The sequence below is a fragment of the Trematomus bernacchii genome, unplaced genomic scaffold (genome assembly GCF_902827165.1).
Source record: "Trematomus bernacchii unplaced genomic scaffold, fTreBer1.1, whole genome shotgun sequence".
NCBI lineage: Eukaryota > Metazoa > Chordata > Actinopteri > Perciformes > Nototheniidae > Trematomus > Trematomus bernacchii.
Window position 1 is genome coordinate 919574 of NW_022987942.1, and position 71801 is coordinate 991374.

A 71801-nucleotide genomic window follows, 5' to 3' on the forward strand; every position below is an offset into this window, starting at 1 on the left:
TATTAAATTAAGAAAGGAATTGAAAACACCGGAATCAAAGTTATAACAAATTATCTGAGTTTACTTCTAGTAGGAAACCAAACACATATACAAGTTATACAGAGTACTCGAGTACCCCGGGCTTTTAGATTTGTGATGCGATGCGGATAAATGCATCGGGACCAGACAAACTCATCAAACGAGAAGAAATTGGACTTCAAGTTTGTGATTCGATGCGGACACAGATATCGGAACCAACAAACTCACCAAACCCAAAAGCAATTTTACACACACAAACGTCAGTATTTCTATCTGTCTTTGGGGCGGAGATTTGTCGATTCTTCCTTCCCACTTTTCTCCCAAGCGAATCAGAGAAGCCCTGGGGAGGAGCTGTTTAAACTGACCACCTCCTCCAAGTGTCCTGATTGGCTGGATTCGCTTCTGGCCGAGGTCAATCAGAGTTTCGAACAGAGTGAGACCCCAAACCACACTAGGTCAAAAGTCAATTCTTATCTCCGTCCCGATCTCCCCTCCCTACCTTTTCCAGGGGATCTTTTCCTATTTTACGATTGTCTTTAACGACTTAGAAACAGCATCTGGCTCTTAGTGGTGATAAGGATCAATGTTGGTGTGTGAAACACAGAATCTCTAAGTCAGTGAGTTTGAAAGTGAGAATAACATTCCTATTCTATATATAATTACCCAAACCGTTGTGATTACATAAAACAGTTCAAACAATACATGTTTACTTCAATACAGTGTAGAATCATATCTTCTTTCTTCAGCTGCTGAAGAGAAAAGGAAGGATGATGGGCAGGAGGCGAGGCCTCCTTATATACGGTGTGATGCGCGCGCATTCAGGTAGGCCCGCCCTAGGCCGGCTACGTCTATCGAAGTCTCAGTGGGGGAATGCACGCAGGATAAGGTAGTACCCATAGAGTCCAGTAGAGGGCGGAGCCTGTGAGTGATATAACCTGGCCCCATCCTACCTAATTGACCTCCTCCACAGACACACTCCCACTCGCTCCCTCCGCTCTGCTACTGCCAACCTCCTGTCCCTCCCCACCCGGAACAACCTCAAGTCCTGGGGCGGCAGAGCCTTCTCCGTTGCTGCACCCACCCTCTGGAACTCATTACCCCAATCCATCAGAGATTCTTCCTCCCTCACCGCATTCAAAACATCACTCAAAACCAGGGACGTGCACAGACATTTGGAGGGGCTATTGCTCTAAACTGGAAAAAGGGCCTCCCCCCGATAAAAAACACAAGACCTTTTGAAAATCGTAACTTGTTTTTAATGTAAAAGAAACCAAACGATTATTACATCAACTAAATTGAACAGTAATTCACATCTCATAACAAAGTAAGCTAAGGCGACTACTTGCATTCGGTAACTTGATTTTAAAAATGAAAACCAGGGAAATATTTTGTTTTGCGGTCCATATCTCATCAAAAATATCTAATGTTAGTAACTATTAAAGACAAAATGGGGACAATTCTGTTCTAATGTAGTTTGACCATTGTAACTGCTGTGCAGACATACATACTGATAAAATAGGGCCTCTAACTAATTACCTTAAATAAACTCACTAATTAATGAAACCAGTTCAATACTCATTATTCTTATTCTTATCATTCTTTATGAGCGCAGTAACGGTAAGGTATCTAATTACTTATTTATTTAGTATTCCATAACTTAATAACAGAGATGGTCAAACTAAAGTGGTAGAGATGGCAGAAATCCTACAATGAAGCGGGACAGTGAACTGTTCACCCGTGAAAGGGCGATCAAGAAAAGAGAGCGAGCGGCCCCGTTGAGTAGTGATGGGAATTCCGGCTCTTCTTGGTGAGCCGGATCATTTGGCTCGGCTCACCAAGAAGAGCCGGCTCTTTCGGCTCCCAAACGGCTCTTCAGTTTACCACATATTATACCTTTTATAATTCAATCAAATGTAGCCCTGTTTTGACTAATGATTTATATGTGTACACATATCACTTAAATTATTCCATACATCCTTTGTACTTTGTGTATTCAAAAGTAAAAATTACATGTTTAATATCAATTATTTGCTGTGGCCAGTTTTCATTGCATTTACAGACCCTTGTATCTCTCTGATACCACCCAATGAATGCACAGACTTGCTTGTAGAACCACGCTACACAAAGCAGATAGCAACACCTATAAAAACTTAAGCATAGACATTTAAAAAAAGGGGCTACTGTATCGACATTTTAAAATTATATTTAAAGAAAAGGCCCTGACGAAACAACAGGGCTCTATTTCAGTATTAACTATAGAAAAAAAGACAGCAACAGCTGACATCAAATCTTTGCTGAGCCCAAAGATAATCATAAATAAATAACATAATAAAAATAAATATATTGCAATGCTCAAAACAGCAGCATCCAACAGTCTCTAATCCTTGGATATTACATGTCACTGCATGCATGCACGGAGCAGCTGTAGCGCGGAGATCATCATATCATTCTGTCTTGTATTACTTAACAAAAAATAACAAAAACAAAAAAACGGGCGCGATCCGGCTCCCGTCGTTCACTTAAAAGAGCCGGCTCTTTGAGCTGGCTCGTTCGCCCACTCCAAACCCACCTGTTCAACACTGCATTCAACCACTGACCACCCCCCCCCCCCCCCCCCCCCCCCCCCCCCCCCCCCCCCCCCCCCCCCCCCCCTATTTTCTGTTTTGTTTATCTCTTTTTGTATTTTTCTTTGTTTGTTTTTTTTTAATTCTCTGTCAAAGCATCTTTGAGTTTCCTGAAAAGCGCTATACCAGTCTCATGTATTATTTATTATTAGATATACACAGTAGCCTATGAGCAGTATGAACAGTATTAACAGTGTGTATGAATATGCTAAGATATATAAAGTATGAAAATGGTAAGCAGTGCAAGTATAGTATAAAATATATAGATATTAATTTCATGATGATAAACATTGTGGAACAATGCTGAAAAATGTGAATGGAAGTGGCGACGTAAAACTGACACAAAACAACTTTTTGGCGAGGTAAAACTGACACAAAACAAACTTTTGCGGAGCCAATTGGAGAGTTTCATCACCAGCACGGGGTAAAAACCACCAATGAGCACTCAGCTCGATATACCAGCGAGTCGTTTCCTATCAAGCATTTCGCTTCTGCAGCTCGTGGAGAGAAACTGCTCCGCCTCGCTCTCAAGCCTGCCGGCGTCTTTGTCCCGCGAGATTTCAACGTCTCATGTAGTCGAGCCTCCAGAGCAAGACGGACAAAATGACTAACCATCATGCAACGCACTAGCAAGACTGCAATCGCAATTGCGCAGGTCTGCGTCGGTCTCGCTCATCTCAAACAAGCCTAGTGACCCCTTGATTCCACCGGGTCCGTCTGCGTCGCGTCACGGCTGCGCAGCGGTTTTGGTCCGGCCTCCTCCGGCGTCATACCCTACCGGGCACATTTCTGAAGCATTTCAGAAGCATTTCAGAAGCGGAGCGTCTTGCCTGCCGGCTCGCAGTTTTTGTTGATTTGGACATATTTCCTGGACAGGCTACTTTGTACAGACAAAGTTAATAATAATTGTAATATTCCAGTTATAAATGACATGAATCAAAGATGTGTTGCTGTATTTTAGTGATAAAAAAATGCATTCATCATCATAATTATTCTATATATTGTAGTGACCACTAATTAACTGGGTTACATAATTCACTCATGGAACTACAGGTTGGGGGTATTGTTTCCGCACGTACATATGTGTTGCTCACTGTATATATTGTGTGCCCTCCTTGCTTCTTCCTCTTCTCTTCCCGGGCTGCAAGCCAGCAACATGTGCTTTTCTCTTGCTTAATAAAGCCAACTTTGCACCTTCGATGCACCGCCTCTGACTCCCTTCTCTCTGCACTACAATATATCATTTACACAGTGCCTGTAAACCGGAGGAGAACGCTGGCATTTCTCCTCCTACTTGAAAGACTACGGAGGGATAGGGTCTGCAAAATTAGTTTATTTTGGGGAAGGGCCGGATGCTCTAACAGGTCCACTTCCTGCCCGGCGCCTCTGCACGGCGCAGCCGTAAAGCCCCGGACACACCAAGCCGATTTTGGCCGTCGATGGATGTCAGGCTGACGATGAGCGTCCTGTCGCCCTACTCAGATTGGTGTGTCCCGCACCGTCGTGTCTTTTCGGCCGTGCCGACACCTTTTTGGGCCGAAAACCTACCGATTCGACATGTCGGCCAAAGGCTGTCGGTCAAATAAATCACTCTGATTGGCTGTTCAGCTAGCGAATCAGTGCATGAAAAGGCCCAGAGTTTGCCGCTTGGTGTGAACGCAAACCGAACCTTCTGAAAAATGAAACAATGTAACAAACTGTCGTCTGGTGCGCACCAGAGAAGCGGACTATTACGTTTGAATGAGACCTTAAATAAATAAAATAAATAATTAAAATGAACCTTGTTTTGACTTTGCCTCTTCTGTTGATATTTGTGGTTTATGCTACAATGTGCACCAATATGTGTAAAAAAGGTTTGCAGACATCAAGTATGATATATGAATGCACATGTTATTATTGATTGGTGATGGTGATTTTATGATTTTCTTATGGCTGCTTATCCTCCAGGACTTTTTCAAGGCTGCAAACAGAAGGAGAAAGTGTTATGTTAGTTTAGTGGTGCTGTCCTGGAGAGATGATAATTTTACAAAATACAGTTACTCAAGTACATCTTCGATCTTCACAAATCAGTTATGAGTCTTCAAACAAATCGCGCTCAATTTAAGTGGGGCCTTGCGACACACACCTGCACACTTGCTAGCCTGTTCCATTCTTCGTTCTCCGAATGCTAGGAAGGATTCTTGCCTAGCCTCTGAAGGACCTGACTCAGAAGGACATGTCCTACCAAGGAAGCGTCCTCGACTTTGAGAAACGACTCAGGTCTGTCTTTTTTTGCTGTTCCCTTTGAGTGTTTACTTCCTGCTGATTCATCCAGCCCTCTGTCTTTTAATCTTTTTCCTTCTTGCACTGTTTTTATTTTCTTTACTGGGGACAGTTTAGCCATTATGAATCCAAAGTTTTGTGTTCTCCACAAATCTAACAATGAATATTAAAAAGGTATTCCACAGGTTTTCTGATGGATGAAAACAAATGTTTGTTGTCCACAGCTGATGTTAAATTGACCAGACTACTTTCTATGGAATGATATGACTGCACATACTGTAGTCCCTTGATCAGAGCGTCCTCCTTAGCAACGGTCTGCTATCCTTAGCAACGGGCTGCTAGCAAAAAATAGCAGACCTATTGAATGTCCCGATTGACAAATCAGAATTGGGTATTCAACTAACTGTAATAAGAAACGGTGTGAGCTGTTTTACATAAATGCTTTTGCAAATAAATTATATTAACAAACATATACAAATTATTATATTATATAAAGTATTTAAATATGTAAACTTTATGATACAACTTGTAAATAATACAATTCAATTAAACTATTTCTGAAAACCCATTAGGACAGTTTATATGCTGTTGCTCCTTTCGCGGCAGTGTCGTGTGATTGACCCTCTGTGCAGACTTGGGCAAGTAACCCCTTCTCTGCAGTTTGTCACCACAGACACAGAGACAACATCTGTGGTTTTATTGGAGTACTCATATAGTTTCTTCCTAAAAGCAGTATTCGTGTTCTGTTCCTTCTTAAAAATAATTATGTAGCACTTTGGGAAGAAATGACAGCAGAGGATGCCATAGTTGGAGATGAGGATGACCACCATCTCCACAGCCGGCAGGTAGACTCCTGAAGTGGTGATGTAGACGGGGACGAAGAGCAGCCAGGAGATGAGGTAGAGCAGCATGCTGAAGGTGATGAACTTGGCCTCGTTGTACAGGTGTGGCAGTTTGCGACCTTTGAAGGCGCAGATGAAACACACAAACGCCAGGACAGCTATGTAGCCCAACATCACCCCGAAGGCCAAATACGAGCCCTCGTGACAGTCCTCCAGCAGAGTGGTTGGATTATTGACGATGTGGTTATATGGGCTTTTGAGGACCAGCCAGCAGATGCAGGTAGCTGCTTGTAAGCTCACACAGATGGCGACGATGATGTACGGCTTGTACAGCCCCCGCAGAACCTCGTGCAGCTCGGGGTTGAACTGGAAGGCGAGCAGGATGTGCAGCGTCTTCACCAGGATGCAGGACACACATAGAGTGAAGCTGACGCCAAACAGCACCTGTCGAGCCTTACACTGGAGACTGTTGGGCCGGCCGACAAACAGCATGGCACTGATGTCACTGATGACGAGAGAGAACAGGATGACCTGGCTCAGTGGCCCTCCGGCAGCCTTCACTACAGGAGTGTCCCGCTGATGTAGAAACAGAGCGGACACCAGCAGATTCAGGACGACGCCCAGGGCAGAGAAGGTCAGGAGAACCATGGCGAAGGGGTCCTGCCAGGAGAAAAAGAGCCGGTCCTTAGGGAGGCAGCTGGAGCTGCCCTCAGGAGACCATTCTGTGTCTGGGTCACAGCTCAGACACTGGGCCATGTCTGCAGGAACACACAGGAAGAGCAAGGGAGCTGAATGCAACTATTGTTTTAGTCTTTAAGATCTTATCTAAATACTTCATCTGTTTCTGTCTTTTAAATGTTGATGTCTAAAAGGGTTGTAAGGACTTCTAAAGACTCATGGGTAAATATGCATCATGGGATGTTATTTGTGCGACAGTCAGAGAGTGGATTAATGTTTTTATAGCGGCAACATGAGCACAGCTCCAACGCAGTCCGCCATTGTTGCTGATGTAATAGCACTTACAGGAATGCACTAAGCTCCTGAGTTTAGTTCCTGCTCCTGAGTTTCGTGGTTGATGTGGGATTATACCTGAATACCTGTGCATGTACAGTGAGCTCATTATATGTTTGCCAAAACACGTTTATTCCAGGTGAAATAGGGGCTATTACTCTTTGTGCATGTAAATAAATGTGTGAGTGTGAAGGGGAATGTCTTGCCTGTGTCATTAGAGTAGTAGTTTGCAGAACAGATGGCACACTCGTAACAGCAGGTGTGTGGACCCTTGGTGGTTTTCTTTGACTTCCCAGGGACGCAGCTTTTGGAGCATTTGGAGATGATGTGCTGAGGAAAGCAGGGAGAGACAATTATCCTAACATTGTTTTTGACTTTACATATCATGTCTTTAAATTAGTTCTATTGTATTGTTTTACTGAAGGTTGCATTACCATATGGTTATACTAAAAACCAGTTTTCTGTATCGCTTGAATCAGCATAGATGGTCTGACTGTGTGTAGTAAACACACACTGCAGCATGTGGGGGTCATGCGCAAGATAACTGCCATATGAAGGGCCTACCTTCAGAGCATTGAGCTGTTGGGTGGTGCTGTGGTTGCTGTGGGTGAAGCTGTTGTTGTGCGGGTGATACTCAGCCACGATATCCTGGATGTGGATGTTCTCTCCGTCTGACCTCCACATGGTCACGTCGTAGCCCAGGTTGATGTCTCCGCTGCTGTCAAACTTAAACCGCTTGTCTCTCAGTTTAAACTCCTCCATCCACATAGCTTTCAGCAACTACAGGATAAGAGACATTTCATTATCCAATAGTATCTTTGATTACTCGATTAAACCACACAATTTGAAGAAACATGTTGTCTTGTATTAACTTTTAATACAAGTTACTATTCCTTAGTCATTTTGTATCAAGTTGCGCGTACACACCGGAGTACTTTTCCCACAATAGTTAATCAGAACTACGATATATTTGCGTTCACACCAAAAAGCCCCCTGAACTAAATGAGTTCATCAGAACCATTTTTACCCCGTTTTCAGTCCCTGCTCTCTAAGGTTCATATGCAGGGGTGCACACAACTTTATCAGTCAGGTACTCAGATGAGTACCTGGAGTCAGTGTTTGGTAATCCAACTTCTGGCTCCCCTCAAAGTTCCCATGAAGCCCTCTGTATCGCGAATGTCAACGGGGGGGGGGGGGAGGACGCGATCCAGAAGCTTCTACTGAAGGCAGTTTCCAACTGCAAAATGTAGGAGCGTTGTTCAGCAAAGTTAGCCGACCTGGGAACCGTCCACAGCGCAAAGTCATGCCGGGACGACGACGAAGGTAAAATAAACTACATGCACTGCACTGTTTTAATCTGCACAATACTGGTCTCAGATGTACTTTTATTTGCTCAGTAGATCGAGCTAGCCATGCTAGCTGAACTGGCTATCATAGCTCCAAGCTGGCTAACAACATCTAGCTAGCTAGCTATTCTCAGCCGCGCCCGCTATGAAAACTTTTTGACTTGTGAATAAGTGTGCAATGTTCTGTAATTTGCTTCACTAACTCATGGCGCTAATCGTGTGTTTCAGGCGAGGTGTTTCTCTCTGGATTGGAAACTAGTGAGCTTTCCCCTCCGGGATAAAACGATAATATAACGTTAGCAATTAGCATGCTAGCTGGACATAATGCTACCTCTGTGGCTACACTGAATGAATAGAGAGGTAAAAAATAACTTACATGGTAGTTGCTATAATTTCATGTGTCATTTGCAACATTCATTCTACATGTTAATGGTAAAAGCTTAAACAGTTGATTACCTGCATGCCACAAAGACTGATGTTCTAATATTTTGCACATTTAAGTAAAAATATAATTGAAATTCAATTTATTTTTCCTTTTTTTTATTGATTGTTATAATTTTCTCAGCCATGTTATGTTAGATGTCAATCCACTTACACTGTAACTACTATGGCCTTGAAAGAAGGTTACGCATCGAACTCATGTCCACTAATCCCTATAAAACAAAGTTCAAGCATACATTAAGCACAAAACAATAAATAAGGCACTTTGATATTTATTTTTTATTTGATCCTATCTTATCTTCTACTTTACACCTGCATTTTGTACACTGTCCCTGCCTGCACCATGTCCAATGTTGTCTCTGTTGACAACCTACTAGGCGATTAAACGGATCTTGTATCTTGCTTATTTCTCCTCTTAGGAAAGCGGGCACAGGATGACAGCTTCCTTGACACCATCATGGCGATGGAGGACCGCCGTGCCATGGTCAGCAAGGAGAATGAGGACCTGCGTGCCAAGGAGATGCACGACGAACGGCTGCTGCATTCACACAAGGCCCAGGAATCGGACGACCAGCTGCTCATGGTGATGCCGCGCCATGCTGACTCGGCGGCGCGCCAGGTGAAGCAACAAAATACCTTTCAGGCTGGGCTTCTGGCAGTGCTAAGCGAGCTGATTAAATCCAACAGGCCTTCAATAAAAAAATAAAGAAAAACTTGTCATCGTTGATAAACTGTACAATGACTTGTTGGGAGGCGTGTGGTGCAGTGGACTGGTGCGTTGGTGTTCGGATCAGGGGAGCACAGGTTCAAACCCCACTGCAGTCAGCATGTCGTTGTGTCCCTGGGCAAGACACTTCACCCCAAATTGCCTACACCTGGGACAGTTAATTTTGTATTATTGTGATTATATATATGCCACTGTTATTAATACTGACACTTCACTTTGCACTAAGGTGTGTCTGCTGCTGAGCCTACCTATTATCGTTATTATATATATATTGTTTTGATACTACTGACACTTTCTTTTATATTGAAAATGTTAACTTCTATTTACATTAAAACTTTTAACTTGTATTTACATGCATACGACACACAGGGGACAGCGTGATGCCGTTATTGATATTGTCTTGAGTGTGCAATAAAAGAGAACCTACATGGCGATTAAACAGATCCTGTATCTTGCTTATTTCTCCTCTGACACTTTATCTTTACAGTGACCTGTGTAGCATCCTATACATCACATGAAAGTGATTATTCTGATACCATCATGTTTCATCGGTTATAAACTGGCGAAGCTTTATTGTGTCCCACCCCAAATATGTGGCTTTGAAAAAGATAATTTCATTGTATTTCAAAATGGCGTCCAACAACACAAGCACTATTTATTTATAGAAAGAGAAATGGTTAAGTTTGTAATTACCAGTGTTGTCAGTTCAATATTTTAATTAATTATAGTAAGGGAACATCTTAGGAGTTAGTGTAGTGAGTTTCAGAGCAGTGTAATAATTATTTGACCTAAAACTAAATATTTTTATGAATGTCCTCTGAGGAGGACATGGGGATTTGCTAACTTTTGATTTCCCCCATTTTACACGACACAAATGGAGGCCACTATGGGCCAAAACTAACTCGTAGGTTTCTGTAGGGTTCATGGCAGACGGATGCAGTTGCTCTCAGGAGGATATATAATAAAGGTGTGTTAACTGCTGAGCCTATTTACTGTGCATACGACACACCTGGCACAGTTTATTAATTTCACACAGGTTACGCAATCCATACGCATGTCGTCGTCCAATCCCTTTGTCAATCCTTCTTAACCGCCTTCGCTTCCGAATCAGCATTGCTATTGCATTTGACTGGTCGACGATCTGTATTTGTGTTTGCTTAAATAACTCAGACGAAGCTCATGTCTGAGGTCGGTAGGTAAACAGACGCCTCATATACAGCAGGTGGGCGTGGCAGTATACGCGGGAGGTTTTTCTTCTTCTTCTCTCGTTTTTTTGGCGGATTGCAACTTTAAGGTGCATACCGCCACCTACTGTACTCGCCGTGAAGTTGTTTGCGGTCTGCCAGTAAACCCAAAGCAGAAGAAGAAGAAGTGACGTCAGCGGCTTCATTTGCCTAATCCACCCCCAGGAACTCATTTCGGTGTGAACGCGATCTGCTTTAGTTCATCAGAACTAAAAGAGTTCTCATGAACTGAGTTCTCATGAACTATTGTGGGAAAAGTACTTGGTGTGAACGCGCCTAAGGCCACATTCCAAGTTCATAACCTTAAATGCTGCATAGTGTTCTATCGCAAATAAATGATTTTTCCACAGCACACAGCTGGGATCGGAACCTTTGTTGATGGCTGGGGAGGACTAATAAGATGGCCAATTCTCAATGTCACTGGAAATATACCTAATACGTTGATTTAGCGGCTTATTTTAACAATGTGATCTCATGATTCCTTCTGATATTATTGCAGAACTGCTGTTAGCTAGCTAGCTAATGTAGCTAAGCTAGTCATTTCAAATCTACTGACAAACACTCTTTGCTGCAGTGACAGATGGCCCACTTTATATAAGTTTTTTTATTCGCAGCGTTTCGTTTATGCAGCGCTATTAGTAATCGCACTACATTTTTCATCAAATTGGTTAAGATGTTTCTTCACCTGCATGTGTTTTGGCAGATTTGAGTATTTGCATAAGTAAAAGTAAAAGAGTATTAGCATTAAAAAAAAAAACTTAAAAGTATAGAAAAGAAAAGTACATTTATTGTTGCATTTATGTGTTCATCACTTCAGTGTTGCAGCTGGTAAATGTAGGTTATTACCTGATACACTACTGGGTAGCTTAATTTATAATATTATAATGTAATGAAGTGTGTATTAATAACCTACAAACCTTAAATCTGCAAAGTAACTAGCAACTATATATTTTAAAGAAAATGTACATTTGCCAACAAAAAGTTATGAAGTAAAAGTATAAGTTATCACAATGTACTTTAATTGTTTACTAAAGTACAATATTTGAGTAAATGTACTAAGTTACTTTACACCACTGAGCCTGTTTGCACCTGTCGGCCACCGTACTTCTTCCCTCTCTGGAACGGCCTCATGTGGACCTTACAGATTGTATGATTACCTCCCAGGGCTGCACTGTGCCGGGGGTTCTGCAGTCTCTGTTCCTGCAGACTGAGGCCAGGGCTTGAGCGATGGCGCTCACAGCCATCTCCACACTGAAGGTAGTGCTGGCATGAGTGTGTTCTCTGAGGGTTTCCACAGCCTTAGACACCAGCTCAGTGTCTCCATAACCTTCACTAGCATTCAGCTGTGTGTAGAATTCCTGCAGGAAGACGTTATCCCCTGTATCGTCATGTCCAGCTGCCTCCAGTCTGCTCAGGTACTCATTGAACGACGACAGGTCTCCACTTTTGAAGGTGAAGCCCAGAACATGTCCCATGTCCTCCAGATGTATGTTTTCCTTCACGGAGCTGGAGGAGGACCAGCTGTCACTGGCCACCCAGACTCTTCTCATGGACTTCCTGTCCCGTCCTCCTCTCAGCATCTGGTTCTTAAGCTCCTGGTAGAGGTACACCATGAGAGTGGGCTTGGCAAATGACACGATCACCTGAGCCTCAGGATTCTCAAAGATGGTCCTGGCAGTCTGAGTGATAGCAGACCGGACGTCCTGACTGCCCACTGCCTGAGGTATGATGGATTTGAAGGCCACACAGATCCCATTTTTGGAAGCCTGGGACACAAAGTTCTCAAGAGCTGATTGGCCGTAATTCCCATCAGTGATTACTACCCCTACCCAGGTCCAGCCGTAGGTGCTGAGCAGACTGACCATGGCAGCGGTCTGGTGCCTGTCATTAGGAATGGTCCTCATGAAGGCAGGGAATCGCCTCTTATCACTCAGAGTGACAGCAGTGGATGAATAACTGATCTGGAGAAGAGAAATACAGTAATGTTCATTTCAAAGATGTGTCATTTAATTTGAAAGGCCACTTCAAAATGTATGTGGATGCCTACAATGCAGGCTTGAAGGAGTAATTCATTACATGTAACTGGATTACGTAATCAGGATACAAAAAAAGCTAAATGTATTCCCTTACAGTTACATAAAAAAAGACGTAATCAGATTAGTGTTATAATTTTCCAAAAACAAGGGATAACTAGCAGGATAACAATGTGAGTAAAAACCTAAAATGATCATATAGAGTTTGTTGTAAAAGGATCAGATGTTATCTCTTCTCTGTAAGCTGTACTGTAGGCTAATACTAATACTAATTATATGTTCATATAATAGTGTGTGTGAGCTTAACTGTGGTCAGCTCAGATTTTATTTCTGCTTTTTCTTTGCTACCTTTGTTACTACATATCTTGGTTTCTTCCTTTCTAAGAACACATTGTTGTTGTTGCACGATAAACTTAACCTGTTAAACCCTGAGCCTGTTTTTCAGGTCTCAGGTTCGAAAATGACATTCCCAGAACAAATTATTATATCTTCCCTTTTAAAAGGGGTAAATGCATAATCTTTTTTTCTCAAAGCAATGATGAACCTGTGAGTTGGATGTAAAAAAGTCAGAATCAATATAGATTTTTTTTATTTTAATGTAAATTCAGATTGAACATAGTAAAAAAATGTAAATGATTGTGTCCGTCCAAAGATCTTGGACCAATATAGAATCGAGGGGAAGTTCCTAAAATCCATCTAAACATTACCCATTGGTGAATGAGTGCTGCGCAGCCAGAATGCCCCGGAACCGGAAGCTGCAAGACACTCTGGTGGCTACCATTAGCAGCTAATATTAATTCTCCAATTTTTACATAAAAATGGAATTAAGGATTATCAATAATTTTTTCAAAGTGATGGATTAACCTTCAGTCGCGTTTTTATCGTTTTAATGCCATTGAACACGACTTTTGATCAGAAACCAACAGCTAAGGCAGTGGTTCTCAAACTTTTTCTGTCAGGCCCCCCCTTTAAAGAAAAAAAAAAGTCGGGCCCCCCCAACACAAATAGTCAGGCTCAGTGGTGGCGCCAGAGATTTATTTTGGGGATGCTGTGGGTAGGCCTGTCACGATAATTAATTTTGTTGGACGATAAATGTTCCTGGAAATTATTGCGATAAACGATAATATTGTCGGCACTGTTGTAAGACAATTCAAACATAACTTTTTATTGAACATTCAACATTGCAAATGAAATGTGAAATAATATTAAAAATATATAAATGATATATAATGAATAAAACAAATTAATTAAATTATAATAAATTAATTAAATCACACACAACCAAAACAATAAATTAAATAAACTCAGCTGGAAAACAGAGCTCTCTCTCTCTCTCTCTCTCTAGCTCTCTCTCTCCTCTCTCTCGTCTCCGCTCTCTCTGCTCTCTCTCTCTCTCTCCTCTCGCGCCTCCGAGCTTGTTCTCTCTCTGTATTCTCTCTCTCTCTCGTCTCCTCCTTCTCGCTCTCTCTCTCTCTCTCTATCTTATAATATAAATAAATAAATAAATATGAGCACACATTGTCTCACAAGCAAAAAAAAACCTCCTTAAAACAACAGTCAAGTGTACAGTCCACTGTCCCAGACAAAGACCCATGCATTGCCTCAACAGGCCCAGCTCCAAATCTGTTTTTCAAAGTTTTCGAGCAAGGAACACCAACATGTTTGCATTGTCGGGCAAATGCATCTTTGATTGTAAACTGTCGGGAAGGTGGGGGCTCTCCATCTCCAGCTGCCGTGTTTGCTCCCAGCTGGGAAAACGGAATGGGGTGGTTGTGTTTTAGGTGTAGTTTAAAATGCGTGGTATTGCCTGCTTTTGTCGCTACCTTTTTTAAACAAATGCGACACACCACCCGGCTCATTTGACTTTAAATTCCCCGCGAGTAAGTCACACGTTGTCTCCCGCTTGTCGCTGTATTATTAATTTGGCTGCTACGCTGCTGCACATGCATGCGGAGTGTCCTGACCTGGCTGTGTGTCAGCCCCGCCCCTCACAGCGCGCGTGAAGGGGGAGTCCCCCACACACACTCATTGTGAAAGAAAAAGGTTGGGGCTTTGCGCATGTAATTTTGCATTAGAGTGAAGCTACATTCTAGCTCTGACATCTAGAAACGGAATAGCATGGATTATCCGTTTTATTGATCATGGATTATCAGAAATCATTTCAAAGGGACACAGACACATTGGATTAACCTATGGATTAACTTCAGCAGCGTTTTTATCGTTTTAATGCCATTGAAGACCACTTTGGAGAGACTACAGAGCCAAGGTAAGCATGTTAGCATTTTTAGCTACCTAGCGCCACATGTTTTGATGTCTGTTTTTGTTTATAACGTCGCGATTTCGTATAATTCAGTGATAATGAGGGTACCCATCGATTCTGTGTCACCTCACGATGTGAAACGATGTCATGGATGTGGAGAAAAGATAAATAATAAGGTTTTGTGAGTGATTTTCGGTGCAGTAATCTGTTAGCATTTTTCGCTCGTTGCTAATTCAGAGGCTCAGTGTTAGCATTGTGGGTTTTCTTTTGAAAAAAAAATAAAAAAGATCAGTTAGATGAGTTTCTTCCCGTTACATGGATATAAAACATTCATAGTTTATTAAATGAACATGCCCTCAGACACTGTTTCCTGCAAGATGTTGCGGCAGTGCCCTGGTACCGGGGTCTCTCTGGCTTAACAGGTTAACAGGTTAAAAAACTCAAAATCCTCTTTATATCATTGATATTTATTTTCTCTTTATTTATTTATTTGCTTTGCATTTATGTTTAGGCATAATACAAAAGCAACAGAAAATAATCTGGTCAACTATTCAAAAATTGTCAGTGGTCTAAAATGGTCATACAACGGTGCCGACAATATTATCGTTTATCGCAATAATTTCCGGGAAAATGTATCCAACAAAATTAATTATCGTGAGAGGCCTATACATGAAACACACACCACAAACAAATCTACAGACTTACTCCAAACTGCCAAATATATTAATTAACACACTCTCACTCTCATATACTCTTTGACTCTATTTTGGCCTAGTAGAACAATAAGCAGCAGACTTTTACTTTTTTATCATTTCTACTGGATCTTAGATCTGCAGTTGCAGTTGCGGCTCCAGAGTATTTTTGTTGGGTAATCTATGGTAGGGCTAACCCATACAGTGGTGGGGCTCAAGTCAGTATTTGCAATGTAATTACATACACGCCCCCCGACAGTGAAACGCCACGCGTGAGGTTTAGATTATTTCCCTGTCTCTCTCAATCCAAATTGAACTGTATGAAATAAAAAGGCACATTTGTCTTGTAGTAATAAAAAGGGCGACCTGGAGCCAATCCTGCAATTTCCCCACAGGTGAAAGAGTAGACATGCTGAAAACCCACCCCTGCAGGGGGGTCTGGGGGGATTCTCCCCCAGGAGATTTTTTTAAATACTAACATCAAATACACATTCTGGTACTCTCTTGAGAAGAAAAATAAATAAATCTATTACTACATATTTAAAAAAATGAATGCCATTTTAGTTTTGTGTTACTTTGTTCTGAAAGCTGAACCTGCTGCTCCTCACAGAGAGAAGAGGGAAGAGGCTGTGTGAATTACTTTACATTGTGGATAAGGGTGGATAGCCCCCATTGTTCTGTGTGTCAAAATGAAAGACAGCCCACACACCTATCAATGATCAAACCGTGGGGTCTTATTTCATTACGTGTTGATTTCTATCAACACGTAATGTTGTATCGATGATATGAGATGTACTACCGCAAAAGTATTCTCCGTCGGGACTTCCTGCAACAACACCACGCCGTTATCGTGATTGATTGGCCAGAACCTGTTACGCACCATCCGCCCGGTACCGGGCGGATAAACGCGTCATTTGCAGGAAACAACGTCTAAGGGATCTTAATATTTAATAAACTATGAATGTTTTATATCCATGTAACGGGAAGAAACTCAGCTAACTGATCTTTTTAATTTTTTTTCTCCAAAAAAACCCCACGATGCTAGCACTCAGCCTCTGAATTAGCCACGAGCGAAAAAAGTTAACCTAAAACGGCACTTAAACTCACAATAACTCCCTTATTACTTATCCTAGATGCACAGCCAACCACTCGTTTTTGGTGTCCTGGAGACACAGAATCTGTGTAAAAAACCTCAACATTCAGTGATAAACATTTGCGACGCTATAAACGAAAGCGTACATCATAACATGTGGAGCTAGGTAGCTAGAAACGCTAATATGGCTTACCTTGGTCAAAACTGGTCTTCAATGGCATTAAAACGATAAAAAAACGATGCTGCAGTTAATCCATAGGTTCATCCAATGTATCTGTGCCCTCTTTGAAATTATTTCTGATAATCCATAAGTAATAAAACTGCTTTTCGTTTCCAAATGCCAGAGCTAGAATGTAGCTCCACTCTGCTTTACATTTACATGCGTGCAGCCCCCACCTTTTCTCTTCACAATGTGTGTGTGTGTGAGCCTCCCCCTTCGATTCTATTGGCTCTAACGGTCAGAAAGAGGTGTCAACCATCAAAATCGAGCAAGGGGGGCCAGAGATATGGAAAAAAAAACATTTTCACCCAAATCACCTCAGAGGTGGGGTGGTTTTGGCTAAACCTCTCTAAAAAAGGTCAAATGTCACTTGTTTTGCATCAATCTTGATACAGGGCACTTATTATATGTTATACTTTGGATTCCTAAAGCTTTTAGTCTACTAACCCATCATCCAAGGGTAGTTTTCACTATCTGTAAAAAATAATTTTTGGACGGACACTATAATTTACAGTTTTTTACTATGTAAAATCTGAATTTTCTTTAAAATAAAAAACATTTATATTGATTCTGACACTTCTACATCCAACTCACAGATGTAACCTTGCTTTGATAAAATAAATTATTCATATAATCCTTTTAGAAGTTAAGTTGTAGTCATTTGTTTTGGGCATGTCATTTTCGAGCCTGAAACATGAAAAACAGGCTTGGTGCTTAACAGGTTAAGGTAACTACTAACTGTAACAGAATACATTTTAAAGGGGACCTATCATGCAAAATGCACTTTTGTACGTCTTTTATACATGAATATGTGTCCCCGGTGTGTCAGGGAACTCACCAAGTGTCAGAAAACACAACCCTCTCTCTTTCCTCCCATACCCAAATCTCTAAAAACGGGGGCTGCAACGGAGCTGATACAGACTGATACAGATTTGAAATTGTTCTGACGTCAGAAACAGGGAAGGCTCCGCCTATATGGGCAACTCTCCACTTATCAGGGGAATGAGAGGTTGCCGTGGCATGGTAACAGCATGGTAACAGCATGGTAACAGCATGGTAACATGACGCTCGTGCCTCACCCCCCTCCTTTGCAGGGGGGCGTGGTCAGCTGCAGCTCATTTGCCACAGAATCAGCCCTTGCAAAAACAGGGCTGGAATACAGCAAATAGAGCGAAATGAGGCATGGCTAAAATGCATGATCTGTTTGGTATTTTGAAAAAAAAACTTCACAGACATGTTTTATATAGGTATGGCCCTACAATATATTATTCAAATATAGCATGATAGGTCCACTTTAAGTTATCCCCCCAACCCTGGATACTGCTCACCTGAGGGATCATCTCGAGGGTCAGTTGCCTGGCGATTGCGATGGATCCTTCAGAGTGAGAGGCCCCCACAACAGCCAGGACAGGGGGGCCACAGCTGGTGGTCCCGGGGCAGTGGCTCCGCTCGATGAAGTGTGCCGTGGCTCTCAGAGCGGTGCTGACATCAGCGCAGGAGTCCAGGATGTGGTAACCCAGGGTGACGTTCACATCAGCCAGCAGCGGGGATCTGTTCACCTTCTCCACAGCGTTGATCATAGCCAGCATCCTCACCAGACCTCTTGCTTGCAACCTGTGGGACAGAACAGTCAAATAACAAATAAACATGGTATAGTCTGGAGAGCTGAAATGAGACATGCAAGGAGGGACAGGAAGGAAGTTATTACAATTTCAAGAATATGACTTTATGATGGATTAAAGAGGACATTCTGCTCATTTTCAGGTTCATTGTGTGTATGTTGTACCACTACTGGGACATATCTCCACGCTTTAATGTTCCAAAAGCTCTTTATTTTTCTCATACTGCCTGTGCTGCAGCACCTCTTTTCACCCTCAGTCTGAAACCAGAGCCCAGTCTGCTCTGATTGGTTAGCTGGCCGGCTCTGTTGTGATTGGTCAACCGCTTAGAGATGTCCAGCCTCTTAACTTATCACGTACAATTTGTGTGAGTGGCTCAGCATAACTATTTTACCGCTTACAAACTTATTTTTAAGTTCATGTAAAATAAGTGTTACATGAATTCAACGTTCAGTTTTTGTGGCCCTAAAGTGTGAAGGTTATTGACGGAATTTAAAATGAATATTTAAACACACATACATTTATCATTTGGATCTCTATTATGATTCCTTTCCTAAGTGTTCAATATGATTTGTCTCTGTTTTAATCCTTACAATTTCATACCTTCATGTTTCAGTATGATTGTTTTTACGTTAGAGGGGCCAATTATATTACGTGACGTAGGATTGTAAGTCACAGGAAGAAACTCTCCCCTTATGATTCTTGGAGCAAAAAATCCACTTTTCATGTCTTTTCTACATCAACATGTGTCCCCTCTGTGTAAAGATATTCTGAAAGTTTCAGAAAAAAAGAATCCCTCACTTTTTGCCCTGATCTATTTATATAAAAACCTGTCTGAAAATGAGCTGATCAGATTTTGGCCACTTTATGATGTCATAACGATTTTTTGGCTTGTGTAACCATTAGCCAATAACCAACCAAGATAACCCCCCCGCCTTATCACCTGAATCTCCTCCTAGAGCACCATTGTGTTCTTTTTAACCAAATCTCTCTCAGAGGCGCGTGGGGAATGGCTCCTTATTTCATCTAAAGTAACAGACAGAGATTCAGCACTTTGGAAACATGGCTGAAACAGAGGGGATTATGGGATGCTACAATGATCTGTTTGGTATTTCGAGCCAAACACTTCAGAGACATGTTTTGTATATATCTGAGACCTATAATATATTGATGAAAAACAGTATAATAGGGGACCTTTAAGTTGAAAATTATGAAGATCTCACCTGATGCATGGATGGAGGTGTGGTGCAAAGGTTCTGTTTTCTTTTTCTACATCTTCGTGAACGGCAAAGATTCCTCCGAGGATGACAGTACCTTTGGCTGTAGCTCCCAGCATGCTGCTCTCCTTCTCAGCGGCATGTCCCATTCCCAGGATAATAAGCAATATTGTGATGTGCCAACAGATTAGAAGCCAGGCCATAACACTTTTTTGCTGCGTTCTGTTTCTAAAAAATGTTTCCCTCTCCTTTCTCTAACTGGTTTTTCACCTGCAGCAGAGTGATACTCTCCTTTTAAAGCATTGTCGTCAGGCTGAAGGAACACTCCTCTTGCTTCCTCCTCACACTTACGTTTCTCATATTCTCCCCTGCAGCCCTGCCCACCTTATGAGTGACAGCAGGATGAGTCACTGTCTTCCAGAAGCAGGTGTATAGTTTTTGTTATGGGTGAGGAAGAATTGTTGCTGATGGAAAACACCTTACCGTCTGTGCTGTGTGTCACTACAGCATTGATTTTTAACATGTAATTGATTTTAAATGTAATCTAAAGTGTCAGTTAATAGTTATATTATTTCTCAGAGCCTAAGGAGGAAACCATATCCAAATCTGTAAATTAACTTAAGGTATTAAATAAATGTAGTGAAGTAAAAGTACAGGATTTACCTCAGAATTTTAGTGGAGTAGAAGTTTAAAGGTCCCATGTCTTGGCCATTTCTACTGATCATAATTCCATTGTTGAGGTCTACTAGAATAGATTTACATTGTTCAATGTTCCAAAATCACATTGGTTTTCTCTTACAGCATCTCTGTATAGTATGTGTATTCACTCTCTGTCCTACACGCCTTGTTGGAGCTCCTGCCCCCCCCTCCCTATGAGCCTACTGTGCTCTGATTGGTCAGCTCGCCCACTCTGTTCTGATGAATCCACCACCGTTACAGCGGAACATCAGAGATTGTGTGTTACAATGGCGTTTGTTAGCAACCAGAAAATGACACCAGTAATGACAAACAGATGAGAATGCTGCGTGGGGTCTGGGTGCCTTGTTGGCGGGACGTTGCGGGGCTCGCTGCTCCGCCCTTTGAGGCTCGAGGAGCGGACAGTGTGAGCTGGATTACTGGTGTCATTTCCTGGTTGCTGCGTGGGGTCTGCGTGCCATGCCAGCAGACACTGAGCACCGCGGACCTCAGGGTGAGTGAGTGTGTGTGTGTGTGCGGAGCTCCGCGAATGGGTCCATTTGGATTTAGTGACGTCAATAGGCCCCGGAAGAAAAAAATGGAAAAAGACAAATCTCCAACGAGGCGTTCTGGGGCAGCATAGACAGGTCTTTTCTGTGTTAGAGTTTTACTCACTACAGGGTGTACTTTGAGGGTTTGTGACTTTGCAGACCGTGTACATGCAGAAAAAGCTACATAACACACGAGGGGACGGGTAATAACCAGAAAAGCATATGATGGGACCTTTAACCTGTTAAGCCCGAGAGACCCCGGTACCGGGGCACTGCCGCAACATCTTGCAGGAAACAGTGTCTGAGGGCATGTTCATTTAATAAACTATGAATGTTTTATATCCATGTAACGGGAAGAAACTCATCTAACTGATCTTTTTTTTTTTTTTTCAAAAGAAAACCCACAATGCTAACACTGAGCCTCTGAATTAGCAACGAGCGAAAAATGCTAACAGATTACTGCACCGAAAATCACTCACAAAACCTTATTATTTATCTTTTCAACACATCCATGACATCGATTCACATCGTGAGGTGACACAGAATCGATGGGTACCCTCATTATCACTGAATTATACGAATTTGCGACGTTATAAACAAAAACAGACATCAAAACAGGTGACGCTAGGTAGCTAAAAATGCTAACATTTTTACCTTGGCTCTGTAGTCTCTCCAAAGTGGTCTTCAATGGCATTTAAACGATAAAAACGCTGCTGAAGTTAATCCATAGGTTAATCCAATGTGTCTGTGTCCCTTTGAAATGATTTCTGATAATCCGTGAGCAAACAGACGGATAATCCATGCTATTCCATTTCTAGATGTCAGAGCTAGACTGTATACACTCTAATGCAAAATTACATGCGCAAAGCCCCCACCTTTTTGTTTCACAATGAGTGTGTGTGGGGGACTCCCCCTTCAATTCTATTGGCTCTAACGGTCAGAAAGAGGTGTCAACCATCAAAATCGACCAATGGGTTCCAGAGATATGAAAAAAAAAACAATTTCCACCCAAATCACCTCAGAGGTGGAGTGTTTTTTGGCTAAAACCTCTCTAAAAAGGTCAAATGTCACTTGTTTTGTATTAATCTTGATACAGGGTACTTATTATATGTTTGTACTTTGGATTCCTAAAGCTTTTAGTCTACCTTACCCATCATCCAAGGGTAGTTTTCACTATAAGTAAAAAAGAATTTTTGGACGGACACTATAATTTACAGTTTTTTACCTATGTAAAATCTGAATTTTCTTAAAATAAAAAACATCTATATTGATTCTGACTTTTCTACATCCAACTCACAGGTTTATCATTACTTTGAGAAAAAAGATTATTAATTTAACCCTTTTAGAAGGGAAGATATGGTCATTTGTTCTGGGAATGTCATTTTCGAGCCTGAGACCTGAAAAACAGGTTCAGGGCTTAACAGGTTAAAGTGGCAGAAAAAGGAGGTACTCAAGTAAATTACAAGTCCCTCAAAATTGTACTTAAGTACAGTACTTGAGTAAATGTACTTATTTACTTTACACTATTCGATGCAGAAAAAAAATGTATATCTTATCAGTGCTTGATCATGAGAGATAAATGTGTGTAATGGATGAACAAACAGATAGAAGTTTAGTTTAACTCTTAACTCTTTGAACAGCAGTTTCCAGGACTACTTAAAAATTATTATTTTTGACCCTATTCTTTTTAGGATATGTCATTCACACAGTAGTGATCATGAGAATCACAAACCAAGTTCATATCATTGATGAAAGATGGGAGGAAGTAAGTTATAGAACACGAAACATTTATAATGACCAGGTGGTAAGATGTGACAATTAATGTATGAGTATTAATGTTATATCCATTATCTGTAAGCAGTGGCGACTGGTCATTAGGGGCAGGTGGGGCACAGCCCCACCTAGTGTCAGCAGAAAGTATTACAAATAATGATTACAAAAATGCAAAAAAATAAATAAAAAAATATATAAAATATATTTTAAGATCATGTTTAATCATCTGATTCGTCTGTACATTGCTGTTTTAGTCTGTGTTCTTCTAATTAGTGTGTCTACAGTCACAGTGTGTGCCTATTGAGCTGTTTAGAGCCATGTGGGACAAAACCTGATTATGCCCCTTCCTCTCGCTGTGAAGTCAACGGTGACTGTAAAAACTTCACTGCGCATGCTCAGAGTATTTTGTAATGAAATGTGTGTGGCAAAAAAATAATGACCAGAGGGGCATGGAGCTACCATCCCCACCATACGTCATCTCAAAATCATTCAGAGCTGATTGGCTGTAAGTACGTGTGCCGCGAAAAGTGTGCTGTGTGAAGAGGAGACGAGAGAGCTGCAGTGGCGCGTCCTAAAACCAGGAAGTAAGCACAAAAAAGCAATGAGATTTCTCCAGAGGATTTTAGAAAATAGCTCGAAATAAGATCTGTGGGAAACGTACCTGTTAGATAAATGCACGTTTTGATTAGCCGGATAATATCCACATGTCTACCCTACTTATATAATTTTTTTATCATAAATCTATGGATTACATTTATGATAGACTTTTGAAACTACAAGAACATAAGGAGGACTTTTACAAAAAAGTAATAGAAATGTTTGTCCAGAAGGATAGGCAAATGGACTTCATCTTCAAGTCAAGGTAAGACCGCCATTTTATTGAAAATGGGATCTTACTAAGAGAGAACAATTCAATATTTAAATGATAAAATGACATTTTTTGGGTATCCTTTTGTTGAACTGTCTGTTTAAAATTAATCGAAGCATCAGACAAAAAAAGCTTTTGAAAATAATATTATATTTTGGTTTAGGTCAAAATATAATAATTGTAAACCTGAAGAGTCAGTGCCAGTGCCTCACCAGCCATGAACCTCACTGCACGTCACTGCAGAAGCTTATATATAGACATCTAAGTTTTTTGTGCCCCACCACTTTTGTACATATAAAAACGCCACTGTCTGTAAGCTATACCTAATAAGTTATTATCAATTTGAGTTTATTTTTTATTTTTCTTCTGATCTGTGAATTTTTATATAGTGATTTTATGTATCTAAGTGTATGCCTTGTAATCAAACCATTTCTTAAAATGCGAAAAAAATATGAAAATGACTAATAGTTTGAAGCTGGAACAAAATTAGAGGAGGGATGAGCCTGATTTGTTATTTCATGTTTTCTCACCGGATTCTCTGAGTATTTGATTTGATTCTTTTAACATGCACACTGATGTGATGCACTGCACAATAAAAGCCACTCCTCCCCATTTCCCCTGTACACTGTGATCCCCTGACCACATCCTTTGTTTTCTATTTATCTATACAGTCTTATTTTAGCCTCTAAAACATGCTCTTAATATTATATTTCTGATGTGTTATCATGTGTGTGAGCTCAGCTGTCATCAGCTGACCTCCGGTCCGCTAGGTGGCAGCACGTCAAATATCACTGTCTGCGGCGGGAACACTTGAAAGAGAACAGGCCGGAAATAAAAGCATATCAATGACGGAAGAAGAAAAATGGAGGCGGCAGTGTTCATTCTGTCACTGGTGGACTGCTGTGCACTGATTTTCCTCTCGGTGTACTTTGTATCCTTTTCGGCTGTGTGTTTTCCGGCGGGTGTTCGCAGTGTGCGGCCTGTCGGTCCCAGCGGCCCGCGGACCGCAGCTCCTGGGAATTACGTTCTGTACTTTAGAGCTAACGAGCTAACTGTTAGCTAGCCGCCTTCTCTCACCAGAGTCAGTGACAGGCTAGCCTGAACTAAGTTCACCTGGACCTGTGTCAACAGCAGAGTACCCGGATGACAAGGTGTGGTAACGAAAACCTAATCACAAAATAAAAGTTAAAAACATTATTTTTATCTCATCATAACCATAGTGGCCGGCAAACAAAACAAATCGTTAGCTTGCTTTCGTTGAGTACCCCTGTCGCTATTATTGATACCACTGATGAAGATATTCTTACAATATTCCTAAAAATAATAATTAGGTTAGATCACCTACCTATATACTACTAGTTTAGATTAACATTCTATAGTAACCATGTGCATTATGTAATGGCAACTCGTCTGTGTTCTGGGCATTTAATGTTGCTGTCAAATGCATAATGATCTATGCTTTGAAGTTGCTAAAAATATATATTTAAAATCTATGTCAGAACTAGCATACACTGCACATTAGATTAAGCGTTACCTCTCAATAGCAAACATGTCTGATAAACGCATCATTATCAGAATCAGAAATCCTTTACATTAAAGGTGACGCACATAAAATAATAGGTCAGCATATTAAATAAAGAGATATCAACATGAAAAATTAAGACATAATTAGTCATCCATGGTTAAAAACAAGTACATAAAGGTGTTAAGATTCATATCATGCATGTATTGCGCATACTCGCATAGTAGTGATTATTGCACTATTGCTGAGTGAAGAAGCAACCAGAATAACAATATTAGAATGCAAACAAATGTATATTGCACAGGATTGTATTGGGTTGTGGTCTGCCAGGGGCCGTGTTGGTTTTAAAGTCTAACAGCTGCAGGAAGGAAGGACCTGCATTATCTCTCTGTGAGACGCAGCAGGTGAAGCAGCCTGTAACTGAAGGAGCTGCACTGTGTGTCTTTATTGTCCAGTTAAATTGAGCCGATAGAAGCAGGGAAAGAGAACGTTAACAGAAAACATTCAGCACTATAAGGTTGTGATTGACAGCTGGAGGCCCCTTGACTGACAGCTCAGATCATCACCCTGTCTGATCTAGAATGTGACTACATCAACGCCAGAGCCTGCTGCTCCAAGCTGAACAAAGTGAGTCACGTTAGATGGTTCTTTTTTATTTTATGATGTCTTTTGTTTGTAGTGCCATTTTATTTATTTTTGATGAAATGCTGATGTATGATTTTGATGTTTGTATGTTTGACATTTTGTGTCTCCAGTGGGTAATTCCAGAGATGGTGGGCCAGTGTCTCTCCACCATGCTGATGCTGGTCTCCATGCACTGGTTCGTCTTCCTGCTCAACCTGCCTGTAGCAGCCTGGAACATTTATAGGTACGCTCATACTATTATAATAATAATAATAATAATGATACATGGGATTTGTATAGCGCTTTGCCTAATGCTCAAAGACGCTTACAATTATGATCTGCATTGTCATCTGTCTGTACGGTTGGGTAAAATGACAATATATAGTGAGACAATAAAGACAATGGAGAATAGAGATGATGTTGTCAGAGGTCGAGTTTTGGACATATTGAAATTTGTAGACGTTTTCTTAGCAGGTGAATTATAGAGAATGCTGTTGCAGTAATCAAGTCAAGATGTAAAGAATGCATGAATCAGTTTTATCGGTAGTGAAGGAGGGGGAGGATCGATATAGGCAATGTACTTTAGGTGGAAGAAGTCAGTTTTTGTGAGGAAGGGGAGGGTGGGGTCAAGGATGATGCCAAGGTTAAAGACGTGAGTGAATGGTCAATGTTCAGTTAAAAATCCTGAGTGGACCAGGTAAGTGAGTTTGGACCGAGGATGACCATTTCAGTTTGAGAACGTCTTTTTCCAGCAGACAGTTCTTGTAGAGATATTTATAATATATACATGAAGTCTGAGCTTTGCATATATTTGAATAAATGTATATGACACGCTCTCCTCTGTTCCCTGCAGGTACGTGAAGGTTCCCATGGGAAACATGGGCGTGTTTGACCCCACTGAGATCCACAACCGAGGGCAGCTCAAGTCCCACATGAAGGAGGCCATGATCAAACTGGGGTACCACCTGCTCTGCTTCTTCATTTACTTGTATAGGTGAGATCACTCACACACACACACACACACACACACACACACACACACACACACACACACACACACACACACACACACACACACACACACACACACACACACACACACACACACACACACACACACACACACACACTCATGCAAGCACACAACATGTAATGACACATTCAACACCTACAGCCGTCACTTCTGTATTAACACATCTCCCCCCTTTTATTGCAGCATGATCCTGGCTCTGATCAACGACTGAAGAACCTAGCGGGGGGCCAAAATCCAAACTCCAGGCTCTGCTGCCCCCCCCCCCCCCCCTACATCCTGCTCCTGTACTGTATCCATACAGTCTTTCAGAACAGCTCAGAGAAGTTTTTCTCTCACTGGTTTACTGAGCTTTGATTTGAAATGACAGACCTGATTTAATAAAATGCAACGGTTAATATTTAAAATAAACACTTCATAACAAAATCTCCTACAACTAGAGACTGTATTGTGATGGAATCACACCAGCCTGAAGCAAAATCCAGACTCATGGGGTGAACAACAACTAGGCCTGTTGTGTGCATTGAGTTGCTTTCACATGATTGATGGTGACTGACTGATGATGACATACACACGAAGATGTACCTGATGAGGGGGCTACTGAGTGTGTATTCTGATATTCTGAGCTGTGGTACATCCTGGCTGCTGGCCCTCTATCAGCCAAACCTGACATAAAGCAGCAGTGATTAACTTCCTGCCCGGGCTTTAAAGACCAGCTGTTTGAAATCAGTACGATGTGTAACTCCTCCAATCAGTGTGTGAGCTGCTTAGATGCATGTTTAATTTATCTTGACATTTTTAAGAAGAATACTGGAGGTCTTAACTGATGTACTTTCTGTCTCCGACTCCATAACAAAGACATCGTGGGCCAGTAGGGTCTCTCTGTTTGGCCTTTCAAATAGTAACAAAGTAAAAGAAAAGGCAAAAAAGTCATCAACAGATAAAAAAATAAAAAAAAACTGGTAGGAAGAAGCCATAGGACAACATTGAGTTTAGGATCCTACTCACTGGGCCTTTAAGAAGAGATTTTAAAAGAAACTGAATTGGTGAGTGCGTGAGACGGAGCTTTAAAATGTCCCACAGCTGATCAGCTGACTGAAGGCCATTCCTAATGATTCTCATAATTTGTCATCATTTCTGGATGTCTCTTCATGCTGTGCTTCAGTGTTCTGATCTGTTGCTCCTTTTTCCTTAATTGGCGTAATTGGTAAAAATGTTGAAATCAGAGATTTAGTGTAGTATTAAAGTGTAGAGAGAATAGTTATTGTTCACCAATGAGACTGTTCTGAGACTTATTGCATACAGCCAGGAGCATCACACTCCTCCCTGATCGCCAGCTCAGCCCACACACACACACACACACACACCATCTGATTAATATTCAGTCATATTTATGTATGAGGAGCGTCGCTCTGTGTGGGTGGTCTGTGGGACGTCCCCTCACAGAGCTGGATGCTGTCTGCACTCGGGGGTCAAGTGTTCTGTTCTGTTTGGAAAGCCTGTGTGTTTCTGACGGCTGTTGTGTTAAATCTGAGTTTCATTTTGAATCATTGAATTTGACCTCAGTCATGCACTGATGTAACTGACTTTGCATTGAACGCACTGTACTGTATGTTAATGTTCCCTGAGCAGCGGGGTCTCACGCCCTGACTGACTGTATTATGAAGGGGGGGGGGGGGTACTGTTAGTGAACAAGTTCCTGTTTTATTCACACAACTGTCTATCTATTTTTGGGGTCGGGGTGTTTCATAAATAAAAGTGAAAGACAAGTGTGAGTTATCTGTTTTCCATGTGGCATTGAGTTTACACTTTGCAATCAATACATTTCTAAAATCTCTTTCATACAAGTTAACGTAATGCTCAAAAGTGAAAAAACAACAAACTCTTACACAGTTTAAGTGAAAATATGTTTTCATAATAATAATAATACATTGTTATTTTGCTCCTGTATCTGTATTTCATGTCCATTGGACTGGACGAATACAGTTAACTTAACCTGTTAAGCCCTGAGCCTGTTTTTCAGGTGTCAGACTCGAAAATGACATTCCCAGAACAAATAACCATATCTTCCCTTCTAAAAGGGTTAAATTAATAATCTCTTTTCTCAAAGTAATGATAAACCTGTGTTGGATGTAGAAAGTCAGAATCAATATAGATGTTTATATTTTAAAGAAAATTCAGATTTTCCATCGTAAAAACTGTAAATTATAGTGTCCGTCCAAAAATTATTTTTTACTTATAGTGAAAACTACCCTTGGATGATGGGTTAGTAGACTAAAAGCTTTAGGAATCCAAAGTACAACATATAATAAGTACCCCTGTATCAAGATTGATGCAAAACAAGTGACATTTGACCTTTTTAGAGAGATTTAGCAAAAAAAAACACTTCTGGGTCATTTGGGGTGGATTTTCCATATCTCTGGCCCCCCCTTGCTCGATTTTGATGGTTGACACCTCTTTTCTGAACCCGTTAGAGCCAATAGATCGAAGGGGGAGTCCCCACACACACTCATTGTGAAGCAAAAAGGTGTGGGCTTTGCGCATGTAATTTGGCATTAGAGTTGGAACCTATACTCTAGCTCTGACATCTGGAAACGGAAAAAGCAGTTTTAAGGCTTTTTTTATGCTTTATGGATTATCAGAAATCATTTCAAAGGGACACAGAGACAATTGGATTAACCTATGGATTAACTTCAGCAGCGTTTTTATCGTTTTAATGCCATTAAAACAACATTCCTTCAGATCATTTCATAAAACAACAGATGATTTATTGTTTATGCTTTGTCTGTCTATGCTGAGGTTGCGACATCTTTCACTTGAGTGAAGTCGACTTTACTTGATAGTTAACTGGAGTCTATTGAAAGAGGACATATATTCTCCTTTTCAGGTTCATATTTGTATTTAAATGCCTCTACTGTGACATGTCTCATGCTTTTAATGTTCAAAAAGCTCTTTATTTTCTCTCACTGCCTGTGCTGCAGCACCTCTTTTCACCCTCTGTCTGAAACCAGAGCCCAGTCTGCTCTGATTAGTTAGCTGGTCGGCTCTGTTGTGATTGGTCAACCAGTTAGTGATGTCCTGCCCCTTAGCCTATCACGTATAATGTGTTGGAGCACTGGCCAATAGAGTGGTGCAGTGACGAGGCCTAAAACGGGGAGTTACGTATTGTAACCCTAGTTATATAAGCACAGGTGGAGCCCTCTACTGAACTCTATGGGTACTACCCTCAACCATGCTATGCGAGCATTCACCTACTGAGTTGCATAAACGTAGCCGGCCAATCGGGGCAAGCCTACCTGAATGCGCGCGCAGGCCCACAGTATATAAGGCGGCTACGCCTCCTGACTGTCATCCTTCAGCGAGCGGCATAGGAAAGACAGGGCCCCTAGGTAGAGGGCTCCGCCTGTGCTTATATAACTAGGGTTACAATACGTAACCCCCCGTTATATCTCACACAGGCTCCGCCCTCTACTGGACTCTATGGGTACAGTGGGTGGAGCCCTGATGGATAAATGCCCTGTTGTCCAACAACATCGACCCATCACACTGCCCCTGACCGGCCTTTGGTTAACAGCCACCGCACCCCAACTTCCTCTCATCCGGTTGTGACCGTGGAGAAGTCGGGGCCGCAGCTTACTTGGCTGGGTAAAGCCTAATTGGTCTGAACAAGCCCATAGCTCCACCCTGCAAGTGACTAACACTGCGCACTACGTTCCCCCAGGTCCCTAAGGAGCATGGGGAAAACGCAAGTGCACCATGTCCCCTACACTCACACACGCTTACCTCGTGTAGAGTGTGCATGAATCGTAGTGGGGAAGGCTCTCTCCGGCCGCCCATAGGCAGGCGGGGAGAGCCCTCCAACAATGCATGGGGCTTACTGCGCACCATGTTTCCCGGGTCCCTAAGGAGCACGGGAAGAACGCAAGTGCACTATGTCCCCCACACTCACACGCTTACCTCGTGCAGAGTGTGCATGGACCCTAGTGGGGAAGGCGGGGAGAGTCCTCCAGCCCTGTATGGGGCTTACTGCGCACATGGGAAAACATAAGTGCATTATGTCCAGGGGGGGGTCAGATACCTACTGACCCACAGCCCCTCCCCCTCACCAGTCCTGTGTTGCCCCAGCAAGCACAGACGGTGAAAAGGAGCCAGACATATCCAAGAGATAAAACCTTATGAAGGGGCCTGGCGTAGACTAAGACGCCGCCGTACATATGTCCTCCACACTCACGCCGTTGAACAAGGCTGTTGATACAGCCATACCACGTGTAGAGTATGCATGGACCCCAGTGGGGAAGGCTCTCCCCGCCTGTCCATAGGCATGTGAAATGCACTCGCAGAGCCATCCTGTCAGGCGTTTCTTGGACAGAGCTTTACCGGTCACACCATCCCCAAAGCACACAAACAGCTGTTCAGTGCACCAGGCGAGGTGTGTTTTCTGACAACAACATGCCGGCTTATACCGGCTGGGCAGAGGTTCTCTGCCCAGCCTGCTGCCTGTGGGAGCAGATGGGCTGCCGCGCTCCGCCGCCATGGTCATCACCAGGGGGAAGTCCTGGCGGACAGACCTGGGCGGTGGACTTCCATGGATGCCGGACCCGGAAGTGCCCGACAACGAGAAGTCCTCGTCATCCTCCTCCCCGGCAAACGGAGCCATCCGCCCCGCTGGAATGGTGAACGTGAATGGCACCGCCTCTGCCATATCCTGGTGGAGGTGGTGGGGATCAGCGCCCGCTATTAAGCCAGGGCACGAAGGACAGGTATGATAACTTCTTTCTTCTTCTTTCAAACGTTTTACTTTCCTCTGTCAGGTGTTGTCCTGCTCGCTGAAGAGAAAAGGATGACAATCAGGAGGCGTAGCCGCCTTATACTGTGGGCCTGCACGCGCATTCACGTAGGCTCGCCCCGATTAGCCGGCTACGTTTATGCAACTCAGTAGGTGAATGCTCGCATAGCATGGTTGAGAGTAGTACCCATAGAGTCCAGTAGAGGGCGGAGCCTGTGTGAGATATAACCCGGAAGTGAGTTAGCATTTTACCACTACCGGTTCCCTCGTCTCAGAGTCAATGGGATTTCTCCATAGGATTTTGGAAAATAGCTTGAAATAAGGTCTGTGGTTGACACCCATTTAAGAGACGGATCACGTTTTGTTCCACGACATCAGCAGTGACCCCACTGGTGATTTTTGAAGAGTTTACGTGTCTGAAAAACGATGGTTGTTAACAAGTGGCTGAAATAGGACTACAGAAGTTGTCGAGGACGTTGTACGTCATTACGCCGAACACGTAAACACTCCTCTAAGTTTGTTTGCCCCTGTTCTGCTTGAAAGCAAGTCCCTGCGCTCTTGCAAACTGTTAAAACAAACGCTTCAACTTGTACAATTTTGAATCTGTATTTTTGAATATCGATCTTAAGTTGGCGTGACGTTGAAGTCGTGCGGCCCTGCTGTACTCGGCTGTAGTTCCTTTATAGCATAACGTTAGCATTTTGCTTCTGACGATTAGATTTATGATAAGAAAATTATAAAAGTAGGGTAGACATGTGGAGATTATCCGGCTGAACAAAACGTGCATTTATCAAACAGGTTCGTTTTCCACAGACCTTATTTCGAGGTATTTTCCAAAATCCTATGGAGAAACCCCATTGCTTTTTTGTCGAGGGAACCCATGCGCAGTTTACTTCCGGGTAAATACGTCATCCCGGCACCACTCCATAGAAGCGCGAGTGTTAAATAGTGATGTCACTATGTTACAGAAGTAAAAGAAGTCCAAGGGAGGCATTTCAGGCAGGTGGGGGAGTGTGGGAGAGAAACTCCCTCTGGAGGGAACACAGGGATTTTAGCTTTTGCAGACCATTTACATACACAAAAACACAACACACCACAAAAAAGGGACAACTCCAAAATGCATAATAGGGTCTCTTTCATTGGCTAAAGTCAACTTTAAAAATGAAGCTTTCAGTGGCTGAAACAAAGAAACGTCCTTGAACGCAGAAACCTGCTCTACTAAGTATAAATCAAGTAAAGAAAGGTAAATTACATTTTAAAACCCTGAATTCTTTATTTAAAATATGCATACATAACACTTCTTCTACATACAATACAGAACAGTACAATCACTTTTTTTGTAGAAACACATTTAAAACGTAAAATGGTTTTCTGGCAGAAACTGCCTGCAAGCAAACTAAGTTCCTACTGTGGCTTCTTACAGCGAGAAGCCAGAAATACTCCGATAAACAAAGAAAGTCACTAGAACACCACGTCTCTGAGTAGATCAAGTTTGTGTGAGTCAGACATCTATTGTTGTGTTCCTCTAGCGTGTGTGTTCTGTGATGGAGGCGCTGCTGATGATGAACAGGGTTCCCACGCTCTTGCACTTATCCACTTCAAAGCCTAAAAAAAATAATATACTGTTGAAGCGGTTTGGAAAAAATGTCACGAAATGATCCATTTTAAATATCCAAAATGTATGTTTGGCTTCACAGTTTGTGAATTTCAGTCAGGAAAATTTGGTGTGAAGCTCTGAAAGCTTTCTGAATTTGACAGTAAAAGAAAACCGCATGGGAACTCTGAACACACCCGACATCCTGCCACTCTACACAGCCGCATAATACATGCCATAACAAATAAATATACAGCACATCATAGAATATCATAGTAGGCAAAATTGCTCTTTTACACTTCATATTTTACAATTGTGTACAAACGTGTTTTGTTACAGATCCATCAGTGTTACTGTGTGTGTCAGCTCACTGGGGTGTGTTCAAATAAAAGGAGAAGGCTGGCAATTTATTTTTTATTTTTAGCATAATTCAATCTAATGTAGAGACCAAAAATAATAACTGTATCTTCTAGGAAGTTTTGTGTGTGTATCAACGCCTGATATGTATTATTCCTTCTGTATCAGAGTTGCACTGGGTAACGTATTCTTCATCACCTTGAACACACACATTGATGGTTTCTGCATTCGATTTTTTAACAATATAAAATATTATAACACCAGCCTCATCTCTAAAACACTTCACACTGAGCCGTGATGTTGAAGGTAAAGCAATAAATCAGAGTGTCTCTTTAAACATTATATCTCCATTTGTAGTAAATCCAAACAAACACCATTAAACTCAGAACATGTAACTAAACCAAACCAAGTGAAATGCATATGCTGTTTGTAAGCAGGAAAAGATGAATCAAAGAGTAAATACTGAAGGGAAAATAAAGATACAAATCCACTGATGGCATGAGGGAAACTACAGAGATCCTCTGTGTTGACAGAAGATCCCTTGAACTCTACAGGTTTCCACACATTAGCTGCTGCTTACTCTCAGAAGGCATCGACACAGCGGATTGAAGAGATAAAGCAGGACGTATGAAACATGCTCATCAAACTACTCCCTCTGGCTATGAGCAGAAAGAAACGTGTAAAATATACATTGCATGAAAGAAAAGACAAGGATATTAAGATTCTCTTCAAGTGGGTGCATCCATCAAATGTTTGGATGGTTCAAATCTCTAAATAGGTTCTGCAGGTGAGGAGGGGAAGGGGTTCTGCTGCTTAGTGTGAGCAGCTCATAGAAAACAAACCTAAAACACACCGTCCACAAGGCGCCGCTATGTCACAGCCTAGCACAAGTCAGTAAACTACTCATGAATAAATAATGTAGTTGATAATAAATAAGAGCAGGTTGGTGGTCCTGGGTGGTGGAGAGGGAGAGGAGGAGGAGGAGGAGGAGGAGGAGGAGGAGGAGGAGGAGGAGGAGGAGGAGGAGGAGGAGGAGGTCGAGGTCGAGGTCAGAGCTTCATGTGTCCGGCTCTGCTCTGGATGATGTGCCTGCTCTGACATCTCTGTGTGGTGACATCCTGACATGCAGCACCGCGGGCCGTCTCCAGGAAGCTGCTGCCTGACGACGGGAGCACTTCCTGCTTCATCAGTTCAAAGAGTTCAGAGTCTCAATGCTCCTCAGGCTCAGCGCACACCATCAGCTGTCCATGCTGCTACAATCTGACGGAGCGGGAGACAGAGGGGGAGACGTCGTCATCATCATCATCATCATCATCATCATCATCCTCATCATCATCATCATCATGACCACCACCACCACCATCATCATCATCATCATGACCACCACCATCATCATCATCATCATCATGACCACCACCACCACCATCATCATCATCATCATCATGACCACCACCACCATCATCATCATCATCATCATGACCACCATCATCATCATCCCCACCATCATCATCATCACCACATAATCACCACCACCACCATACACACACTAGTTTTCGTGTTCTTACCATTGAGGCCGTCTGCCTCCTGGACGTCCAGGAAGGGGGCGGGGCCCCAGATGCGGACGGTCCCGTCGTCAGAGGCGCTGGCCAGCAGCCCGGGCAGGACAGGGTTCCAGCTCACACAGTTGACGGTGCGGGTGTGCCCCGTCAGCTCAGCGATGGGCAGCTCGCTGCGCCGGTGCCAGATGTAAACTTTGTGATCTGAGGAGGGGCAGGACAGGCTGTCAGCTGATTGGAGTTTCACTCACTTAAATCATCACTAGCAATTATGTACATGAAAATACGTTTTCATGTGGAGTACTGCTCAGGATGAACATTGCTTCACCACAGTGATGAGATGAATGTTTGGCTGTATGTTTAATACTTGGGAATTTCTAATTCAGTAATTCCACACCATTTTTTAAAAAACTTTTAAACTTTATTTTTAACTGAACATTTCAGTGTCAATTTGTGCCCATTGACTTTATTGAGCATAGCCCACCCAACACCAAAGTGAAGGGGCTCTGTTAGCCCTGAAGCTAGCAGCAACAACAGCTCTAGCTTCAGGGTGGGCCACTGACAGAAAAACAGCTTTTCATGCAAAGACCCTGAAACATGATTCTGTCTTGCCTTCGCTGCCACTAGCGATGAAGTCTTCATTGTGCCCTCCGAAGCCGGAGTGGATGGTGTAGAAGCCCTGGGTCACGCCTTGGTACTTCCTCACCAGCACCCGGTCCTGCAGGTCCCATAGGTGCACTCCCTATAAACACAAAGACACATTTCCAAACCTAAATCTAACCAGCTGAAGTTCAAATGAAAGGTAGGCATATTGTGGTGCTCCTAGCATTATTATGGGTTTTATCGAGAGTCTAAGTCACTGGAACATGTGTTATGATTCAAGTTGATTTATACAGAATCTCCTATTTAAATGTATTCTAATATGCTTAGGTAGCTCACCTGAGTTGCGACATTGAGCAGAGCTAACCGTCCGTTTTTGGAAACAGTGAAGGACATTATGGGGTGGTCCTCCTGCACTCTGCAACCACAGAACACACACATCACTACAGACAGAGTATTGCACAGGACGACTGCTTCAACACAGCAGAACAAATAGATTTGTCACTAAAAATGCATGCATTAGTAGGTTCATATATATATGTGTATATTTGTCATGTACATATTTGTATATGTACATGATATATATATATATATATATATATATATATATATATATATATATATATATATATATATATATATATAATATCCACAGGAAAGACGTAGAGAAAGAGAAAGAGGCTGTTGATTTTCCACAGAGCGGGCTGCTGGGGACTCACATGTTCCTGTCCGTCAGATCCTCAAAGTTGTATCCACGAATGCGTTGGTGTGTGTCGGATGCGAGCATGGTCCGGCCGTCATTCAGACACCACAGGCACTGAACCCGGACCCCTTCCCAGGAGTCCAGCAGGTTCCCATCCAAATCCTGCAGTCAGGAGCAGACAATATGCATTTTTTTAAACATAGGTACATCACACATAATTTCATATTTTACCTAAGGTCAATATTTTCAGTAAATGTATCAGTTCTTAAAAACTGAAGACATTGTGCAACAGCAGGAAACATAAGGCCCAACACATGTTCATTTGAACATTTACAACTTCCTGTTAACCATGTGGCATTGCTTTTTGCCACATGGCCTCCACTGATTATGGTTCGTAATATATGTAATAGTTAGCATAGCATTAGCTTGTTTAGAAACTAGTTAACTTGTCACATAACACTACACAACAGCCAACAGTTAAACGATGAACCTTATTAGCTATCAACTAGTTAGCTAGCTCTCACCATTTAGTCAAATAGCTGTCAATACAATTTAAATCCTGACTTACAAAAGTGTCCCTGCCCCTACCTTTCCCTGTTGACAGTCCAGTTTAATCAAAATATTTCGAAATCACTACATTAACAATTTGCTACACACTATATTGAAATTCATGTGTAGTGATTCATGTGTCCTTGTGCCTCCTGTGTGTTCTCAGTATGATCTATACTTAGGGGAAACCAATAGAATTAGTTTAGGGCGGGGTCTAGGCAAAACGTGTTGTCGCCATTGTAGAATAACAACACACACAGTCTGGAAACCTTCTACAGACACTTTGAAGTCTGGAAGATCTTTGTATAGCTACATACCTGTAAAACGCACAACACTGCTCTTTCAGTACATTATGACTCCTCGTCCATCTTGTAAGCCAGAAATTACACATTTCCCATGACATGGCTCACTTCTCAACTACAGTGTGTATCAGAATGTCATTTAAAATACATATACACATTCAAGCAGCATGTAGGCAATGAAAACATCCGTATTAAGCTTCTGTGCTTTACACACCTTTATAAGATATTGTGTGTGATGTAATTGCAGTGTATGCATAGTACCAAGTTGTGAGAGATACTCACACACTGGTAAAACTGGCCCCTCTGGCCCCCGGTGACGAAGCGTTTACCGTCGGGGTTCCAGGCCACGCTGGTCAGGCTGTCCTCATGAGACTGACTCATCTTGGTGCGTAACTCCCCCGTCTACAACACAGAAGCCAGGAAAGAGAAACATGAATCAGACAACACACTGAGAGCACATCTCTCATCGGGTGAAACTGTTCCCCCTTTTCTCACTGCAGGTTGGCATGGGTTTGGATTAAATGCAATGAGAATGCAGTATACTGTACCTTAGGGTGGTCCTTAAAATTGAAAGTCGGAAAGTCTAAGCTCCAACCCCCAGAATTCATTCTATTAGTCAAGAAAACTCTCCTGGTGAATTTGTTCCTCAACCTGACAACATTTACCCCTCCCTCATCAACCTTGAAGTTTAGCCTCAGTTGCAGCACCGTGGCTGCCCAGGTCGATGAGGGAGGGGTACATGTTGTCAGGATGAGGAAAAAATTCACCAGGAGAGTTTTCTTGACTAATAGAATGAATTCTGGGGGTTGGAGCTTAGACTTTCCGACTTTCAATTTTAAGGACTTCAAGGTTGATGAGGGAGGGGTAAATGTTGTTGGAATTTGAATAAAATTCACCAGGAGAGTTTTCTTGACTATCATAACAAATTCCGGTGGTTGGAGATTAAAAGAAATCAATTCGAAAATGTACATGGCACTAAGGACCACCCTACTGTACCTGCATTTACAGGGCCCAGGTGCCTTATTAATTCAAAAGTAGAATTTAAAGGAAAGGCTCACATTTTTCAAGTATGTATTAATACAAAACTCTCATACATATCTGAACACTAATCGGTATTCCTTGTGCTTATACAAGTAGTGAAGTTAATCCTTCTTAGTGCAACTACACTGAAAAATATTTCCTGATTCTGTGCAACAAATTGGAACCAAAGCAAGGCTTAGGGAGTAACGGGTTACATGTAATAGGATTACGTTATCAGGATACAAATTAACTGTATTGCCTTGCAGTTAATTGAAAAAATATGTAATCAGATGAATGGTACATTTGTACAAATTGGGGATTACCAGCAGGATTACAATGTTAGTAAAAACTCGAATACAAAAAAATAATTTTCAATTCTAAATATCTTGGTTTCAAATGTTCTAAGGTCTAACGGAACGTAATTAGGTTACATTACTTCAATTTTTAGATAAGGTTACTTATTACTAACTAGGTAAGGTAACGGAATACATTTTTTAAGTAACCGTCCAATCCCTGCACACAATCTAGACAGCTGACAGAGAGAGGCTGTACCTGAACGTTCCACAGCCACAGTTCAGAGCAGTCATCAGGTCCACAGGCGATCAGATACGCATCATCAGGGCTCCACGCCAGGTACGAGACCCCGTAAGCGTGACCCTCCAGAGTCTTCATCAACTTCAGCTGCTGGGTTTCCTGTTGACCAACAGTTATACCAGTCAAAAATCACATTCCCCCTGCTCTGAGGTGACATTGATCATAGGTAACTTTTGATTACCGTGTCCACGTGCCACAATATGACCGTCGTGTCTTTTGACCCAGTTGCCAGTTTTGTGCCGTTGTTGGAGAACTTGCAGAACCAGACTTCATTGCAGTGTTCAGTGAGGATCTGCTGAGTGTAGCAGGGGAACTGCTTCCTAAAGAGAGAGATAAGGACACACGCACAGGCAGGCATCAAGTACCAATATTGTTATAAGACATAACGTTAGTGTTTATGGTCAGATACAAGGGTTTGCCAATAATTGCCCATTTTCAATTATTGCAGACTTGATCAATTCTATTCTCAAGGGCAATAAAACATGATTGGAACTTTGAATATGAAGATGGTTATCGAGAACGTTCAGTGGACTTAATATTGTTTCCACCCAGACAGGAAACCAATTGTCCCAGAATAGTCAACGACAATCAAGCTTCAGAACTGGTTTTATCAAAGTGTGTAAATATGAGTGTGTTCCCAGCAGAGTGAGCGGGTACCGGCTGCAGGCGTGGTCCAGCAGCAGGGACACAGAGTCCAGCCCACTGTCCAGCTTGGTGTTGTGGTACAGGCAGCGCTCCCTCTGCAGCTCCACCGCCTGCTTCAGGAGGGTCTGCAGGCGCCGGGGGGGCAGCATCACCGAGGGGGGCAGGTATGCTGCACACAAACACACAAAGAGTGACCAACAGGAAAACATATCAAAGATTGGACTTAGATTCAACACACATCAATTATGGCTGGGTGATTGATCGACATTTTATTTTGAGATATGACTCAGAAAAAGCGATACTTCTATTATTCCAATACATTGTTTAACCCTGGTGTTGGTTAAATTACATAACATTTTAAAAATGGGCCAAAATACAGAGGACCTATACACATGCGTTGGTGGAGAGGTGTGTGAAGTGAAGCCCTCCTCAGAGGTGCCCAGGAGGTGAACTGGCCCCTCCCCAGCTACCAGCCCACACTCTGTGTTTTGGTCTGATCTGGACTCGAACCTGCAACCCTTCAGTTCCCAAGCCAAGTCCTTACAGACTAAGCTACTAGTCATGATATGACAGCTACAACTGTATGTTGTTGATTGATATAAGTGTGTGTCTTTACCTGGCTTTCATACAGTAAAATCAGGTCATATTCTAAACTAACCAGACCTGTAGCTTTTCTATTATTTGCCTTTACCCACTAAATCAATAAGCCCACATTACTGATGATGATTTATCAAATGATCATTGTGTAAATACTTGGTGAAAGCATCAATGGTTAACCCTACAATGTCGAAGCTGTCCAGATATTTGAACATTTTCAACAACCACCATGAGGTTTTACCAGTATGTGATCCATGCTGTAAATATGACCCAAGACAACGTCAATGTCAACAATTACTGCTCTGTGAAAAGCTTCTGTTTGGTTTCATACAATCCATTAAAGGAGAACGATGTAAGTATACAAATGACTACATGATGTTTGAAAATCATATTTTACTGACAATGTTATCGAGATAATAATACTGTACTAAGATCATAATGGCCAATAGTACATAATAAGTGATGTAGAAAGCAGTTGATTTTAGAAGAGAGGCAACATTATAAATAATCATTCTGCACTGTTAATGCTGTTTAAAGTGTGCACTCACTCTGCAGCTTGTCCAGCAGCTTGGTGCGGGACGCCGTGCCTTTGCCCTCCCACTCTGCTTTGGCTCGCAGGTCCTCTGCATGACTGCACATCAGGTACCTGCAGAACACAGAAGGACATTACTCAGCTGCTCACACACTCACAGCTGCAGACACACTCACAGCTGCTCACACACTCACAGCAGCAGACACACTCACAGCTGCAGACACACTCACAGCTGCTCACACACATGTATCACCTTGTCAGCGTATCCTTCTGGGCCGGCCCTGTGCTACAACTCATTACAAATACTCCCTCTTCACATTTACTTCCAAAAACCAGCAGGATGCCTGTATTTAAAGATGCTCTTTTTTGGGTTCACCCCAAGCTAACCAATCAGTGCAGAGTGGGCTCTGGTTTCAAACAGCATTTTTACCTAGAAATGCTAACGGGGTAATGTTCACCCCTCATTGAAACCGCTGTACAATGCTGTGCTAAACCTTGGCGCTTCACCTGGTTGCCTTAGCAATGCCTTTTGTTTAGACAGCTTGTTACGAAGGCTGTCATATCACGAGCTAGATTTGATAGATAAGGACATAAACACGAGTGAGCGAGAATCGGGAAAGAGCTCAACGGTCCAGTCTCAGGCTTCTGCTGACAGCGGCCACGCATCTCACAGCAGCTGCAGTGTGACGGGACCAGAGAGCGGTGCGAAACACATGATTCTAGTTAGGCCATCACATTAATTAACACAAACATTTCCCAGATTGGGATCAATAAAGTACTATCTTATCTTATCTTATCTTATCGTATTAAGCAATCTTATCTACCTGTTGAACTAGCTAAACTAATTAGAAGTATTTAAATTCTTCAGTTTCAATCATTTGTAGATACAGCAAGCTGCATGAGACATGCATTTAAATGAGTTTTAATAGTCAAATGTTTGTTTGTAACCCACAGTTCATGGATTCATTATAAAATGTATTTAAATGTTTGGATATTTTGTTACTTTTTATTTAGAGAAATAAAGGGAAAATTCACAACTTATCTGGGTGTACTGTGCTGACAATTGTGATAGGGGGTAAAAATGTAACTCGGAAACATCGCACCACATTACACATTGTAAGTAGTGAATACTCTCTGAAAATGATAACCCCGCTCCGTGGATATTCAGTGAGAGCTCCCTGTGTGGACTGACCCGCTCAGGACGTGGATCCGCTCCGTGTTGTACTTGAGAGGAGTGAGCTCGGCTCGGAGGACCTGCAGGGCCTCCAGAACCTTCCCGTCCTCCAGGTACTCCAGGTACTTCTGCTGCAGCAGCAGGAACTTCATCCGCTGCTCAGGAGCACAAGAACACAGAGCAGAGAAGACATCAGCACAGGCCAAGACCTTTACCAAGACAGAAGGTTCTAGAAAACCAAGGTGTCTTTACCAGCAGACGATTACAGTGAGTGTTTATTTTCTATTCAATTGAAACATTGTATTTGGTGATTTTGTATGATGTTGTCATTCAAACTCAGTACAGAACCTGTTGTTCTTTACACTAGTAATGGAACACACTGGCTTGGAAGAGCAATGACCTGAATGCTTCTTTTGCTAGAGGTATACAAATATACAAATTACTCCTGGTAACATGATATTTGGCAACATTTTCATCTAGTATCGAGTATCTAGTATATTTTGAATATTTGGAGATGATTGGCACAAAACTGCCTTTGTTTGTCTGAAAAAAGGGAACTTTTATAATGAAAACTGCCTCAATCTAGTAAAAATAACCTACAGTAAATTGAGAAAAGAAGCAGTAAAACATATCTTTAAGTGTATTTGATTACAGATGTATTTTGTTACTGTTATTATTTATAGGATTGCTTATTTTAAAATGTCTTATATATGATCTAATTGTACACAACAATCTGGATCACGAACAGCTGCCCTACCATTCTGAAGCTCTTTCTTTCTGTGTTAAATCTAGTTGTAAATCCTAAATGCTTGCAGATAGCTGTAATGGGTTAATGTAATAAATCTAATTACTACACAAGTAGCATAGAACATCTTTAAACCCTGCACAGAAACGAGAAGGGATAGAGGTTTAAAGGGGGCCCAGCAGCTCATTGTTTTAAAATTGATTGTAACATTGTAATCCTGCTAGTAATCCCAAATATATATATTTTTAAATGTACCAGTATTAAGATTTCTTCAACCCTTAGATGCACGAGTGACTGGACCCTACACTCTTCCATAAGTGGGTCAAAAAGGACCCGTATTAGAATAATATGTGTTTTTATGCCATTTTTGTCATTTTGGTTAAGAAAATCACTTGTATAATATTTAGTATTATATTTTGGTTCACACTAGAAATATTTTATATTTAATTTTATATTTCTTTTTTATATTTTGAGAGAATGCATGCGGGTCATTTTTGACCCACTTATGGAAGCTTGGGGTAGTAATACAAAAACTACAATTTCTTAAAATGTAAATTTAAAATTTGAATGGCATGATATCCAAAACATGTTTTTTGAGGAATAGCTGGAATATGAAATTATAAAAAAAATTAATTACAAAGATACTTCAAGAAAACCACCTCACCGGCTCAAAAAATACCCACTTATGGAAGCTTGGGGTAGTAATACGAAAACTGCAATTTCTTAAAATGTAAATTTAAAATTTGAATGGCATGATATCCAAAACATGTTTTTTGAGGAATAGCTGGAATATGAAATGATAAAAAAATGTAATTACAAAGATACTCTAAGAAAACCACCTCACCGGGTCAAAAAAAGACCCACTTATGCATCTAAGGGTTAATGTAACTGTAAAGGATTACCTTTTTTTCCACTACTCCCCAGGGCTGACGATATACACTGCCTGGACATGCTTGATATGTTTGCTCACAGCAGACATATAATCATTTATAATCATCATGTATTCAAATTGTTTTAAATGTAGTACTGACATAGGTTGAACGCACTAATAACTGGTGGTCTCTATTATTTAGTCGGAGCTTCGTGCCTCTGGCTGCAGTGTTTGTGCACCATACATGACATGTTGATGAGACAGAGCATAGAGACAGCAGAGTGTCACTGATCTGAGGACTGCTACTCACCACTATAGCACTGGGAGAATGCATCAATGCCTTCAGTTCATTCAGGTCACTCTCAGCCTGAATAAAGAAAGGGGGAAAGTATAAAGAACACGAAGAGGGACAGGTTTCACAATCAGAGGTGGGAGAAGTACTCAGATCTTCAATTTAAGTAAAAGTAGAAATACCAGATTGTAGGAATACTCTGTTACAAGTAAAAGTCCAGCATTCAAAATGTTAAAGTAAAAGCATAACAATATACTAAGATTGGTATTATATATATGATATGTTTTATAATGATTGATCATGAAAGTGTTCTCAAAGCTGGTAAAGGTGCAGCTAGTTGTAATGACTTTGTATACTGCAGGGTAGCTTGTGAATTTACTCCAGGTGGAACTAAAGTCTGATTTAACACTTGATTATAATTCGCATCCAAATATGCAAAGTAACTAAAGGTATTAAATAAATGTAGTGGAGTAAAAGTACACAATTTACCTCTGAATTGTACTGGAGAAGAAGTACAAAGTAGCATAACATTGAAATACTCAAGTATCATAAAAATGTACGTAAGAACAGTACTTGAGTAAATGTACTTAGTTACTTCCCACCTCTGTTCACAATTAATGAACTCTTAAACCTAGACAGTCACTGACTAACAGATTTGAAGCACTGTAACAATCGTTTTCTGGCAAACAAGAGTTCCTACTGGGTCTAAATTGAGTGCTTAGATTACTGCTATAAAAAACTCAAAACAGTATGGATTTTCATTTCAGAATATAAACATCTCTCCACCTTGTCCCACTCTCCTTCCATGACATGGTTGCGGAACTTGGTGGCGGAGGGGTGCTCCAGTCTGCACCCTGACTCCTGCATCAGGAGGTCCACCGTCTGACTGGGGACATGAACGCAGCGGAGGAGAACCAATCAGCATCATGATGACCTGGAACTCGCTCAGCACTTATCATCAATTTCAATACTTGTCTTGAAGTCTTTTCATGTGACCAACTGATATATAACATGATTTAGACACAAACTTATGAAAGAGATACAAAAAAATGTGGTTTGAACCATTCCCATGCTTTTTGAGTTGATCATTTAGCCGACAGAAAATGAATGGTTGTTTGTACCATTATAATCTGTGATTGCAGCTTCTCTCCGTATCATTTAGAATCTGTTTAATATCACTGTTTTATGTTCAGGCCTGGTGGAATGACACAAACACATATTTTAAGAAGTCAAATTGAGCTCTAAAAACTGGTCTTATATTCAAGATGTTCAGATATTCTACAGGCTGAAACATGACTAATTTAACCAGAAAGAAATCACTTATTTATTAAATAATCAGGAAACTAATACTATTTCTGACTTCCTGTATCCTTCAACAGGTCATCTTATCACAATCTAACTATGTGCAGAATTCAATAACATGGAGTACAAACTTATTTAAAGACTGAGATTCTCACCCAAACTCAAAGCCAAACTCATTTTTTTATTGTGTTGAATATATTGACCAGTCTTTATTTAATGGGCCTGGCGTTCTATTGTGTTGAACAAACAGGAAGCGAACTAACAAAAGCAACTCCATAGAAAACGTAAATCCTGTGCCTGTCTCATCCACTGGGAGCACAGTCCTGCAGTGTAGAGTGCAAACAATGGAAATGCATTTGTTATGTAAAAGACAAATTCACCTACGAGCACATCATTGACATCGTATTTAATTATATTTATATTGTTATGGCTGCATCAAAGTGTGTGATGGTTCGGCAGAGGTGGGGGGGGGGGGGGTGATTCGGTTCTGTTTCTCACTCACTTGAGCCCCAGGTCGTGGAGATGCTGTCCGATGAGCCTGATGACGTCCTCCTCGCACTGAGACAGGCGCTTCTTCTTCCTAGTGTCCACCGTGCTGTTGCTGTTGTTGGACTCCGGCGGTGCTGACACTCCGTTGTTGTTGTTGTTGACAGTGTTTCCATTGTTAGTCACCGACTCCAGCCCGTTGGAGTGAGCCTCTCCGGTGGAGGACGACTCGCCGTTCTGCGCACCGTTTCGGCAGGACAGTTCTGAGTCTTGGTCCTGTCCTGCCCCGTCCCCCTGCATGTTACCGCGGGTTATGCGGGTATGTAGGCTATATAAAAATGAATGACAGGCGCAATGTGAGCCCGCGGGGATAACACCGGTGCTGCCGCCAACAGGCCCACTGACCCAGATGCAGCCCTGCCTGCCCTGCTCCCCCTGCGACCGACTCTCCGGGTCTGGAGCGGCGGTGGCGGAGACGGTAACCCTGGTGTTCGACTCGGACGACGAGGAAACAGAGATCCAAGTTATTCCGAGAGCCACATTTTGACGAGATTCGGTGTTATCTGGCGCTGTCAGGGAGCGTTAAAGCCGTGCTAAGTTAATGTGGCAGAGCTTGTTATTGTTGCTCTAAGACAGCTGCAGCCCTGACATACGCAGTGACGTCAGCGGAAATTCCTCCACGTCTTTTTGCGCGCGCTGCGTCGCCGCTAGGGGCGCTGTGCATCTCATTTAGCTTACCTTTAAAAATGGTGACCAAACAATGAACACATGAGCACAGACTAGTTTAAAAGATCAAAAAGTAAAATCAGAGCTAACATAAATTGCTCAATTTTCGTTTAATACATAGTTAAGCTCAAACACACTATTTTATGAACATAGGGTCACCTACTGAATAAAAAAAAATTAAGAACCAAAGAAAGTGAAAACCATTATTAATATTCAGACAGAAGGCGTATAGATTCCACCCTAAAGTATGGGCCTACACAACAATGTGAGTGACTCTCAAAGCAAATATAAAATCTGCAACTTTCACAAAAAAGACAATATGCTCTAGTACATATTGTTCTTTATTTAAAATGTTTTGTAGCGGTGCTAGTAATCCATAATGTCAATGTGACATTCTTTTTTTAATTCAGGACGTGAACCTATGTTCATAAAATAGTGTGTGTGAGCTGAACTGTGTGTATTAAACTAAAACGGAGCATTTTCTGTCAGCTCAGATTTTATTTCTGCTTTTTTTTAAACTGTAGTATGTGCTCATGTGTTTCATTGTTGGTGTATTGATTGCTGCCTGAATATGCTGAATGAATGGCAAAATCACTGAGCAGAGAGACATTTTTGATAATAAATATCTTGGTTTCTTCTTTTTTAAGGTCACATTGTTCTGTTGTCTTACATAATACACTTAAATAAAAAAACATCTTATTGTTAATTATTTCTCTATGCATTGCATTTGATATTGAGGTATATTTTGATACTCAGACCATGTTAATGGTTTAATTTGTCTAACAGGTCAATTGTAATGTTAACGGAATACATTTTTAGAGTAACCCTCCACAACCCTGAGTATTGGTACAGCATGCTATAATGTCATCTATATATTTACAGGTGAATAATGGTCCTAGTTGTTAGTCTAGGTTCTTCTTCTTTGCTTTTATTTCAAAGCACCAGTGGCGACTGGTCATTAGGGGCAGGTGGGGCACAGCCCCACCTAGTGTCAGCAGAAAGTATTACAAATAATGATTACAAAAAATGCAAAACATAAATAAAAAAATATATTTTAAGATCATGTTTAATCATCTGATTCGTCTGTACATTGCTGTTTTAGTCTGTGTTCTTCTAATTAGTGTGTCTACAGTCACAGTGTGTGCCTATTGAGCTGTTTAGAGCCATGTGGGACAAAACCTGATTATGCCCCTCCCTCTCACTGTGAAGTGAACGGTGACTGTAAAAACTACACTGCGCATGCTCAGAGTATTTTGTAATGAAATGTGTGTGGCAAAAAAATAATGACCAGAGGGGCATGGAGCTACCATCCCCACCATACGTCATCTCACATCATTCAGAGCTGATTGGCTGTAAGTATGTGTGCCGCGAAAAGTGTGCTGTGTGAAGAGGAGACGAGAGAGCTGCAGTGACGCGTCCTAAAACCAGGAAGTAAGCTGCGCATGGCTTCCCTCGACAAAAAAGCAATGAGGTTTCTCCATAGGATTTTAGAAAATAGCTCGAAATAAGATCTGTGGGAAACGTACCTGTTAGATAAATGCACGTTTTGATTAGCCGGATAATATCCACATGTCTACCCTACTTTTATAATTTTTTTATCATAAATCTATGGATTAGATTTATGATAGACTTTTGAAACTACAAGAAGATAAGGAGGACTTTTACAAAAAAGTAATAGAAATGTTTGTCCAGAAGGATAGGCAAATGGACTTCATCTTCAAGTCAAGGTAAGACCGCCATTTTATTGAAAATGGGATCTTACTAAGAGAGAACAATTCAATATTTAAATGATAAAATGACATTTTTTGGGTATCCTTTTGTTGAACTGTCTGTTTAAAATTAATCGAAGCATCAGACAAAAAAAGCTTTTGAAAATAATATTATATTTTGGTTTAGGTCAAAATATAATATTTGTAAACCTGAAGAGTCAGTGCCAGTGCCTCACCAGCCATGAACCTCACTGCACGTCACTGCAGAAGCTTATATATAGACATCTAAGTTTTTTGTGCCCCACCACTTTTGTACATATAAAAACGCCACTGCAAAGCACCAATGTATAACAAATTGAAGACAATTAAAGGATGGCTTAAATCAGGGAAGTGCAGCATCTGTGACGATAAGAGTTTTTGCTTCTACACTTTATTACAGTTGGAGTGTTTGAATGACTCACCTCTGCTGCTCTTGTCAGCCTCCACCTACGGAGATGTTGAGACATCCACTGTGCCGCAGTGTCCACCTACTGTGCAGTAATCATGACACTGAGACTCATCTTTATTGGATTTTTTTTAATCAACTCACCTTACGATGACAGTTGAAATGAAGGAGGGTACACAGAATGAGAAATACTTCAAAACCAGAATTGGGATCTACAGTATATCTAATTAAAAATCACAAAAAATGTGCAGAGGAATCAAAGTTTTGAATCAAATCCGGACAAAATGGAACGACAACAACTAGAACCACAAGATTAAATCATTTTGTCGACTTCATCATCGGCTGGCCCTGCTGGCTCTCCAGATGGCGTTCTCACTGTCCTGTGTTGCTGCTTAGCTTTAAAAAAAAAAAAAAAGATTCTGTCGCAGTCAAAACCTGGAATCATGACACATTATTCCATTTTTGTTCCCAAGCCTGAGATTCTTTTAAAATATAAATCAGGAAACAGCCGTGGTCCATTTTTTGGCTTTTAACATTTAAAGTCATTCCTTTTATCATTGGCACTTTCACATCTGTGTAAAAAAACAAACAAAAAAACAATGTCCCTGTCATTTCCAATAAATAAATCTGATTCATAAACACCTTCTAAAGTCTATATACAACTAGGACATACTCAGTCCTCTTTCCTTCTCCTTAAATAGAACAAAACTTGTACATAACGTTATAAAAATATGAATTAAAGGGGAAGGAATGATTTAACCTGTCAGGAGAGTGTCAGGTTTTGTAGAAGAAGAAACTATTGCACTTTCATCCCATTCTACTGAATCATTAATGGGCTTTACAATCAGCGGAGGAAAGAGATGTATACATAATCATATCCCCAAAACCCTCACACAGTACATCTGCTTCCTGCCAGGTGGGGGCGCTCCTTCTACTGCGTGTCCTGCCTTCATGTGGACATCCAAAATACAAACGGTTTTCTACGTTAGGGGAGTCTGGTCAGAGCTTCTCTAATTGCAACAAATTTGGCAAAATGATGTAAAAATAAGCACCATGACATGCCTCATTCCCTGCGTGTGAGAAGACTGTCGAGGCAGACCTACAGGCTTCCCTCAGAATATGGTTTGCCTGCAATTACTCCAAACATTTGAAATAATAAAGTCCGATTTTGTTTGGTGTTCTTGTCTGTGTCCATATGTTCTCACCTGGCCATGTCTCTGAAGCTGCATTCGCATGATAGGCGGTAAAACTGCTCTGCGCTGACATTCTGTTTTTCTGTAAAGCGACCTTGGGTGAAAGGCGCTATATAAATCTAAGTTATTATTATTATTATGTTACTGTTATGTTTCAATAGAGAGAGCGGTGTGAATAGGTGACTCACTACACTCAGAGTCACGCACATTGATGTATAAAGGGAACTGGTCGGAGGCGGGGCACTGTTCATTCTTATGAAATGTCCTCAGTGGAGCATGAATCCCTAAATGGAGCGACTGTAGATTCAAAAGGTATTGGATCAATTAGGGGATTTTGCCCAGCGAGAATAAGCACTTGAGTTTTTCAAGTCAATGGAAAAAAGAAAGGGACTGTAGTACAAATGTTTGGCCACTACAACATTTGCTGGTGCACTTCCTGGGTGCGAGGAGCACTGCGCTCAAATTATCTAAACCTTTAACTCGTTTACTGCTGACCTTTCAACGCGCAACCAATAAGATGTCAGCTGCATGAAGTGGCGCAAACTAGCAGGAGAGGTTACCATAGAAACAAAACTTAACTAGCTTTTGTCGCCCGCAAGACTCTGTGCCAAAACTCAAGGTGGGCGAAGAGCAAATCGCGTATCATGTGAATGCAGCTTCAGTGGGAACTTCTTGCAGATTTTCACATGAACCAAAACGTTTTTCGGCCCATCTGCCAACTGCACGTGTAAACACATTGGAGTATGAAAAACCCTGTGGTGTCTGCTGTACATGTCCAACAAGCAGAGACTAACAAACACACAGATGATAGCCAACTTCAGGACAAAACTCAAGAGAAAAGTTAGACCCCGAATCCACTTGGTATTAACATGAGATCTGTATCTGGATCAGTGAATCTGCCTTGTAATGCAGGGGTTAATGTACACAGATTCCAATTCTGCTAACTCGGATGGCAATAAATGAACTCGTCCATGAAGCAAGGTGAAGACCGTTACTCAGTAGCACTGGGGACAGCAGCGTCAAAGCGCGAGGTGTGAATTCAAAGGCCTATCGACACTTTCCACACATGTTAATACCAGATAGAAATGGGCTTGATTCAAATCTTGTGCAAACGATGTGGAAGGCTGCAACAAGTTCATGTATTGAACCGTTTGTCGCTGTCCTCTTTTGACACATTGAAATACATGTTTAATACGTTCTAAATTGATTGAAGTCTCTTGTTTTTCCACATGCAATGAAAGGAAACTCCAGTTTATTACAGCCTCTGTCCTTTTCTGACACACTCACCCAAGCTAATTGCTGAGATCAAATGTCACAAAGAGGTCTAATGGATCCAGAAACAGGAGAAGAAGTTGTCCCAAAGGGGGTCCGTGACCCCTAGGGGTACTCAGAGGGTCTGCAGGGGGAAGCCAAATCATTTACTATAATGTTTTTATAATGTTTTTTTGGTAAAAAAATAAAAAAATGAAAATACCCATTACAGTAAAACCGGTTAGGCTGATTTATAAAAACAAAATAAGCCTTATATTTAGACAACATTGATGATAGTCCGAACCATCATTGGTGATTAAACTGAAAGTGAGCACACCTAAAATGTTGACAATAATCCAAAGAAAACGTTGGTACCATGGGCGTATTAAGAGAACTGCGTCTGAGGCGTTCATTCCTGTAAAAGTTGCTCAGTGGCATAACGATTGAACATCTAATCTGACGGGTTTCGGCTCAGTTAAATAAATGGAGAGGGAAAGTAACTCCTGTGTAGTAAATTAAGCTATAAAAGAATTATACAATTATTTACAGACGTCTCTTTCCCAATGTAAGTCAATGGGAAAAAGTCTTCTTTTGGCCCAATGACGTCACGAACTGACAAGGACGTTGTAGTACCATTGTTTGGCCACTAGAAACATTTGCTTTAATGGCTGCCGCTCTTCCTGGGGGCTTGGTAGGTACAGTATGTCAAAGTTTAGGCAGGCAGTGGGTTTATAAACTGTGATGTGAAAATATGGGTAATAATGTTACAGTGCATACTTTGTTTTATCTTCGAATAAGGCTCCCTGTTGCTTTGTTTCCAAACCATTCACAGACCTATTTTTGTTGATTTCATCATGTTTCCAGATCTTAGTTACTAATTAAATAGAGAGTGGAGTTGCTGAAATAAACTTGAATTATCCCCACACAGCAATGTGAAAAGACTCAAAGACTTTCCCCTACCTGTAGAAGGCTATGGACTCCTTTAACTTCATGAAAACATCACAGCTGTGATAGGCACTTCCATCAATCCACAATCAGAGTGAAAAATATTTCTGCCATGTGTGCTACCCTCTGACCTGACACCTGTGTCTCTCCGTACAGAGGCGTGAACACGGAGGAGCGACCTGTCCCCAGATCACACACGAGGAGAGAGAATACTTTGATTTAGCAGGAAAACACTATGCGCACACATTGGCAGCAGCTCTATTGTCACTTCTGGCCTCTCATTGGTCCACTTCCAAATCCTCTTCTTCATCAGAGACAGGAAATCTGAGCTCAGATCAGCTTTCAGATCAGCTTTCCGTTCATGGAAGGATTTTGTACACGTGGAGCGGTCCAGAATTTAGGCCGGGCGTCCAAAAGCTACGTTGTGTTAATGTGGTCAGGTGCGAAAGGCCGTGTGTGTGTGTGTGTGTGTGTGTGTGTGTGTGTGTGTGTGTGTGTGTGAGATCAATGTTTTCATCTGGAAAGAAATAAAACCTATCATTGTATTTAAATTAAATAACACCAGCTTGAATTAGTTATCCTCTTGCTGTTCGGCAATGGATGACATTGGATTGAAATGATAGGTATACATGGTGATATCTGAATGGTTAGGGTGCTAACGTCCATGGTTGGATAAAAAGCTGCTGGAGTGGATTTGTCTTTTTTAAATGAGCTGCAGGAGAGTGTGTCTGAAGGTGTGAATATTTGTAGCAGGAGAATGTTTAAGAAACCTTCATATCACTTTTTGTTACAGGAGAATGTGAAAACACACATCCAGCTTACTCCAGTTACTAACAAATTGTCATTAACCTCCATCTTAATTCCATTAGGTTGGGGGGGACACAGCTTCTCTTTGTTTACACTGAAAGTAAGTGCATTTCTCTGTTTTTCTGAAAAACTACCATAAATATGAAAATGTGGCCATCTTGTGTCTTGATGTACTGTAGTCTAATTATTTGTATTTATAATATTTAATCTATAGTGTCTGATTTGGATGTCTGTTGTTTCTGTACATTTTGAATAATTCAATTTTATATGAATTGATTCATGTTTTGAGTTCCGTGGTGAAACTTGAATTCAAATACAATATCTAGGCATTTATATCTTTCCACAGACAGAGAACAAGAGTGTGTGTGTGTGTGTGTGTGTGTGTGTGTGTGTGTGTGTGTGTGTGTGTGTGTGTGTGTGTGTGTGTGTGTGTTCAGTAATGGTGTTGTCAGAGGTGTGTATGGAGTGTGTAGTGGTTCTGTAATTTGTAAACATTTGGTTGAATACCAGGTACCGGAGCGTTTTTTGGCAAATTACTTCTCGTTCCAGAAACTCTCTCACTCTGCGATCATTACACACTGGATGTAACTGCTGGGGAGGGAGTGTGTGTGTGTGTGTATGTGTGTGTGTGTGTGTGTGTGTCCTTAGCTGTCCACCACCTGGTGTGGCAGAGTGACAGAGGAGCCGTTGATAAATGAGCCTTGTTTGTCTCTTCCCTTCAGGAAATACGTGAGCAGTTCACCTTTTCCCTTCACAAAGATCGGCCCCCTCCTCACAAAGCGGAAGCTGTACTCCTTCAGAATGTTGTAGCAGTCTTCCACCACCTGGGGGCAACACACACACACACACATTCAGAAACTAACTCTAGAAGCAAAGCAGAATTGTATATTTGCTGCAACACAATGTTTGATATATAAATAATTTAATAAATGTGGCAAATATTACTGTTCATATATTCCGATCATGCAAAAACAAAGAAATGTCATTTTGAATTAATTCATATTGTGGTTTAAATAGTAATGTTTTGTTATGATAAATGCGTCACAAACAATTACACATTTACTCATCCAGCAGACACAAAGAACATACGTCGTCGTCCATATGTAATCATTTATTTGGAGTCCTGTTTGTTCCACACGATTAATCTAAGTGCAATATGAGTCCCATTTAGCTCTTGTTTTGATCCCTACCGAGTTTTGGGGAAACATCTGTCTCTTGAGCTGCTAAAGGCTGAAAATGTATACAAATATTTCAAGCAAGTCCAGCGGCTAATGATAGTGGTTTGTTTCATTATCTGATTTACACAGATTAAAGTCAGTATCTTCTTTAGTGACAGCAGTTTTCTTCAGTACTGTATACCAAATGGACCAATAATAAGATGTCTTATTTGTGCTTTACGTAAATCTAAATCTTTTTGTATGCACACTTTTATAAATCAGTGATATAGTTTCTACTTGTTTTGATCACTTAAATGGAAAATTGGATGATTCTGCATCCGAGTAGTTTATACTGGCACATTAGTAGAGTCTAAACAGTGTTGAGTGATGCAGAGGCCTTTAGTGGGTCTCAGTGCTGTACCTGGATGTTTCCCATCACCCCCGTGGACTCCATGCGGCTGGCCACGTTCACAGTGTTGCCCCAGATGTCGTAGTGGGGTTTCCGGGCACCGATTACTCCTGCTAACACTCCACCCTTATTCAGACCTGGGGGGGAGAGTTCACGTCATGTGACTTTAGAAGATTCACTGTTAATCACATACAGCACTGAACAACAGAGCTTGGGATTTGGCCTGTTGGGTTTTAGATTTTTGGATATGGTTTTGTACTTTTAAAACTATATATTTATTATTATATTCTCATGTGCTTTAATTGCTTAATTGCTGCACCACAACACAACACATGCACTAATAATGCAACTTTATTCCAAACTCAAAACCCCATATTTACCTGTTTACCTGATTGAGTATTAATGACATCACTAATTCATACCAACAATTGCCAGAATACTGCCAATGTACATACAAACTATTACTTTAACTTTTATTACACAGCTTAGTTGAATACTCAATTCTGTTTGGTCAATTTGGAAATTCAGAGGTTTGCTATTTTTCGCTATCAGACAATTGCTAAGAAAGCTATCATCAAGTGATTATGTGAGGTCATATCAATCCGCAGAAAGAAGTCCTGTCTATTTAATGCCAGTGGTGGCCAAAAAATATAGTGTAGTACACCATGGAATGTTTTTGAACGGCAGAAGAAGACAGACAGGAAGTAAACACTAACAGGAACAACAGAAGAAGACAGACAGGAAGTAAACACTAAAGGGAACACAGGGCTCTGGCAGTGTTTAAAGACTGTTTATGTGAACTTTAAGAGCTACAGGAAAACTTGATCAGTGCTGCCATCATTTTAAGTTGCATTGCTGTTACACACACACAGACTCTCACACACGTACCGATGCGTAGCATGAAGTTGTTGAATGATTGGTAGTTGATGTTCATGAGTGTGACCTTCATGGCCAGAGCGAAGTCTGCCAGGTCTGCCAGGTGCTGCCAGCGCTCTCTGTCAGACTGCTCCTCCTTCTGCACACACACACACAAACGCAGCTCAACACCAGCTGCATCAGGACTGCTGAAACTGAGATGTTCTTTAGTGAGAGCAGACACACACTGCAGAGTCAGGTGAACAGTCTGACCTTCATGCAGCTGTAGCCGTTGCTGACGTCTGGGGTGACTCCTGAGGCGGCCATGTAGGTGCTGCCGATGGTCTTTATCTTTGTGATGCAGCGGAACTGAGGCTCATCCAGCAGCTGCCATGGATATAAGGGGAAGATTTAAGATTTTTAAAGTATGCAGGTGACTCTGGTATTGTTAGTAGGCTCCAGGGCAATGAGACCAGCCATGGCATGGACATTGACATCTTTGTCAGGTGGTGTGAGAAATCCAATATACAACTGAAGATGTAAAACCAAAGACATGGTAACTGACTTTACAACACATCACCACATACATGAAGTCTTATCCATCAAGGTACAGTACAGTGGGATGTGTGCAAACTTACTAAAATCTCAGGACAATAATTGACGCAACTTTTAAAGCAAATTGTAAAAGCTGTGTGCAAAAAGGGGCACCAGCGCTTGTTTGGTCATACTGGTCTTGTTTCATGGTGATTTTATTGAGTCCATTCTGTCATTTTGTTTGTGTTAGTGTCATGGTTTGGTCACCTGTCTAGATCAGAAACAGTTTGTCAGATATTAAGTTCTCTAGCAGACTGAGGTTATTCAACGACTCCCACCATTTGCACAGTGAATGTCAGCTTCTTTCTTGGGGCCATGGTAAAGTTGTAACAGCGTCACACAAAGGCTATGGAAGCAATGGCTATTTATGTATTTATTTACCCATTTGTGGTTTTTAAATGTGATGGAGCATTGGGTACTTTTTTAAAGATTTGCCTGTTGTGTGTGTTAATTAAAAAAGCGTGTCTGACAATGGATCCCTTGTCTTTAAAACTACAAACCAAATCTACCTACGGTAACAAATAAATAACCTGAACCTGAATTTAAGATTAAACGGAAGTGAAAGTGGGCACAGGGACTCCATCTCCATCCACTTCAAAAAATATCTACCATTTTCTGTCACCAGCTCTAAAATAGCAACATCATCGTATTTGTGTATGACTTTTAAATCAATGTAACTGTAGAATGTGTCATGTTGTGAGTTACTTCAGTGCCCATACTGATATTAAAACACACAGCAGAGGGAAGAAATCAGCTTACACTGTCAAAGTCTGAGATGATCTCATTGAGGAAGCGTAAGCATTCGATCCCTCCGTTATTGATGCTCTCTTCCGTGTAGAAGTCAGAGAAGTTAGGAATGGAGGCAAACATGACTCCGATCTCATCGTAGGACTGGCTGTACAACTCCTGGGAAGAGTCAGATAGAATGTGTCGAGTAAGACACCAGAGTTTGAGGAACACACTTGAATGTTGATGAAATATTGAATAGTAAGGAGGGTCTTACCTCGTCCCTTTTCTTGGAGCCCAGGAAGTGTCGGGCCACATGCTCCGGCAGCATGTTGGTCACCAGGGCTTCGTTCCAGCGCCTCATCTCATACACCTTCTCCTTCTGCTCGTGGACCTCTATCTTCCACAGGAACAGGGTGCGGGCCAGCTTCTCCACCTGCAGGCAGCAAGAGGGACTGAGTCAGCGTTTGACCAGTACATGTGTATGGGTTTGCAAACAGATATGACTTCTGATCTCTTGTTCATACTTGATACCCTCACATAACCATGCTAATGCCAAATGTGTAACCCTCTGTTGCTTAATGACAATAAATCATCTTTGAATCTTTAATCAATCAATCAATCAACAACTTTATTAAGTTGTTGATTGATTGATTGATTGATTAAAGATTGACACAATGTCAGGAAACTATTTATCAAAAGAACATTTCTACCATAGTTTGATTATGAACAATAACAGGAGTAAAATTATGGTTCAAAGTAAAGGACAATGAGTTGTTATAAAGTGGGGTAAAGAGGATTTGTGGCATTCTTCCACTCCTATTTAGAATGTTTAAATATTGTGTTCATCATCATTAGTTTGCACACAACGACCATTACTTCAGGTTAATATACATTATTATCTCAATTATGAATAAGATATCAAATATAAGACTTTCATTAGTAATTAAATGCATTGCTGGAAGACAATGTTAAATGCTTAGCCCAGTACATCACAGTATTCCAACAACAATAACAACAATAGGTCTAAATCAAGTTTCCTGCGACTTTAGAAAAAACAAGACTATTTAGCATCCTTTCAAAAAATGTTCTCTACTGTATATCACGCAACAACAGCGCTCTGAGGACACTTTGTTGGCAGCGATACTATTGTATTAGGTAGTAACACCATCACCACATTGCTAGACTTGTTACTTTTTAGTTCTGTATTCTGGGATATTCTGTAAATGCATCGATAGAAGTTTACTTACATGTCTGGAGAAATAATAGAAGCTGACCATCATAATGAAGATCATAATTGTCATTGTGAACTTGGAGGGCACCAGGTATGTGCTGCAAAGAAGAAACATTAACAATTGACATTTCTCCTGTAATACCAGCTTTTAGATTACCCCAACATTACATATCTTTAACATTCAGTTAGTGTAAGTATGATGACATATAAGACCCCAATACTTGAGCATGCACCCAGGTGTGTTGCTTCAGTAGATTGTTATGTTGTGGTTAAAAAGTATTTTTTATCTCAGAGTGGTTAGGACCCGGATATAGCCGAGTGGCAGCCCTGATAAGATCTGTTCACATTTTGTAGATGATAGGAAAGGGGCTTCTACGCTTCCTTCATTATCATATTAACTTTATGAAAGGTAAGGAGGTAATGCTGTCCCACAATGATGGCCGCAACATTTAAAGGAAACAACCAAGACCAACAAATGGATAGCATCTTATGATATATTTAGCTAATAACTTACATGTTTTGAACTTTCAACAATATTTTAATAAATAGAGCATATTATGCTTTGTCCTTCCCTGTAGTGTGTTAAATAGGTATTTGAGGGAGTTTCTCTCCCACACACTCCCTCCTGCCTGAACGCCTCCATTGGACTCCTTTGTTTACTTCCTCATGACATCACCATGTAACACTTGTGTGATCTATTATTCTATATATTGGCTAGCGCTCCAACACATTGTACTTGATACGATAAGGGGCAGAACATGCCTAAGCGGTTGAAAAATCACAACAGACCGGCCAGCTAACCAATCAGTATGAGAAAAATAAAGAGCTTTTTGAACATTAAAACTAGTAAACATGTCACAGTATAGGCAAAAAATACAAGTATGAAACCGAAGAATTAGCATAATATGTCAAGAAGTGGTCCCGAGGCTAAGTTTTAATCTACAGATACACTTGGTGTGTGAGGAAGTGTTTCCACAGATCTGGCTCTGCCTCACCTGTAGTCCTGGAAGCGGGCCATGTCGTAGCGGTCGAAGATGTCCCTCCAGCTGTAGATGTTGACGATGCCCGTGGCCCCCGTGATGAGCAGCATCAGCGTGAGCTTCACCATGTGGCTAACCTGAACCAACATGGTGGTGGCCATCAGCGCCAGCACGGCGATGTAGCTGTAGTATTTGGGGTTGTACAGGCAACCGCCCGGGCCTGATAGGGAGGAGGAGGGGGAGGAGGGGGGGGGCGCTGTGGTACTGCCTGAGTCTGGAGCTGGAGGCAGACAACTCAGCTGGACCGTGGAGAGACAGAAAGTCATGAGCTCAGTGCTATCATTAAGATCATTTCTCAAACTGCACTCAATGATATAAGCTCAGCTGTCCATTTTTGGTTTAATTCCCTGGCTCGATATTTTCTTTCTTTTAAATGAACCCTCCAGGCCCAGTACACGGGTAACCTTTACTAAATACAGCTCACTAATGTCAAAAATACACTCAAGGAATAAATACAAATCCCACACTGTGTTGCCTCCTGCGATTGTGAGGAGCAGCAGAGAGCAGCTCACCATGTCCATAATGTCGGCCATAGTGAGGATGAAGATGGCCGCCATGGCCCAGGTGTTCCGAGCCCAGCGGGTGTGGTCAATCCAGGTGGAGAAAGACACCAGCTTTTTTGGAAAGACCTGAAACCAACAGCATTCCAATAAAGAATGTATCAGCACATTGTTTCTCTCACACTGCAGTTCATTTAGTCCCAAGTCATTTCATTCTAAAGCTGTATTCCATTTCCAAGCTTTATAGGGATGGGATTCAAGCACTTTTTCTCACTCCCACTCTCCTCCAAGAGGTTCATCAGGAAAACTTCTCGCCACAAGAACAGATTCTTCCTGTCAGCCACTGGCCTCATGAACGAGGCCCAGGACCCCCACTGATAAAAAGGTCAGGTGTTTGATATTTAAATGGTAAATATACTTTTTTTATAGCACTTTTTAGCCTTTCGACCACTAAAAGTCAAGTGAGACACATTGATTCTGCTGTGGCAGTAAAGAGAAGATCATCACATTCACACAAACGTGCCACTGTTAATGGACAGTGATGTGCACTGTGGCGTTATGACATTGTGATTTTTGTTGTGGTATTGATAAACACTGAAGAGCCCCGGGCCTTCTTTATAATGACTCTGCATTGTCCATGTGATGACTGTCTCACTGAATGACCTGACCTGAAAGCAACACTCGATGCCAGCCGCCTCCTGAAATCAATGCATCGGTATTTCCATGACGAAGGATCAAAAGCACTCCATTCCAAATGTGGAAAAGGGAAATATGCCAATTTGCTTTGCTTCCTCTTAGAGAGATGAGGACATTGTACAAAACATGGGCTAAAATCACAATAATATCAACCAAAACAGCTATGTATTAAAAAAATGTCACAGTGGACTATATTTGGTTAAGAACATGTCTTATTGCAGTTATAGGTGAAAATGTGACACTGAAATAAATACAACCGGAATCACATCCTACTACAGCAATGCCCCGGCAAATTACCTGCAGGCCGCTAATCCGGAGTTTCTGACCCCTGCCTTTTGTACACTAAATGTACATTTCTATAAATAAAAACAAATAAAAAATGATCGATTTAGGAGCTGCTGCAGAAAGCTGAGGAGCGAAAAAAGTGAACTTGTTCAGAGATAATAGATATGTCACCCTCGGGAAAGACGGTACAATTAAAACAAAATGAGGACATTTATTCAGCTGCATTATACTCAATCATCTGTGATGAGAAAGAAACATGAACAATATTGATATATTGTTATTGAAAGGCATACTTTCATTCAAAGTAGGCCTACATATGCCAGTGCAATGTACTGACTGCAGCTCCAGAATTAACAGGACATTGACACCAATGTTCCCACTTTAAAAAAACGGAATATATAGTGTAATTCCCATACCCTCAAAATATGTTCTCCATCAGACGATCCTGACACAGCAGGAAGTCACAACATCTGCTACCTGTTTACTGCTACTGTAGTGAAAACATGACAAGTCTAAAAGTGGCAAATTGGATTGTAACTCACTCTAGGGAAGATTGCTGCCAGAGAGCAGACGGTCAGGATGAGCAGCAGCACCTCTCCCACTGCAAAGGTGATGTAGTTTGCGATGAGCCTGTTTCAAACACACAGACACATCTTGAAACATCTCAGAAGTATCTCTGGTACTCCAAAGAGAGAGAGCGAAGGTATGATTCATTTTGCTTTTTAGAAAGATGTCTAATATTGAGTATGATGGCCACATTGTGAGAGTGTGTGAACTGACCAGGGGTCTATGAGGGCCTCCATGGCTGCGGTGAAGAGCAGCACCACACAGGAGCAGCAGAAGGCCGCTCCGCTCTGCTTCTCCTTCTCCACGGAGTAACGTGTCTCCAGCTCCGGATCTACAAACCTCAGGGAGAGCCTGTTGGTGTGTTTCCCCTTCAGACTGAACACAAGAGAGCCTCAGCATTAGATCAAATGTAAAACATTGGTATAACATCACACATGTTGCAGTTTTGGGTAATCTCATGCCCCAAAATGATTCACACCATTGAACACTGATGCAGTCTACTTCACTTAACACGCATTGTGTTGAACAAAGTCAAATTTGGGCGCACACAGCTATCAAACTTGACTTCGCATACGAACAGAAATGGGACCTTAGCAACAAGTAATTCAAACATAAAGAACAAAATGTATCATCGTCTGGTCATTCTTATAATCCTTATAAACTGCCTAATTTGACAGAGATGTTTTGGGGTTTCTTACAGTGTGAACAGCACAGTCACAGGGATACTGATATTGTATGATGACAGGATACTCACGCCTGCACGGTCTCTCTCTCCAGCAGAGCCTCGTTCAGCAGCTTGTTGAGCTCCTGCTCGTTCTCCTGAGCGTCGATCACCCTCTCTGCCAGGTCCCGCAGCCGCAGCCTCCTCCGGGGGTTCGGGAAGGACGGATTGACCACCTGAAGTCCCCGAAAGGAATTTATATTATTGAGTATTTTATGCTACTTCCTACTTTTACTATACTACCTGAGTAGTACTACAAATATTGTACTATGACGAAATGACATGATTACTGACTAGTCATTTTGCATGTTCAAATTATTAATAAAAAAATAAACTAATGAATTATGATGTACTCTTATGGATTATTATACCTTTTTTAAAGTTAGCTTCACCATTACCAGCTGCAAAATAAAAATGATGAACACACGAATGGACCACTAATTATAATCAGAAAATGTTTCATTATCTACAATAAATACTTTCAGTTTTGGTACTTTCAGTATATTTTGATGCCGATACTGTTGTACTTTAATTTAAGTATGATTTTGAATACCACACTTTCACCTGTAACAGAGTATTTCTACACTTTTACTTATCCGAGTACTTCTTCCAACTCTGAACACAAGATGGTGTCATAGTCTCATCTAATCAATATGATCTGCACAACTCATGGTAATCTACCCGAAGGGATATTGATTTGAATCACTATGACCTTTACACTAGCCAGATATGGTGAATATGGTGCAGCTAAACAGAAATATGCTAACATTAGCCAGGACAGTGTGCAAATGGAGAATGGCACCCATTCATGTATCAAAGTTCATCAAAAAGTAAAGTCAGACTCTATGCAAAAGCATTTAGTGACCCTATAACAAACGAGTATTTATTATAATGACAAAACAACATTTGAATTCTTTGGGAACAACCAACTAATATTAATGTCATTCTGTCTGTAATTGAAGAAGTGACGTTGTGTTTACCCTTGTGTCCAGTTCCTCTGGTTCCTCGGGGGTGGTGCAGGCGGTGTTAACGCTGCCGTTACACTCTGTGGTGTTAATCAACAGCGGGGAGTTTCCATTGGACGATGTTACAGACAGCTTCTAATGTAAACAAGCAAACACAGAGCACATTACTACAAAAAGTAGTTTAACTTATCTTTATTCTTCCTTATTTGCATCAATGTAAAGGACATTTAAATCTAGCTTTGAGTACGTTTAACAGTTCAATGTGATTTCACATGTTACATCCTGTATAATGAATGTCCCTGTGCATCTGCTGGCTGAATATGAGGCCAACATTTGAATATCCAAATATTTGCAGTGTGGGTGTGTGGAGCTTGGACTCACTACACCGTTGATGCCGTTCTTCCCCACAGGTACTTTAGGGACAACCACCAGGTAGGTCTCGATGCCGCGCTCCTTCAGGTAGTCGCAGCGGTCTCCTCCGTTTCCTGGCTCTGTGTCGAACTCTCCATGAAGACACTCCATGGTGCTCTGAGAGATGTGGACGCGCCTGGCCAACACACACACAGGGGGGGGTTAGAGATTGAAATGTCATTGCATTAACTGCTTCTGTAAAATGATAATAGCATCATTATTTTCTAATAATTAAAAAATGGTGGTATAATGCTGCCGTTTGAATTTGGTGAAAAGCCCCTTAAAGAGGAAATATTCTGCTAAATGTCATGTTCATATTAGTATTGTGTGCCTCTACTGTGACTGGGACTATTTGTCTCATACTGCCTGTGCTGCAGCACCTCTTTTCACCCTGCGTCTGAAACCAGAGCCCAGTCTGCTCTGATTGGTTAGCTGGCCAGCTCTATTGTGATTGGTCAACCGCTTAGAAATGATGATATTGTTGAGTATCTTGATCAGTCAGGATTTTTTTGATGGACTACATGGCAGTCAAATAATAATCCAATTAGCATTTTCTTTATGACTGCCACTTTTTGACCATAAGATGCAAATGTTTGTTTTTTCTATGTGAACTGTACATTGTGCTCTGTACGGTGAGTGTAGTTTTATTTGCAAGTGCCAAAGACACATTTGCATTTTATGTAAATGTACGTAATAACCCAGTCACCTGTTACGGAAGAACAACACTGAGAGGAAATGTCTGGTTGCTGCAGTGTGCTTTCTTCTTTTCTTAGAAAACAAACTACGATATACTACGTTATGACCGACGACTCCAGCAGCAGCATCTATTTTCTGATGAATCCACTGTTCGCGTCCTACATGAGACTCAGTCAGAGACTAGCTGGAGAACATTGTGAATGTTGCTAGTGTTAATGCTAATGCTTATGCTAACACTAATGATAATGTTGAGCTGTGTCTGTTGAAGTGTGATCTATGTATTTTTAAAGGCAATAATTCAAATGGTGTTTTCTTTTTATGTAACACAAAGTAATGGACTAAAAGAAACATAGACATCACTTTGAAAATGTTATATGACATAAATATTTATTTTGTGGATATAAGTGCTTTTATTTGAAACACCTGATCACAAGACATGTACTAAATAGAGTTCTCACCCTGGTATCCCTCCAGCCTCCATTTTGTTTGCCACAGTGACGTCCGTGGACCAGACGTCGTACTGCCAGCGTTTCTGTCCCAAAACCCCCCCCAGGACGGTCCCACTGTGCACTCCCACTCGCATGTCAACATCTGTCTGAGTTTTCTCTCTGACGTACCTGTGGATGGTTTAAGAAAAACAGCCAGAGTAAACAAAACCACAACTAGCTTCTGTCCATTTTACAATACATTCTCAACAAAGTCTCTAAGATATCTCGTGAAGAGCAACAAAGGGCATCAAAAGTTCAGGAATTAAGGTGCATAGAAATTCCTAAAACTGTTTTAACATTGTGATTAATGAATCCAAAAATACTGGATACGTTTTTAGAAAAAAGGCTGTCTCTCCATGTAATATTTTGCCAATTTAATCAAATGATTCATTCCAAATTCAGTTATTTTGTTTTCCATTTGTAGGCCAATTCTGCACACTTGTCTGGAGTCTGACCAAAAAGTTAAATTGTAATCTATTTCAGCTTAATTATCATTGTGCACTTCACTGTACTTCACAAGTGTGCTCCACAGAAAGCATCAGTCTATCAGTGATGGATTCCAAACTGTTGACCACCCAACCCATCCCATCAGACTGTTGGAACAGAGTCCCTCTCCTCTCCCCTGTACTCACGAGATGGCCTCCACCATGGCCAGCCCCATCATGATGGAGCATGCAGCGTGGTCCTCCCTGTAGTCAGGCAGCCCACAGATACAGTAGTAGCAGTCTCCCAGAATCTTGATCCTCAGCTGGTGATATTTCTGACGGGTAGACAAGATAAGATAAGAAGAGAGAGATGGAGCCAACATGTTCCCAATGCAGGGATAAATACACCCTCAATCTTTTTTTTCAGCGTGTATCATTACAAATGAATGAGTGACCTTTCCTTTTTGGATTGTTTTTGAGGATGCACAAATCTAGTCCATGTGATCGACATGACTTTGGCAGATCGGATACCGTACAGAACTAGTTCTGCTTCATTCATTTGTAAACCTATCACTTCCTGCATCAGACTCATAATAGTTGTCTTTTAATGCGCAAGCAGTGCAACAAAGAAAAAGTCAGCTTCCAGCATCCCAACTTGTTTTTGGATATATAAATCTGTACATAAAATTATCATTTACATTAAATATTAGAAGCTTTATCACCATTAACTGGATACTTAATACAATCACAAATATAAAAAAAAAGATGGATACAAACATTTAAAATCGGAATATTTAGCATTTCTTGTAACCGTGATGTAAATGAGATAATTGATGTTAGGTAGAGTGAAACTCACTGCAGCCAGTTTGTCGAAGCGAGCGAAGAGCTCGTTGAGCAGTTTGACCAGCTCATGAGCGCTGCAGGTCGACGACAGCTGAGTGAAGCCCACGATGTCTGCAAACAGAATACTGCAGGACGACAGGAGACAAGGAAGAACATTAGTGATGATATCATGCTGCGACAGTAACTTAACAGGATCATCTACGAACAAGTCGTATTGTAACAAATCGTTGATTAGAATCTGTGAACAGCAATCAGACTGAGCAATCATGCACGTTACCTGACGTTCTCGTGTCGGTACATGTACATGGTGTTGAACTGCTGCATCTCTTTCTGACTGGGCTCCTTCTTCATGTCCTGAAGCATCTCATCAGCTATGTGCTTTGGAAGGATGGAGAGCAGCAGACGCTCCTGTGGAGGACAGAGACAGAGGACATCATACACAGCTTAGGAAAAAACAGGGACCATACTTCTATCAAAAATCACTTTTCCTTTCAGTAACTGTTATTACAACCATTTTATATCTTGAGACCTGGAGTCAGGTTGTTGGCCTACTTTAGCAAAAAGCCTGAAAGCGGCGGTATACTGGCTTTAATTGAAGTTAAGCATGAAGCTGCCAAGCTTGATGATTTTACTTTGAATTGTGTTTCTGGTTGCATCACTTCAGACCTGACTGCAGCATAATGTCATCCGAAAAGCAATGAACTGTGGCTGGTCATTAGCTGGTGTCAATAATGCTTACAACATTGTTAGCAGGCTTCTTACTCCGTGCCTGTTTTTTATCAGTGTAACACCGGGCCAATGTGGGGCCTTCAGTGAGTGTCTGTGGATCTAGTTTATCCGTTGTGTCCCGCACCATTGATGGCGCCTTTTCGACTAAGTATGTTAAGTTGTCTGTTGAATTAGCTGCCAAGCACTTGGCTGCACTCTGATTGGCTGTTCAGCTAGTCAGTCCCAGAAAGAGAAACAGAACGCAAAAGCCCCAAATCTTTGATCGATAGCAATCATTGCTGACATTTTGTAGGTATTAACCTTATTATTAACTGTAATTAGTATTTTTTCCCTCCCTTTGTCTCAACTTAAATGATGATTTGTAAATAGTTATTGTAGCGTTCATAGTTTGGTTGGAACCTTTCCAACTATGAAATAAAAAAGGGGTTTTGCGGAATGTTTTTTCGGAACTGTCCTAACAGACAACTCTCGCCATGTTTCAGTTCCTTGTACAAAAAAACCACAAATAAAGTTATATCAGGGAGGAGTAGAGTGCTGATGAATACAGAAGGTGTGCAGAGTGTACTCTTTGCTGAATGGCATCAAACTGTCATCAGCGTGTCACAGAGATCCTGCACAGTGACACAGGCCCACACACACACTTAAATGACAAAGAAAAAATCTTCATCGCACACACAGGGACATTGGACCTGTGAACACAAACACACACACCGTGTACATGGAAAGAGGGGGCAGCTTCCAATATTCTTATCAAAACTGGCAGAGAAGCGACCAGCGTCTGAGCGCCTGCTCTGTGATTACAGCTGACAACGTCTCAGGAGGCCCGTTGCCATGTTAACCAGCAGCCACCGGATGCCGCTTGATTGGTTGGCGGCCCTTGTCTCCCCGCAGCCCGGGCTTCTCCATTAGTATTCTGAGAGTTTTATCCCACTCATGGTTTTATCAGCTCTCTTGTTGTCTTTTTCCACTTCTCACAATACCTTCACTCTCTTCTTTACTCTCCTCCATAAGCATTCTCTGGCTTTTTCCTGGCTCCCTTGCTCCTCCGTGGGGCAAACCATCTGTTCCATAAATAGTGGTGTTGGAGAATGCCCAGTGGCCACAGATGTGAAGAGAGGAGGGGAGAAGACAGCTGAGAGTACCAGCCCAAACAAACCAGCAGGGCACTCTGTAGAGACTTGGCTTGGGAACCTGAGGGTCACCAGTTCAAGTCTCTGATGGGTTGGAACTAGATCAGGCACTGCCAAGGAGTGCTGTATAGTAGCATTCCAACACTAGCATGGGTTAAATGAGGAGCTTAAACTCCTCTGTGTGAACATGTGCAATTTGATTAGAATCATCCAACTGACACACACACAAGCTGCATGATAGACCAATAAAAAATCTAAAAAGGATAGGCTGAAGATGCTGTAAAACTGTAATACTTAGTTAAATCAGGCTAATTTTGTATTCAATTCTCATAACTCATAAACAAGTTGAGGCTGATTTTCAGGTTACCTAACCCTCATTGCAAGACTAAAAAAACATGCATGCAGCAGGTAGAATGTTAACCACATTTAGTTTAGCATGTTAGTGTGCTAATACTTTAGCACACAACAAGTACAGCTCATTCTGAGTAGAATGTAGATTTGCAGTTATTTTACATTACATGACATGTTACTTGTTAGACGCTTTTATCCAAAGCGACTTACTCAATACTGTGGGCAATCCCCACAGGAGCACTTTGGGGTGAAGTGTCTTCAGGGACACAACGACATGCTGACTGCAGTGGGGTTTGAACCTGTGACCCCCTGATCCGAACACCAACGCACAACCCACTGCACCACACGCCTCCCCTCCCCTTATTTGCTTGTAAACCATAAATTGGACACATTACTCTTTCTGACTGATGACGGCAGTAGGTAAACAATGATTACAATGATTCATAGTGACGTATATTTTATGAGACTACATAAACTGGCTATAAATTGACCCTTTTACAAAGAGGTGACTTGTTTTAAATATAATTAATATTTGTTTGCTCATACCATAAAAGCCAACACTGGACGCTTTGAAATTATACTAGAACTGTTCTGACTTTGGGCACAAATATACAACCCCCCCACAGTGAAAATGTTTTTAAACTGACACATGGAAACATCCGAGTGCTCAGTTTGACCTCTGACCTGCTGCTGGCTCTGCTCCTCCAGGTTCAGTTTGACCTCCAGGGACTGTCTGGCCTCCAGAAAGGCCTTCCGATGCTTGCGGTCAGCCATGTAGTACGACATGACGCCCACAGTGATGGCACAGACATAGATCACTATGTTGGCTAGTAGCTGGAAAAATAATGTAACAGTTAGGGTCCATCATTTAATTAACACATGCACATTGAGGGTATAATAGGACACTACAGCAATTTGGAGAAGTCTGGCTACAATGCTTCCATGTTATGTTATGTCTTCTCATAATAATGAGGTAAACAGAAGGACAGAATTACATTTACACTGACTGCCGTTTTCCATGCTTGTAATTTGGGCAAATACACGTGCAGGAGGAAATCTAAATTCTACTTCAATTGGCAAGAACAAATAAAAAAGCCTTTATGAATCTGTATGTGTAGACCCAATGGATTAACTTTATTTTAAGCAGCCACCAACAGACTATATAGTTGGTCCCTTCTTCTCTTGAATCCTTGCTGGTATGTGTGTGTTGCTGCGGTTTTGTCTGAAAAACAACTAGTTTTGAACGTTTTTATTTGGCCGTTGCCATAATTACACATTTGAGATGATGCTGTAGTAAACTACAACTTTTTCTTTTGTAAATCTGAACCATCTTGATATTACAACCTTCACCACACGCCCTGATAAAAGCTTCACCTTCATTTAAGTACACATCTATACATCTATTGGCAGATTGCCTGGTCCTGAAGCTCCTTTTGCTGAGGTGTTCCTGTAGCGGACTGTCCTCACAGTATATGAAACCAGGAAGTTATTACAGGTGTCATGTTTCAGACAACACAGCAGCATCAGGACAGTGTTGTTATCTACAGGAAGTCATGTTAGGGTGACCACATTAGCATCTGACACAACTTCAGTATATAAGAAACCTTTTACTCTGATGGAGGACATCGTATGGAGTTTGTGTTTTTTTTTTGCTTTAGTAGTAAATACCCTTACCCTTAGAGAACTATTATGTGGCTCTATGCAATTACAATGTTTATACAGATGATTTGAAGAAATCATGCATGTAGGTTGTAGGGCTGCTCGATTATGGCAAAAATCATAATCTCGATTATTTGGGTCAATAATTGATATCACGATTATTAAAACCGATTATCCATTTACTTTGAAAACATCCATTTATTGAAAAATAAATGTTGAACAGTATGTTTTGAACAGTTGATTACCCTGAACTTTAAGTATAATTCAACTGAAAAACCAATACAAAAAATAATTTAAAAAATTAAAATAAAAATAAATAATAAATTAAATTAAATAAATTATCGTTTTATTTCGATTATGTTGTTTTCATAATGGTTGCAAGCCAAAATCGTAATTGCGATTAAAATACGATTAATTGAGCAGCCCTAGTAGGTTGTGAAGTCTCACTGCATAAATATGGAAAAACTTGTTTAACAAGTTACTCTGTGAAGATTAGACACAAGCAGTACTCACAGTAGCTGCAGGTTCTTTTATTTATTATTTGGACATTTTTTTTACTGCATAAGCAAGCTATTTTATGAAATGGGTAATTCAGCTTTCAGTTATGTTGACATAGTTCAGTAACGTCTATTTCAAGTTACATTATGGTAAGTATAGTCAGGACCACACAGTTATAAGATAAGATATCATACAACTTAAGCTCTTTACTTTATTTAAAGGGGTGTGCATGACATGACCCACAGTTGGTTTTGACATTGGCTATCATGAGTATTTTCTTGCCCTTAACTACAGTGGTACCATTTGGACTTTTCATTAAAATGTCATAAACCCAGTTTGACAAACACATATACAGTACCAAGATATTTATGGAGTGATAGACAGATACTTTTACTTGATGCTAAAGAGCGTATTACTGCTAACTGTATGTACTGTTAGGTAGTTGGCTAGGTTAGCGATGCAACTAGCGACCCTATCAGATGACTCAACCACAGGGGTTTGATATTTTAACGTTTTGTTCTAAAACATAAATACGCATGAAATACTCCACTGGTGAATCTTCTGTGTCTTAAAATTGGTGACTGCTAACAAGTAACTACATAAACTACTAAATATTATCAGGTCAACACGTGTCTACCTTTAGGTTAGCTGTGGTGATGAGCAACCATGCGACCGTGATGTATTTTGTTTGTCATTTACGCTTTAAAAATCACAAAGTGGTTTTAATATGAGGAGATTATCCTGCTGAACAAAACGTGGTAATTATTAGTGTTTTTTTGCACCATACTGGAATCCAATGGAGAAATCCCATTGCTTTCTGTCTAGGCAGCCCTTGCGATGCTAACTTCAAAAACTAAAAAAATACGTCACCTCAGCACCACTCTTTAGCACTTTGCTAGCTGTATCATGGGCAAGTTCCCATCAAATTAAGCTCCTTTATTTTCCCCCGAGGTACATGAATGAGCGTATGTGAGTTTGTGAGGTTTTTGGTTGATAAGCAGTTTTTGTGGTGGTTTTCACAGTAGAAGTAGTTCCATTTGCAGAGGTGTAATAGGTATCAAGATGGTGAAAATGGAAGCTCTCCAAAAGTGAAGCCAAACATCTCGATGGGCCCCTGCTGCAGTTTAGGTCACCCCGCCCACTCCAAATGCAATGATTGATAAATAGGATTCATTAGTGAACCTAATTTGTACAATTGTTTTAATTTGTATCGAATTTGAGTCCAGACTTCTCTCATAGAAGAGAATGTGGCAGACATTGAGCCAAAGCAATGGCAAAAAACTGGAATATAAACAGCTCTGTAAATATTTGGGCTTTTAACATTTTAAAGAGCCCATGAATTGTGCAATTCACAGCATTCTGCATAAAAATGTGCATCTTCTTATCCAAGTCGGTAATTCAATGCTTATATTATGCACACATGGTGTGTGCAGCGAGGAAAAATGTGGACTTCTTCCAGTCTGCACTCTATCCTTGCATATTCATTAAAGGGGACCTATCATGCAAAATGCACTTTTGTACGTCTTTTATACATGAATATGTGTCCCCGGTGTTCCAGGGAACTCACCAAGTGTCAGAAAACACAACCCTCTCTATTTTCCTCCATACCCAAATCTCTAAAAAAGGGGCTGCAACGGATCTGATCAAAACTGATCCAGATTTGAACACTGTCCTGACGTCAGGATAGTGGCGCTACGGCTATTGGGCCACCTCCACCAATCAGGAGACAGCCAAGGCCATTGCCTTTCGAAAGCGCTGGAGACGCTGTAGTACATATGCCAGGCCTGTAGATGGTGCTGTTCTCACAGAATCAGCCCTTGCAAAAACAGAGCTAAAAAAGTGAAATGAGGCATGGCTAAAATGCATGATCTGTTTGGTATTTTGAAAAAAAAAAAGTATAAATATGCCTTATAATGTATAGGTATGGTCCTACACTATATTATTCAAATATAGCATGATAGGTCCACTTTAACTTTAACTACTGAGCTGATTAAAAGCATACACCGATGATCTCCTTTCCAAATATCTGTTACGCCAATTGTATTACACCCAATCAACACCTGATGTAAACTTGTATAAGGCACATATGTTCCATATATTAGCAACGTACTTATTTCATTATTTTCGAGCATGTCATTTCCCTCACCAACTTTCCTACCTGTCGCTTTTGATATCATAATATCAAATAAAGGCAAAACGTCATTATAAAATGACTTGTCAAACAAATCAATGTTGATAATTTCTAGAGTTGGGTATCAAAAAACTATTAGTCCATCCTAAATGTGAAACTTTTTCTACTGTATTCCTACTTCTTGATGAGTGGAGGTCTCGCTACATGAGATCACACCA

General features: G+C 41.2%; 4 protein-coding genes across 5 annotated transcripts in view; 1 reads left to right on the top strand and 3 right to left on the bottom strand.

Annotated features, from left to right (window-relative positions):
- Nucleotides 1-5456: 5456 nt before the first annotated feature.
- Nucleotides 5457-19964, bottom strand: gprc6a (G protein-coupled receptor, class C, group 6, member A). The gene is made up of 6 exons (XM_034115637.1): nucleotides 19656-19964; nucleotides 18142-18427; nucleotides 11673-12476; nucleotides 7322-7537; nucleotides 6964-7087; nucleotides 5457-6504 (listed from the first exon to the last, which is right to left on the bottom strand). Exons 1-6 carry the CDS (start codon nucleotides 19850-19852, stop codon nucleotides 5483-5485), a joined length of 2649 nt encoding a protein of 882 aa, XP_033971528.1. The 5' UTR covers nucleotides 19853-19964; the 3' UTR covers nucleotides 5457-5482.
- A 4393-nt stretch (nucleotides 19965-24357) lies between these two features.
- cnih4 (cornichon family AMPA receptor auxiliary protein 4) lies at nucleotides 24358-28467 on the top strand. The gene is made up of 5 exons (XM_034115596.1): nucleotides 24358-24447; nucleotides 25597-25665; nucleotides 25794-25906; nucleotides 26516-26656; nucleotides 26879-28467. Exons 1-5 carry the CDS (start codon nucleotides 24379-24381, stop codon nucleotides 26904-26906), a joined length of 420 nt encoding a protein of 139 aa, XP_033971487.1. The 5' UTR covers nucleotides 24358-24378; the 3' UTR covers nucleotides 26907-28467.
- Nucleotides 28468-32726: 4259 nt separating this feature from the next.
- wdr26a (WD repeat domain 26a) lies at nucleotides 32727-46040 on the bottom strand. The gene is made up of 14 exons (XM_034115597.1): nucleotides 45414-46040; nucleotides 44396-44495; nucleotides 43628-43684; nucleotides 41720-41856; nucleotides 40544-40641; nucleotides 39411-39567; nucleotides 38935-39073; nucleotides 38712-38852; nucleotides 37422-37541; nucleotides 36305-36450; nucleotides 35925-36003; nucleotides 35598-35727; nucleotides 34995-35189; nucleotides 32727-34689 (listed from the first exon to the last, which is right to left on the bottom strand). The coding sequence occupies exons 1-14, from the start codon at nucleotides 45695-45697 to the stop codon at nucleotides 34667-34669; spliced, it is 1806 nt and encodes a 601-aa protein (XP_033971488.1). The 5' UTR covers nucleotides 45698-46040; the 3' UTR covers nucleotides 32727-34666.
- A 2353-nt stretch (nucleotides 46041-48393) lies between these two features.
- adcy3a (adenylate cyclase 3a) overlaps nucleotides 48394-71801 on the bottom strand; it is a 25702-nt gene continuing 2294 nt past the window's right edge. For both annotated transcript variants that reach the window (XM_034115601.1, XM_034115602.1), the window contains exons 3-21: nucleotides 67980-68129; nucleotides 65363-65493; nucleotides 65099-65210; nucleotides 64450-64577; nucleotides 63788-63946; nucleotides 62604-62769; nucleotides 62238-62357; nucleotides 61291-61433; nucleotides 60750-60911; nucleotides 60512-60599; nucleotides 59001-59117; nucleotides 58444-58727; nucleotides 57465-57546; nucleotides 56492-56650; nucleotides 56248-56394; nucleotides 55168-55281; nucleotides 54928-55054; nucleotides 54052-54176; nucleotides 48394-53297 (exon numbers count right to left, since the gene is read on the bottom strand). In XM_034115601.1, coding sequence (XP_033971492.1) covers nucleotides 53118-53297; nucleotides 54052-54176; nucleotides 54928-55054; nucleotides 55168-55281; nucleotides 56248-56394; nucleotides 56492-56650; nucleotides 57465-57546; nucleotides 58444-58727; nucleotides 59001-59117; nucleotides 60512-60599; nucleotides 60750-60911; nucleotides 61291-61433; nucleotides 62238-62357; nucleotides 62604-62769; nucleotides 63788-63946; nucleotides 64450-64577; nucleotides 65099-65210; nucleotides 65363-65493; nucleotides 67980-68129 — 2694 coding nt within the window. In that variant the 3' untranslated portion in view covers nucleotides 48394-53117. The remainder of the gene's footprint in view (nucleotides 53298-54051; nucleotides 54177-54927; nucleotides 55055-55167; nucleotides 55282-56247; nucleotides 56395-56491; nucleotides 56651-57464; nucleotides 57547-58443; nucleotides 58728-59000; nucleotides 59118-60511; nucleotides 60600-60749; nucleotides 60912-61290; nucleotides 61434-62237; nucleotides 62358-62603; nucleotides 62770-63787; nucleotides 63947-64449; nucleotides 64578-65098; nucleotides 65211-65362; nucleotides 65494-67979; nucleotides 68130-71801) is intronic.

Bases quoted from the DNA above. Each gene is read 5' to 3' on its own strand.
- cnih4 (XM_034115596.1), top strand. From the start codon at position 24,379: ATGGAGGCGGCAGTGTTCATTCTGTCACTGGTGGACTGCTGTGCACTG. The intron at 24,448-25,596 runs GTATCCTTTTCG...CTGACAGCTCAG, and splicing joins TTTTCCTCTCGGTGTACTTT to ATCATCACCCTGTCTGATCT. The intron at 25,666-25,793 runs GTGAGTCACGTT...TTGTGTCTCCAG, and splicing joins GCTGCTCCAAGCTGAACAAA to TGGGTAATTCCAGAGATGGT.
- wdr26a (XM_034115597.1), bottom strand. From the start codon at position 45,697: ATGCAGGGGGACGGGGCAGGACAGGACCAAGACTCAGAACTGTCCTGC. The intron at 36,451-37,421 runs GTGAGTATCTCT...TCCTGACTGCAG, and splicing joins GGGGCCAGTTTTACCAGTGT to GATTTGGATGGGAACCTGCT. The intron at 34,690-34,994 runs GTAAGAACACGA...CCGCTCCGTCAG, and splicing joins GGAGGCAGACGGCCTCAATG to ATTGTAGCAGCATGGACAGC.
- gprc6a (XM_034115637.1), bottom strand. From the start codon at position 19,852: ATGGCCTGGCTTCTAATCTGTTGGCACATCACAATATTGCTTATTATC. The intron at 12,477-18,141 runs GTGAGCAGTATC...TCTCTTCTCCAG, and splicing joins CCCTCGAGATGATCCCTCAG to ATCAGTTATTCATCCACTGC. The intron at 7,088-7,321 runs GTAGGCCCTTCA...TGCTTTCCTCAG, and splicing joins AACAGCTCAATGCTCTGAAG to CACATCATCTCCAAATGCTC.